We start from the raw sequence: 72,089 nt of genomic DNA, 5'->3' as shown, positions 1-72,089 counted from the left end.
AGGCTGTCTGGTATAAACCAGGCTTGGTCTTGGTGTCTGGCTACGGGCAGGCAGGTTTCAATCCCCATTTTACAGATGAAGCACAGAGAAGTGAAGTTACTTGCCCAAGGCTGCACAGAAGACAAGTGGCAGAGCTAGGATTAGAATTCATGACCTGACTCCCAGGCCTGTGCTCGATCCACTGCACCATGCTCCTTCCCCATTATACAGGATATAATACTTTTTTGTTAAGCAGAAACAGAATGGCGTAATGGATAGAGCACGGACCTGGGAATCAGAACATCATGGGTTCTAATCCCAGTTCTGCCACTTGCCTGCTGTGTGACCTTCAGTTCACTTCTCTGGGCCTCATTTGTCTCATCTGTAAAATGGGCATTGAGAATGTGAGCCCCACATGGGATCGGGACTGTGTCTAACTCAATTTGCTTGTATCCCCAGTGCTTAGTAGAGTGCCTGGCACATAGTACAAACACCACGGTTATTATTATCATTCACTTACTATGTGCCAGTCATAGTACTAAACTCTGGGATAGATACAAGCTAATCAGGTTGGACACAGTCCTACATGGGGCTCAGAGTCTTCATGCCCATTTTACAGATGGGATAACTGAGGCACAGAGCAGTGAAGTCACTCAACCAAAGTCACAAAGCAGTCAAATGGCAGAGCTGTGATTAGAACCCAGGTCCTTCTGACTTCCAGGTCCATGCTCTATTCCCTAGGCTTCGCTGCTTCTCAATACCTGGAGATGATGCAAGCCTGAAGCATGAAAGACACAGAGCAGTTTAAAATTCTCATTTTAAAATAGAGCATTAGCTTATGAACACAGCATGCACAAATTACAATTGAGGATCAATAAGTCAGGCAGTAATGATACAAGTGAGAAGGAAGGTCTCTATCAAAGTGAATTATACAGTGCAGCATTTTAAAAAATGTTACAATGGAAAGGAGGGGAGCTTTATGAGATGTGACTGCTTGGAATGACATTAAGAAATCAGAGCTGCTGAGTCTTCATGTTTATGGGAAACCTCTAGTTAAGTTTTTTAAGTCTGTTTAATACTTAGCTTGAAGTCAGGCAGCTAGCGTCAGCTCTGAATTGTGAATAAGATATTAGTTTGTTTTTGCTTGAAGTACTGTGATTTCCCTGAAGTTCTTTGACTGTGGAATATAGCACATGGGAGAGCATGTCAAGAAAGTCCATAGGATTCTTTGAATTTACCTTTAACAAATGTTGCATTTTTCTTTTTCCACCACTGGTGTGTTCAAATACATTACTCCCTATTCTATTTTGTATTCAGCCAGTTGCATGGGTAAGATTTAAGAACTACTGGGCTTTCTTGAGCAGTACGTAGGGAAAGCCACAAAAAGGAAAGAGGTTCTGAGTTAGGCTTTCTGTCCATCTATCGAGAAAGGTTATTTAGCAGAACCAAAATCTGTGAGAATTTAAAGACTTTGTCACACAATTGCTTTTTCATCCAAGTCCTATAGCACAGGCTATACTTTTAATGGCTTTTTTAATACTTTTTAATTGCTTCCTGAATGACATTAACTCTTTTATTAAATCAACTGTATGTGTTAATCATTTTGTTGGATACTTTTAAAATGAGATTATTAGTAATAATAGTAGTAACGATATTAATGAAGCACATTACTGTTTACAGAGCACAGGACTAAATGCTGGAAAATGATACACAGGGGAGAGTTAGACACAGTCCCAGGCCTTCCGCGAGCTCAAAATCTAAAAATCAGGTGCAGAAGCATCTGGCAACAGATAAAATAGGAAAGATGAAATAGCATAAATAGAACATCCCTGTCCTTAACTTTAAGTGTTTAAAATTGAGAATTTTCCCAATTAACCATCTTCATCATATACTTAGAAAGAAAATGTGATTTGGTGGTGAGCCACATGTGGGACAGAGACTGCGTCTGAATTGCTTGTATTGTACCTACCCCAATGCTTAGTACAGTGCTTGTCACGTCAGAAGTGCTTAAGAAATGCTATTATTGTTTTTATGATTGACATTATTATTAATAACTACTGTTATCAACGAAGAAATGATGAGAATCAGCATGGTGGAGTGGAATGAGCATGGTCCTGGGAGTCAGAGGACCTGCCTTCTAATTTCAGCTCCATCACTTGTCTGTGTAGGACTTTGGACAAATCATTTAACTTCTCTTTGCATCGGTTACCTCACCTGGCCCAACCTGATTATCTTGTATTTACCCTACCACTTAGTACAGTGCCTGGAACATGTGAAGCACTTAACAAATACCATAAAAATATCATTTTTAAAAAAGAAATAATAATTGTTATGATCAAAGATCAAATTTAGCAATCTCTAGAGGATGACTTTCCTGGAAGAGAAAGCAAGCAGAAGACAGACTTCTGTTTTTGAATGCAAGCATTCTCTTTAGCTTTACTTCTGTTATAATTAGTCCTTTGGCCCTCTTCTCAGGTTTGTAGGATAGGTGGAGAAAAACTTTTGGAGTAGGACACTGCTGTCAATAAAGGGTTTAGTATCTCAGTTGATCTCAGGGCTTAGCTAAGCCCAATAATGGCATGAGTTACAGTATCTTGATAAGGTACCATTTTCTGGGGACCCTACTAATACTTAACATTGCCTTAAAATCTGCTTCCTTGCCTTCAAATTTGCTTCCTTGCCTTCCTTCTCAGGATAAGCTGAGCATGAAAGGCATCAATTAAGTGAAGTTCAGTACAGGAATACAAATGTGCAATTTCTAGGGCATCTGCAATGTCATAGGAAATCACGAAGATAACATTTTAAAGGAAAATGTAGTTAATTACATTTTCTAGAAATTTGTATTTGTTTTAAAAGGGCAGTTCATTTAGGAATGATAAAAATAATTGAAGTAATTAGACTTCAATCCCCATGAGACAAAGCATGCCAAAGCTCACTGGGAAACCCCTGATTCTTTCAGAATAACTACGATGCTTCCCTTGTGGTGATAAAATGGTGCATTACACTCCTACCTCATGATTCTCCTTCGTTCCAGTAGTCCCCCTCAAAAAGAAGAACCTCAGCCTGCTCACAAAATCTATTCTCTTCCACCTGGGCTTTGACCAAAAATCCTCTTATTTCTTAAAAACTTACTACTGACCCTTCTTCCCTACCTTACCACCACCTTCTGTGATGATGATGATGATGATAATAATAATAATGATGGTATTTGTCAAGAATTTATTAGTGTCAAGTGTTTTTGTAAGCGCTGGGATAGATACAAGCGAATCAGGTTGGACACAGTCCCTGTCCCATATGGGAATCACTGTTTAAATCCTCATTTTAGAGATCAGGTAACAGAGGCCCAGAGAAGTGAAGTGACTTGTCCAAGGTCACACAGCAGACACGCAGCAGAACAGGGATAAGAACCCAGGTCCTTTTGACTCCCAGGTTGGTGCTCTATACACTAAGCCATTCTGCTTCCTGGTGAGTGCTTACTATGTGCCAGGCACTGTAGTAAGTACACTAAGTACACAAAATGATCAGCTTAGACACAGTCCCTGCCTCACACAGGGCTAACTTCGAACTCTCACTGCCAACTGGCTCTGCACACAGTAAGCGCTCAATAAATACTATTGACTGGCTCCTTCCCCTCTGTCTTCAAACAGGCTCAAATTTCTCCTCTACTAAACCAAGTTTTCTCTGGCTTCCAGTGTCATTGTACCATCTCCCTGTGCTTAGTTTTCTCCAAACGCCTCAAATACTACCTCCACTTCCTCCTTGTATGTCCTGGTCCTGACCTGGGTCCTTGTGGGCAGAACCCCCTCCAGAAAACAGGACACTGTTGCCATTTCCCCAATAACAGTATTCACACCGGTACAGCTATTCCAAGACTGTTACTGAAGCCAACTTCTAGCCCCTTCTGGTAGTTTTCAGCATTCTTCTTCTTCCACGTGTCATGACAACTGTGGCTGTCCCACAAGGCTCAGTTCTAGGATTCCTCTCCTCTGCTTTTTCTCAAGGGTTTCATCCATGACTTCAGCTACCAGTCTACCTCACAAGCCTCCACCCAGGTCTTTTGCATTTCAATCTTTTCTCTAGGATGTCTCTGTGGATTCCCTATTTGCCTGTTGAGTAAACTTGGGAAAGACATTTAATCTCTATGTGGTTTCTATATTTGCCTATTGAATAGGCACGTGTTTCTCCACATGAAACAAAAACTTCTCACTCTAGGCTACAAGGATCTTCATCACCTTGCCCCGTCCTACCTCTCCTCCCTTCTCTCCTTTTACTGCCCACCCCGTACTCTCTGCTCCTCTGCCACCCACCTCCTCACCATCCCCCGTTCTCCTTCCCAGACTGAACTTCCCCTTTTACCTCTGCTCCCTCTGCTGCCCCTCTAGCCCCCACTTCACCTCCCCTCAGCTAAGCCCCCTTCCCCCCTTTCCCTCTGCTCCTCCCCCTCTCCCTTCCCCACCCCTCAGCACTGTGCTCGTCCGCTCATTTGTATATATTTTTATTACCCTATTTATTTTGTTAATGAAATGTACATCACCTTGATTCTATTTATTGCTATTGTTTTAATGAGATGTACATCCCCTTGATTCTATTTATTGCTATTGTTTTTGTCTGTCTCCCCTGATTAGACTGTAAGCCCTTCAGTGGGCAGGGACTGTCTCTATCTGTTGCCAATTTGTACATTCCAAACACTTAGTACAGTGCTCTGCACATAGTAAGCGCTCAATAAATACTATTGAATGAATGAATGAATAACCTTGGGAAAGACATTTAACTTCTCTGTGCTTCAGTTTCCTCATTTGTAATATGGCGATTATATATCTGTTCTCCCTGTTACTAGGACTGTGAATTTCACGTGAGATGGCAAATGTGTCCAACCTGATAATCTTGTATTTACCCCAAAGCTTAATACACTTTTTTTGTTGTTTTTTTGTTTTATGGTATTTGTTAAGTGCTTACTATATGTCAGCATCATACCCTTGCTTTCCACCCACCACCATCAACCACCACCCACCTCAAACTCTCATACGTTGGGGCAGGAAAGGGTTGATAATGAGACATCCTTGTTGGATGGTACATGTTGTAGACAAACCTGCTCCCCAGATGAAAAATGGATGTACAGAGCAGAATCTTTTTGAGACAATATTGAGATAAACTCCCCCTCTAAACTATTAGCTCTTTATGGGCAAGAAAAATGTCTACTAACTGTTGTATTGTACTCTCCCAAGTGCTTAGTACAGTGCTCTGCAAATAGTAAGTACTCAATAACTTCCACTGATTGACTGCTTGACTTGGGCCCAGCTCAGTATGGGCAGGGAATGTGACTGCCAACTTGGTTACATTGTATTCCCCCAAGCAGACTCCACACAGTAAGCACTCAATAAATACCATTATTGATTGATTGAATGAATTAGCCAAATGCCCCATTGCTGTAGGGGAGGAGTTGTCCACCTCCTAGTTGACCTTGCATAGCAACCTGACATGCTCAGTGACAAAGATGATGATTTTTATGTACTAAAGTGATCTGCCCAAGGTCACAGAGCAGACCTGTGGTGAAGCAGGATTAGAACCCAGGTCCTCTGAATTCCAGGGCCATGCTTCTACCATTAGGATATACTGCTTCTCCCTTTGTAATGTACTAATGGAGTTTGAGATATTTATCAGATTTTACCCTGATTTGTTTAAACGATTATGAAGGCACATATTACTTTTAAAGCTCCAGAGACCAATTATTTACATCTACTATTCCCTAAAGTAAATGCTTCTGGGTAAAACCAAGTCCCATGATTATGAAGAGCCTGAGGCCATTAAACCAAATAACTAAAATAATTCCATTTGGTCTGTGCTCCTATTCTTGTATTTAGTTCTGGTTTAATGTCTTCCTTTGACAGGTATCAAATTTGTTCATGGTCTAGACAACCAACTGACCAGACCACTGGGTAAATGTTTTGGTAAGAAAATGCTTCATGGCTCAATCTTTGCAACCTCCTGAAAGTTATTCCTGAATCCCTTAGTGTGGCTGCATCCTACTAGGTAGAGCTTTGGATCCAAAATTCAAAGGCAGATTTGAAAAAAATAACGAATTTCAATCCTACAATACCTCAGTTGTGTAAGCATTGCAGAATATCTCTAGAATGTGCATTTTTTTCTGTCCCAGAGAATGCCAGCTCACTAGAATAACTCTTATACTGTACGTTTCTCCAGTGACTATTGTTTTTAACATATTTATCAGACAACCGATTCATCTTTAGCATCTATTTTCTCCCCCATCATCTGGACTCATCTCTTCACGTATTTTTCTCTACTTTCACTCCCTATTTAGTGTTTTCATTTTACCTTAGAAAACCAATAACCTTTCACTGATTGCTAAGGAGCTGATGTAAAATGCTACACATGTACGTATAGCTGGGAACACTTTGTCTTGAACTTCTCACAAAACAAATGTTGTAGGGATGGCATTATTCCCTGCTGGGTTCTTCATGAAGTTGGGCATATTCCTAAAAGTCAATCAACCAATCTATGGTCTTTATTGAGCACTCAATGGGTGCACAGCACTGTACTAAACACTCGGGAGAGTACAGTATAATAAAGTTGGTAGAAATGATCCCTCCCCACCAGGAACTTACAGTCCATAGACATTTTTCAGTTGAAAATGATTTTTTTGACATCAAAAAGTGGTATTTATCAGTTGCTTACTGGGTGCAGAGCACTATACTAAGTGCTGGGGAAACACGCACGTGGGAGACAGAGTTGGTAGACACATTCCTTGCCTGCAGTGAGCTTACATTCTAGAGGCAGAGACCAACATTGGTAATAATAATAACAATAATAATAATGGTATTTGTTAATCTACTATGTGCCAGACACTGTACTAAGCGCTGAGTGGATACAAGCAAATCAGGTTGGACACAGTCTCTGTCCCTTATTGACCTCACAGTCTTCATCCCTATTTTGCAGATGAGGTAACTGAGGCACAGAGAAGTGAAATGGCTTGCCCAAGGCCAAACAGCAGGCAAGTGGTGGAGCTAGAATTAGAACCCATGACCATCTGACTCCCAGGCCCCTGCTCTATTCATTACGCCATGCTGCTCCTCTATTGCTATATGTAAAGAAATTACGGATATGTACATAAGTGCTCTATCTGCTCAGACATGTATCTGCAGACATGTATAAGTATAGAATATCAAGCTGACATGATGCCACCAGTGTTTCTGGAACCACTCACTCGCTACCCCTTCCTGAGAGTTTGTCCAAGAAATCCATATGATTGACGTTTTGTGATTTTTTAGACATTTGGATTTTGCAGCCTCAAACTGTGACATCACCTTGGGGTCCTCACTTTAGTCCCTAGAACCCTACAAGTCTTCTAGTGGGTGTGGGCGGGGGGATCGGAAACATGTGGTGGACCCCAAAGTCAGTCACAAGCCAGGCAAGAAGATGCATTCATTTGGAAAAATGTTATAGCTTGCAAGTCGTCAACCTAATGCTCATCAGCTGTTCCATGATGATTGGCAGCCAAAATTACTTGTGGAATATCTTAATATGATTGGTGTATGCACAGATGTTAAGAAACACCTAGTGTGAACATTTTTCCCAAAAGGTCTTATGGTTGCTGAACGTTCACTAGTCTGCTTTATACACTTCACCACTCTTCTCTGGACTTTGCTAGTTTTCATTAAAAAAAGAAGCCGAAGCCGAAGTCAAATCACAAAATATTTTTAAACAGTTTTGTTCTTAACCTTTTAACTTTAGCCCACAGATGGATTTCCTGTGATGAAGAAGGAAGGTTAGGAAATAAAGCACTTATGTAACAGTCAGTAAATTATTTACTTATGTTAATGTTCCCCACCTCCCCTCTAGACTGTAAGATCACTGTGGGCAGGGAACATGTCTAACAATTATGTTGTATTAGTACTCGTCCAAGTACTTAGTATAATGCTCTGCACACAGTAAATGCTCAATAAATACCACTGCTTGATTGATTGATTTCTGTTTGTCTTTAACCAAACATTGTGATTTAGTTTTTGAAACTCAGAACTTACTTTGGCCAGTAATGAGCAATCACTCTATGTTATAAAATTGTGCCCAGTTGCTTGTGCTATGGGCCACTAGAGGTCACTTTTGTAGCATTATTTATTTATTATTATAGTATCTCTTAATTGCTTACTATATGCCAGACACTGGACTAATGCTGGGAAAGATACATGCTTATCATTTTGGATACAGTTCATGTCTCAGATGAGGCTCACAAAATTAATCCCCATTTTACAGATGAGGTAATTGAGGCACAGAGAAGTTAAGTGACTTGTCCAAGGCCACTCAGCAGGCAAGCGGCAGAACTGGGATGAGAGCCAAGCCCTTCTGACTCCCAGGCCTGTGCTCTATCCATTAGGCATTCAGGATAAATATATGATTTAAAGCTAAACATATTATTTGAAGAAAATCTACTCATACATTTTTCTCTCAATGGCTACAGTGACTACAGCATTCGTAGTACCTAGACTAGCTCATTGTAGGCAAAGATTGTGTCTGTTATATTATATTTTACTCTCCCAAACTCTTAGTATACAGTGCTCTGCCCACAGTAAGTGCTCAATAAGTACAACTCACTGACTGACTGGCTGGAAATACCTGTTGTCCTATCTAGGGCAGTGTAGACGGTTGACCTCCAGGCCAGGGGTTCCATTTGTGGATTGTTATTGATTTCATTGTGTTTGAAAGTCCTTGAGGCACCATCATTCCATCCAAAGTATGATTTCTTCCTCAAAGATTCCTAAACCATTTGGAGCAGATGTCTTAAAGATCTCCAGGGATTAGAGGTGCTACAGCATCTACAACAAGTCAGTCAGTCAATCGGTGGTATTTATTGAGGATTTACTGTGAGCAGGTCACTGTACTTAAATGTTTGGGAGAGTATAATACAATAGACTAGATAGACATGATCCCTGCCCACAAGAAGTTTGCAGATTGGAGGGGGGGAAATCAGGATTTTATCACCGTGGCTTCTGAGAAATTCTGCCTTTTGTCCATTAAGATTCGCTCCTGTATGAATAAAACCTATTTCACCTTTCTTTGTCCTTTGTGGTGTTGGAAAACATTTGGTCAGCACACAATCCCCAAGAATCCCCATAACATGGAGACATTTGGGACTGTTCAATCTTCAAAGCAAAAAAAAAAAAAAAACCAAAACACCCACAATTCCTTTCCCCCTTTCCCTTAGGACCTATTTTCTGTTTCTTTGTCTTTTATGCCCTTCTTAAGACTGGATAATTCCAGTCAAAAGATACATTCTTTATCTGGATATTTTAGGTCAATGGAAAATAGAGCTTTCGGCTTTTGGTTTGGATAATCCAAATACTATCTCATGTGGTGGTTTGTATTCATATTAATATCTGCCTCCCCCTCTAGACTGTAAGCTCATTGTGGGAAAGGACATGTTTCCCAATACTCTACATGGTACTCTCCCAAGCACTTAGTACAGGACTCTGCATGTAGTAAGTGCTCAATACTTACTGAGAAGAAGTGTGGCATGATAAACACCATGGGCTAGTGGATAGAGCATGGGCCTGGGAGACAAAGGACTGGGGTCTAATCCAGCTTTACCACTTGTCTGCTGTGTGACCTTGGGGAAGTAACTTCACTTCTCTGGGACTCAGTTACCTCATCTGTAAAATGGGGATTAGTACTGTGAGAGCCAGGTACGACAGGGACTATGTCCAGCCTGATTAGGTTTATCTACCTCAGTGCTTAGTAAAGTGCCTGGCACATAGTAAATGTTTAGCAAATTCCATTTCAAATAAATAAATAAATATGGTAGATTGAAGAACTTTTCAAAGGTAATTTTTAAGGTGCCCTCTAGTTAAGCAGCATGGCTTAGTGGAAAGAGCACAGGCTTGGGAGTCAAAGGTCATGGGTTCTAATCCCGGCTCCACCACTTGTCAGCTTTGTGACTTTGGGCAAGTCACTTAACTTCTCTGTGCCTCAGTTACCTCATCTGTAAAATGGGGATTAAGACTGTGAGCCCCACGTGGGAAAACCTGATTACCTTGTATTTTACCCAGAGGTTAGAACAATGCTTGGCACATAGTAAGCCCTTTACAAATACAGTCATCATTATTATTAAGACCATTGTATTTCAAAATTATATTAGTCCCTTATATTCTGACATGTTCTGGTGAAAAATTTTCATAGTAAGTATATAGGCAATATGGATATTTGCATATTTCAAGTCTAATAGTGTCTTTTGGTCTGATTTAGCGGGATAATTTGCTCATGGAAATCTAATTGTAAACCAGTCCTTGGAATTACCATTGGATTATAAAATATTCCTATTGCAATGTGTGATGAGTACAGGTATAGGCTTTCTCTATTATATATGTGATTATCCTCAATTTGGAGAAGAGGATAGATAGGGAATAGAAAATGGAAATTTTCAAAAACCAGATAATCTACTTTGATAGTAACAGTGGAAACTTGCAAATCACTGGTTCAGATTCCTTCTGAGGTTAGTCAGATCTGTTTAGGATCATCAATTAAGAAAATACATCGTGAGGTCAAAGTCAATTGATCAATTAATCGATCTATCAATGGTATTTATTGAGCATTTACTATGTACAAAAAAGTGTAGGTAGCCTTCAAAGAGCTTAAACTCTCCTGTAGTTAAGGGATGAGAGGCAGTGGGAGAGCCTGAGAAAGACACAGTTGCAGAAGCTGTCAGAAAGATGAGAACCAGAAGAGGATTCTGTCAGTGAAACCAAGGATAGAAGTTTTTCCAGGAAATGGGAGTGATTCTCAGAATCAAAAGCTGTTGAGTGGTCAATGAGATTTAGGTTAGAATTTTCAGTTAAAAATGGCAAGGAGGAGTCATTAGTGACTTCAGAGAGAGAAGTTTCAGTGTAGTGGATGGAGGAAGCTGGTTTAAAGTCAAGGAGGGATCTGGAAAAGAGGAGGAGGAGTCAGTGGGAATAAACAGCTTGTTGAAGGAGTTTGGGAAGGAATGTTTTGGGAAAGATGGGACAATAGCTAGAAGGTGCAGTTGGAGTTGAGGATTTTTTTAGGATAGGAGATATGTGAACATGTTTGAAAAAAAGAGAAGAATTCATTGGAGAGTGTGAAGTTGAAGATGATAGTCAAGGGAAGAGGGAGATAAGTGTTTCAATAAGGTACAAAGTTAGGAGGCTCAGAATTCAAAAAGTGGCAGAAGGTATTCTCTTGAAAGCTGGTTGAGAATGATGAGAGAATTCATGGGGAAATTAGAGCAGGGAGAGACTGGGGAATCGAGAGGGAGATTTTGTAGAGGTCACAATTGATGGTTTCAGTTTTGTCAATGAAGTAGTTCGCAAGATCATGGGTGGTGAAAGTTGTGGAAGAGGGGAACACTCTGGGTTAAAGGAGGGAGTTAAAAGTCAGGTAATGAACATGGGAGTCAATAAGGGAGATTTGTTGCTAGGCAGAGGAGAGGGCAGATCATAGAAGGTGGTGATGAGTTTAAGATGGATGAGGTTGGCCTGATTTTCATGGATTTTCATGAGCAGTGCTCCACAGCATGAGCCCAAGGGCCAAGAAAGTCAACTTCTAGTGTCAATCCAGGGCTGCAGTTGGTGGCATGAGGTTGGAGGAGGGTCAGAGGTGCAGCGGAGATGAATTCACTGCACAGGGCAGAGTTGAAGGCGTGGATTTATACTTCAAGAGAGGGGAGGTGAGTTGGGAAGCTCAAATGGGGCCTGATGGCCTGGGATAGGTCGGGGGGTCAAGAGGTCAGAGGTCTCCGGGGTGAAACTGGACAGTTTGTGGGAAAGAGGTGGGAGACAAGAGACAGTTATGGAGAGGGTTGTCAGAAAGTGGGATTTCAAACTTGGTGAGGTTAGAGAATGCACAGAGATTAGAGATAACACCTGCTGGCTTGACTATGTGCGCCAAGACAACTCCTGACAAAAAAAGATCTACATTTAACAGCAAATATTGAGATCAATGTTTGCCTTTGCATTTTGAGCACCTATTCTTGTGTCTTATGCTGTCGAGTCATCTCCTACTCATAGCAACTCCATGGACACATCTCCAGTTTGCCCCACTTCACTCTTCAGTCATTCTGGTAATGTATCCACAAAGTTTTCTTCATAAAAATATGGAAGTCGTTTACCATTGCTTTCTTCCACACCTATTCTTATCACCACATATGATCAATCGACAAGCACTTCTTTCCATGTGAACTCAGTAACTGAGGCTATATTTCAATACCTTTGAAATAATAATGGTGGTATTTGTTAAGTGCTTACTATGTGCAAAGCACTGTTCTAAGTGCTGGGGGGATACAAGGTGATCGGGTTGTCCCATGTGGGGCTCACAGGTTTAATCCCCATTTTACAGATGAGGTAAGTGAGGCATAGAGAAGTTAAGTGACTTGCCCAAAGTCACACAGCTGACAAGCGGTGGAGCCGGGATTAGAACCCATGACCTCTGACTCCCAAGCCCGGGCTCTTTCCACTGAGCCATGCTGCTTCTACCTGTTCTCCCTCCTACTTAAATTGAGTCCCATGTGGGACAGGAACTGTGTCCAACCTGATTAACTTGGAACTCCCCCAGCACTTAGAACAGTGCTTGTCACAGAGACAGGGCTTAACAAATACCATAATAGAAAAAGAAATAAATAAAAAACACAGTAACAACCAATGGAACCATTTAAAAAAATCCACTTTGCCTTTTCATGCATAATCAGAAATAGCAAATTAAGTGCTAAAATTAAGTACATCATCTCGGTAAACCTAATTTTTCTTTGCTGGAGATGGCACTGAAAAACACATAGAATTTCCCAAACCCTGAATGATAAAACAACCATGGCAGCTATGCTTATTTAAAAAGAAGAAACTTTTTATCGCTTGTATCACAGACCTGAATCTAAAATAGATGTATTTTATCTGTAAAATATGAAGGCAAGAAACCACCTCCTCTAGTTCAGAGAAATAATAACAAAAGAAAATAAAGCGTACGTGTAGTCGTATTGATCAGGGTTTCTCAAATGTGGTCACCATGGCTACCTGCAGTACCCCAAAGGATTTCTGAACGACTGAGAAGGGAAGATAGAGTCACAAACAGAGCAGGATAAGAGAATGATCAAACTCAAATTATATAGGACAGTTGTAGTGTTCGATTTCACGTATGGCTCTAAGACCAGAACTTCCCACAGATGTTACTTTCAACTTCTAGATCAGTTCCACCACATTTAAGGCCAAAGGGTTTTATTGGATTGTAAATAAAAAGTTTTAGAATACCTTCAGATCAGATTCCAAGTAATGCTGATCACATCATACCCTCACTAAGTGGGACATAAAAATAATTCTGGTATTTGTTAAGTGCTAACTGGGTGCTAAGTACTATACTAGGAACTTGGGCAGATACAATATAAACAGATCAGGCACAGTCCTTGTCTCATATGAGACTCAGAGTCTAAGGGGTGGGGAAATAGATGTCTTAATAATAAAGTTGGTATTTGTTAAGCGCTTACTATGTGCAGAGCACTGTTCTAAGCGCTGGGGTAGATACAGGGTGATCAGTTTGTCCCACCTGAGGCTCACAGTCTTAATCCCCATTTTACAGATGAGGTAACTGAGGCACAGAGAAGTTAAGTGATTTGCCCACAGTCACACAGCTGACAAGTGGCAGAGCTGGGATTCGAGCTCATGACCTCTGACTCCCAAGCCCGTGCTCTTTCCACTGAGCCACGCTGCTTAATCCCATTTTATAGTTGAGGGAACTGAAGCACAGAGAATTTAAGTATCTTATTCAGAGTCATATAGCATGCAAATGACCCTGGACATGGGTTCAAATACTGGCTTGGCTGCTTGTCTGCTGTGTGTCCTTGGGCAAGTCACTTCACTTGTCTGTGCCTCAGTTACCTTATCTGTAAAATGGGGATTAAGACTGAGAGCCTGATGTGGGACAGGAACTGTGACCAACCCAATTTGCTTGTATCCCCCCACTTCGCCTGTGCTTTGTACAGTGCCTGGCACATAGTAAGCACTTAAAAATACCACTGTTATTATTATTATTATTATAAACAGGCCAGGAATAGAATCCAGGTCTCCTGATCCCCAGGTCCATGCTCTTTCCACTGAAACACACTACTTCTCAGGAAGCAGTATTTTGTTATTCTCCGCACATATCAAACTTTCATTAGTGTTCATCAATGAGGTTGTTTTATAAGGAACTACACATTAAGGTGAACTCCTATTTAGTACTTGCCTCATCTCTGAGATAATGAACATTTGAAGAATCATTTCCTTCAACAGCGTTTCACATTGTATTCAGACAGGTACATACTTTCGTTCAAACATTCCTTCATTTTGTTGCCATGTACTATCCAAGATAAGAAGTGAAAATACACATTCTGGCACAACTGAGTATAGTAGGTGCAAGGTTGATCAGGTTGTAAAGAAGAGACTGGAGAAGGTCCAGAAAGGATTGACAAAAATAGGTCCTCTCTCTAGGAAGGTTAAAGAATGGGAGCTGTTCTGTTCAGAGAAGGTTAAAAGTGTGCTAACCAGTTGTTTTCAGGGTTCTCTAAAGGCTGACCACAGACAGTGGACTTGCATTAAAGCAGGGAGGATCAGTGGAAAGCCAGACTTCCTTAAAAAGAGGTATAGTGGACTACTGTAAGAAGACAATGAATCAATCCGTGGTATCTATTCAACACCTACTTTGTGCAGAACATTATATTAAGCACTGGGAATGGTACAGTAATGAAGATCAAAGACCCCATCCCTGTCCTCAAGGAGCTTACAGTTATGTGGGGAAGATAAACACATACTAAAAGGAGGAAAAGGGAATGGAAAGTGCTTAAATATTAGGGTTTGTGAAGCCATTTGTATGGAAGTGCTAAAGGTATCTACGAATGCGGAAGTGCTGAGGTGTAGTTGGGAGGGTGAGACCAAGGGAGAAGACAATTAATTGAGAAATCCTTCTGGGAGGAAATAGGATTTTGGGAGGATTTTGAAGATTGGGGCAGTTAAGGTTGAGTGGATTTGAGTTCCAGGCAGGGACAAGGGAGGGTCTGAGGAAGGGGAAGGAAGCCAGAGAGGCATGAGAGTGAAGAACAGGGATGAAATTTCACTTGGAATGAGTATAGAGGGTGAGCTGAAGAATAGTGCAGAGGGAATAGAGTAGCCTTTGGAGGTTTATGAGGAGAGATGTGAGTACACCAACATTTCAGGAAGATGACCTTGGCAGGGGAGAGTAGTATAAACTGCAGAGGGGAGAGTTTGGAGGCAGAGGTGCCAGTGAGAAGGTGGATTAGATGAATTAATTGAGTGAGCTTGAACTAGGAAAGTGATCATTCAGGTAGTAAGGAATGAGTGACTCCGAGAAATGGTATGGAGAAAGCTCCAGCAAGATTTAGCCATAGATGGATTGTTGGGGGTTAAACATTGCAAGACTTCATTGAAATTTAACAAGGTTGTGGACTTCTGGACCAGGGAAGATAGCGATATGCTTGATAGTGATGAGAAAGGAGTGATGGATTTAGGATGATATTCGAGGAGCTATAAAGGTAGTAAGCTTAAGGTGCCAGGGGGATCATCCAGGTTAAGATGTCTCCTGTAGGCAAGAGGAAAGGTGAGATCCTATAGCAAAAGAGAGAGGTCAGGGCCAGTGAAATGGGCATAGGGCATCCACACGAAGGTAGTAGCTGAAGCTGTGTGCTTGGTGTAGTGGAAACAGCATGGGCCTGGGAGCCAGAAGGTCATGGGTTCTAATCCCGGCTCTGCCACTTGTTTGCTGAATGACCTTGGCCAAGTCATTTCACTTGTCTGAGCCTCAGTTACCTCATCTGTAAAATGGGGATAGAGAATGCGAGCCCCATGTGTGTCCAACCTGATCTGCTTGTATTCACGCCAGTGCGGAATGCAGTGCTTGCCACAGAATAAAAACTTAACAAATACCAGAATTATTTTTATTATTAGTGGATGAGCTCTGATAGAGTGGGTGCAGAGCAAGGTAGTAAAGGGATTGGAGAGTTGCCATGCAACCATGGGTTCTGGACTTAGCATGAGGCCTTCCTTTCCCTGTCAGTCAAAGCAGAAGCCCAACTATCACCCTCCACTCCCCAAACCCCACCTCCTGGCACCTGCAGCCGAGAACTATGAGGACCTGAATCATAGAGGTAGCTGTTAGATCATTCAGGAAGCTGTGAGGTTTGAAGCCAAGGACTACCCCTGGAATGGCATCATCAGTACTTCCCATTTCTACGATAGGTTGTTCAACTACTTTTTTATTCCTCTAGCTGCTGATCCTTGTTTTAATACTGCCACTACTACTACTAATAATGATAATTGTGGTGCTTATTAAGTGCTTACTATGTGCCAGGCACCATATTCAGCGCTGGGGTAAATACAAGCAAAATCGGGTTGGACACAGTCCCTGTCCCATATGGGGTTCACAGTCTCAATCCCCATTTTGCAGATGAGGGAACTGAGGCACAGAGAAGTGGCTTGCCCAAGGTCACAGCAGACAAATGGTGGAGCTAGGATTAGAACCCAAGACCTTCTGACTCCCAGGCCCGTGCTCCATCCACTATACCATGCTCATATTATCTGAGCTTTGGCCATTATTTATCTTAGACTGCTTTATAACCTTGGGCAAATCACTCAACAGCTCACTGCCTCAGTTTCCTCATACCTGTTCTTTCTTTCTTTTAGACTGTGAGCTCCATGTTGGACTGGAACAAGGTCTGACCAGATTATCCTGTGTATCTATCTTAGCACCTAGTTCAGTCCTTAGTATATCGTATCTCTCCCTATAGACTAAAAGCTCATTTTGGGCAGGGAATGTGTCTGTTTACTGCTATAGCATACTCTCCCAAGTGCTTTGTATAGTGCTCTGCACACAGTAATCGCTCAATAAATACCATTGATTGACGGACTAGTAAGTGCTTAATCAAAACCACAATCATTGTTAATACCAAGTGGCTGTCCTCCCTCGATGGGACAAGGACAATATTCATATTCACCTTTGTTTAATTCTCCCCAGTTCTAAGTTCACTCCTCGACACACACTAAATACTACCACTCAATCAATTTTTTTAATAGAATTTTTCTTTTTCTTAATGCACTTTTTTAACGATATTTGTTAAACACTTATTATGTGCCACGCACTGTACAGTGGGTAGGGGGTAGATACGCTAATCAAGTTGGACACAGTCCATGTCCCACAATAGAGCTTACATTCTCAATCCCCATTTTTCAGATGAGATAACTGAGGCCCAGAGAGGTGAAATGATCTGTCCCACATCACCCAGCAGACAAGTGGCAGAGCTGGGATTAGAACTCGGGTCATTCTGACTACTAGGCCCATGTTCTAACCACCGAGTCACATGGAGGCTATAACATAACCAAGTCGGTAGACACTGCCTCTACCCAGAACAATGTCTTGTGGTTTACCTCTTAGCTCCTTTCCTCTAGTTCAGCCCTCGGTGAACTTGGAAACAGTTCAGGAATGAACTGAAAGGAGAAAGCAGAGACAGAACTACGTCAGAACTAAGAGAACCAGGAGGTCACGGTTGGTGAAACCAAGTTGCAATTGTGTTTCCAGGAGTAGAAAATGATAAGCTGCAATAGAGGCAGCTGAGAGGTCAAGGGGTATTAGAATAAAGTAGAATCTATTGAACATGTGGAGGTCAAGGGTGAACCTCGAGAGTGCGATCTCGGTGGAGCAAAAGGGGTGAAAACCTGACTGAAGTGGGTCAGTGTTGGAGAGGAAATGAAGGCAATGAGTGTATACAGCCCATTCAAGGAGAGGTCATGGAGTCATGGAGATCTTTAAAAAAAGGCTAGACAACCCACTGTCCTGGATCATTTAATTGTTCACCTGCCTGGAACAAGTGTCTGGAACAGATGGTCTGATGAGATCCCTTCTAGCTCTCTCCTTGTACGACTCATTTGATTATTATTACTCTGCAACTAAGAGGGCTTATTGTGAGGATTAAAAGATTTGAGGAGTCAAAGATGACACAAAGATTGTGGACTTCTGAACGGGTAGGATAGGGCTATTGTGGATGGAACTAGGAAAGTGTTGGGGTTGCTAGTTTGAGGATTAAGTACAAAGTCACAATTTGAAATCAGAACATAAGCAATTGCACAGAAATATTTTCTGGGATATGCAATCTGGAAGCTGAGGCATTTTGCTTCCCCTTCTTTCCTTTTCCTTAGCTCTAAACAGTGGGTTAGGGGATTGAATGCTTGAAAGGTACTTTCCCTTCTCACCTGAAAGAAACCACTATAAGAGACTAGGGGTTTAACACAGAGAGACTCACTGGGGAAAAAAGAAAACATTATGTCTGTTTATGCTTTTTAACCTTCTCTTGCACTTCTCTCTTCTCCATTTCCCTCTGCAACTCTCCCTTACTTTCTCTCTCTGCCCTTCTTTTTCCCTCTCCTCTATCTCCTGCATTTGCCTTTCCATTCCCTCTCCATCTCTCTCTTACTCCTTTGTTCCTTCTCCTTCTCCTCTCTCTTCTCTCCATCCTCTTTTCCCTCTCCTCTTCCCCTTCTCCCTCGCCTCTTCTCCTCCCTCCCTCCCTCTCTCATTCTCCCTCTCTTTTCTTCTCACCCATCCTCTTCCTCATCTCTGCACTTCTCTGCATTCTTCCACTGTCTTTCCATCTTTCTTTGTCTTTGTCAGTTGATTTTTCTACTTTTGTCATTCTCTGTCTCATTGGTCTGGTTCTCTAACTTTCTCTTCATGCCTCTATGTGCCTCTGTTTATGTATGTGTTACTTGTGTCTCCATTTCCCCATGTCTCTAAGGCCTTCTCTTGGTCCTGTGTTTCTTATCTGTCCATCTAGCTCTCCATGTCTCTTTGGGTCCTACTTTCTCCACAGGCCAGTATTTTCTTTCCTCATGTTTCCTCATTCAGTCAGTGGTATTTATTGGATGCTTACTGTGTTGAAGAGTAGAATAGTATAATAGAATTGGTAGGCACTTTCCCTGCCCACAAGGAGCTTATACTCTAGAGGGGAAGACAGACACTGAAATACATTATAAATATGTACATAACTGCTTTGGGATTGAGGAGGGAGTTAATAAGGGTACATGTGCATAGGTGAAGCAGAAGGGAGAGGGAATGGGGGAAAAGGGCTTAGGCATCAGGGAAGGCACTTGGAGGAGAATTTCCACATTCTACCCTAACTTTTGCAAAATGAAAGAAAGGAAGATAGTATGTTCTAATATAAAAAGAGAGACATTAAAAGATAAAAGGGGGGAGGCTACTGGGGTAGTTGACAAGAGCTTAGTACAGTGTTCTGCACACAGTAAGTGCTCAATAAATATGATTGAATGAATGAATATGCAGCAGCCTCTCTGGACAGAGTATGGCAAAGGTGAAAGTGAATGGGGGAGGCGTCTTTTTTCTTCAGTCTGACCAGATTTTATGGCATCATCTTAAATCTGATATTTAGATTTTGGAGCAATAATCAATTTATGAATGAATGGTATTTATTGAGCACTTACTTTGCACAGAACACTGTGCAGAGCACAGGAAGAGTATGATAGTAGACAAGATCCCAGCGCTTGAAGATCTTACTGTCTAGCAGGCAGGGATATGTTAGTTCCATGCTATATTACAGAATGCTAATGTGCTTTAAAATCCACCAATTCCACAAAGTTGTAATAGTCATAATCATCTGGAAATCCTGCATAGTTCAAGCCTTTCAGATGTAATACCTGATTCCCCTACACACACACACACACACACACGCGCGCACAAATATATATATATGTATATATAGCATATATATAGCAATATATTTGTACATATGCATACATATATATATAGCTATAGATATATATGGCAATACATATGTACATATGCATACATATATATATAAAATATATATACTTAAATCCAAGTACAAAACCTAAAGAAATGCCATTGAATAGTTCGTGTCAAGTTGCACACCCGGCTAAATAGCAGCAAATTAAATGTATTAGCTTTAGGATCTTTATTTTGCCTGCATCGGTGCATGTACTATTTGAAGTCCACTGATGAAAATGAATAATCCAAGAAAAAAGCAACTGTATTTTCCAAAGACTCGAGAATTTGGGATTCAGTTTGGGACTGAGATCACTTAAGGATGATAAATTACCTTCATATGTCAGAAATTGCTTCACAACACCATCGGGCTCAGCAGGTCATAATTAACCCCCCTCCCTCCATCCTCCCACCTCATCCTCCCACCCCATCCTTCCCCTCCTACCCCCCACACTCCACAAGCCAAGTTCCAGCCAAAAAAGAACACCTACTGTTTCTCCATCAAGGGCAACTTACTCAGAGGGCGCACAAAAGCAACCCAGGGAGCCTACCGCATGCGTGCAGTGATGCAGGTTGCTATGCAACCTTTCGTGCAAGTTGAGCAGCAACAGATGGACAATTTGAATAGAATTAATGCCCCCCTGACCCATACTTTAAATACTGCCCAGGCCTATTGCCTGATAAATTCTATTAACTGTAGGCACACTTACAAATCTAAAATATAGCATCCTAAGTGACACTGTTATTACCTTTCATACTAAAAAAAGCCATAAATCTGTTGGTAAAATTTGAAACCGATAATATTCAATGAGATTTTTCTATTTTTTTCCCCTTTTTCTTGATAAATGAATCACTGATGCCTCATAACCTTGGGCTACATATTTCCTTATGGCTTTGCCCTGATTTCATATGCAAACCTGCTACAACTAGGCTGCGGTTCAGTTGTAGTTATACAGGTGAGAGGCATATCTTCCTCTGCCTCTGTAACCGGTAGAGAAAGCATGCAGGCGGGGTCCTCTTTATATCATAATGTTCAAAAGGAATCTAAAAGGGAATGAATATTTTATACACTTTTGTGAGGAGCCTTGTTGTAAACATCTTTCTAAATTGAAGGATCTAACTGGAACCTATTCTGAAGCGACAACGTTTCCCTTCACGATTCTTCTGCAGCCACTTTGCTGGCCAGACTTTAAAGGATCAATTAGCTCTTAGAGATGATCTTTGAAGATATGCCTCTTATTTAAAAGTCTTTGGCCACTACTTTGTCCAATTCATTCCTTGACCCCCTCCAACCTGGATTCTACCCCCTTCAATCCACAGAAACTGTCCCCTCAAAGATCATTAGCAAAAAAGGCACAAATTCAACACCCCTATATCCTCTTTGACCTCTCAGTTGCCTTTGACACTATCTACTACTCCCTTCTCCTGGGAACATTATCCAACCTTGGCTTCATCGATACTGTCTTCTCCTGCTTCTCCTCCTGTTTCTCTAGCTGCCCATTCTCAGTCTCTTTCATGAACTCAGTACAGGGTTCAGTTCTGGGTCCCCTTCTGTTCTCCATCTACAGCTACTCCCTTGGATAACTCATTCACTCCCTTGGCTTCAACTACCATCTTTATGCAGATGATGCCCGAATCTCCATCTCCAGCTCTGATCTATCTCTTTTCCTCCTGCCTTCAGGGCATCTCTTCTTGGATGTCCTCCCATCACCTCTAACTTAACATGTCCAAAAGAGAGCTCCTTATCTTCCCATCCAAACCTTGTCCACCCCCTGACTTTCCTGTCACATAGGCAGCGTCACCATCCTCCCTTTCTCACAATCCATAACATTGGCATTATCCTTGACTCATCTCTCTCATGAAACCTACATATTCCATCTGTCACCAAATCCTTTGGTTTCAACCTTCACAGTAACATTAAATTCCACCAATTTATCTCCATGTTTCCCAACTCCTCAAGAACCTCCGGTGTTTGCAAATCTACCTCGGCATCAATCAGAAACTCCTTACCATAGGCTTTAAAGCCCTCAATCACCTTGTCTCCTACCTTATCTCCCCAATTTCCTACTGCAACCCAGTCCGCACACTTTGCTTTTCTAATTCCAACTTACTCACTGTACCTTGTTCTCATCTATTTCATGCCAATCTATAACCTACATCCTGCCTCGGGCCTGGAATGCCCTCGCTCTTCATAGCCAACAGACGATCACTCTCCCCACCTTCAAAACCCTGTTGAAGGCACATCTCCTCCGAGAGGCCTTCCCTTACTAGGACCTCACTTCCTGTTCTACCACTCCCTTCTGGTCACCCTCAAACTTGGATTTGCACCTTTTATTCACCCCACCCTCATTCCCACAGCACTTATATACTTGTGTAATTTATATTAATATCTAGCCCCCTCTAGACTGTAAGCTAGTTGTGGGGAGTGAATGCATCTCTCAACCAACTCTGTCATATTGTACTCTCCCAATCAACTAGTATAGTGTTAAGTGTCCCCCACCCCTCCCAGACTGTAAGCTCATTGTGGGCAGGGAATGTCCCTTTACTGTTGCACTGTACTTTCCCAAGTGCATAGTACAGTGCTCTGCACACAGTAAGCACTTAATAAATATGATTGAATGAATGAATGAATATTGTGCTCAGCACACAGTAAGCATTCAATAAATGTGATTAATTGATTGACTACTGGTCAGAAGTTTTGACTTCTTTTCACCTCCTCCTTAGACTCCATTAATCAATCAATCATATTTATTAAGTACTTTTTGTTTTGTGTAGTGGGTAGAGCACAAGCCTAGGAACCAGAAGATCATGGGTTCTAGTCCCGGCCCCACCACTTATCTGCTGCGTGACCTTGGACAAGTCACCACTTCTTTGTGCCTCAGTGACCTCATCTGTAAAATGGGGATTGAGACTGTGAGCCCCACATGGTATAGAGACTGTGTCCACCCCAATTTGCTTATATCCACCCAAGCGTTTAGAACATGCCTAGCACATAGTAAGTGCTTAACAAACACCATAATTATTATTATTATTATTGTGTGCAGAGCACAGTACAGCCCTTAAGAAGTACAATATAGTAGAGTTAGTAGGCATCATCCCTGTCCACAAGGAGCTTCAGTCTACCGGGGGAAACATCTGGGAGTCAGAGGACCTGGGTTCTAATCCCAGCTCTGTAAAATGCTTGCTATGTGATCTCAGGCAAGTCTCTCTGCCTCAGTTCTCCTGTTGTTCCTCCTATGTAGACTGTGAGCCACATGTGGGACAGGGCTACTGTGTCCAAGCTAATTCATTGTATCTACCCCAGCACTTAGAATAGTGGTTTGCATATAATTAGCACTTCAGAAAAACCACCTTTGGGACTGAGGTTCAGCACAGGTGTGTGACAGTTGCAGGAGTTGCATGTAGGTGCCTAGGCGGTGGCAGATTAAGGGAGCCTGGACAGGAGGGCTCAGTAAGCCATTGGGGATGGTTTATGAGCTGCTATGAGTCTGGAGAGGTGGGCTTAAGTATTATTATTATTAGGACATTTTTATCATGTTCTCTCCAGTTAACTATGCTATGAAAACCTACTATGCTATAAAACTATGAGGTACTATAGTATTTCAGAATTAAGCCTTTCACATACAAATTTTGCCAGAATTCAGAAATGCCCATGAAATTTTGAAATAATTTAGCATTTGGTTCTTCAGATAATGTGAGACTGTAAGCTTGTTGTGGACAGGGAGCGTGTCTACCAACTCTGATATATTATATTCTCCCAAGTGCTCAGTACAGTGCTGTTTATACAGTAAGCACTCAATAAATACAAATAATTGATGGAAATCATTTTATAAAATTATTTTCAAAATGACCAGGGAAACTCAGGACCCAAATCTGAGTTATCATACAAATTTTGTAGAAAAAGATTTCACATCTAAATGCAAAGACTACTTTAATGTATTTCTGCCCAGCATTGACGTCAGACATCCAGCTGCCATGTTGTGGAGTAGAAAATCATTGTGGCCTGATTTCATATAACATCATAATGCTATGCTATCCACACATGTTATGTTAAAACAACAATGTCATAGGCAAAATTCATGGAAGAGTCTTTCTCCAGTGACATCATTATCTTTAAGAAGAACCATGTGGCCACAATCTTTGAAATGATCATTCTGTCACGGTATTTGGGGATGTCCCAGGCATTGGTCATCTTTGGGAGGGCCTGGACAGATGCCAACTTTGTGAGGGACATCATTGCTGCCACCATCTTTGTGAGGGGCTGAAGTGCCACAAATGACCATCTGAAGCTGACCTTATGTCTACCCATAAAGTAAATGAAAATGCCCCATGAAAACAACTTTTAATTGTGTAGATTTTCCCCTTTGGAAATACTCCTTGATGAAATATTTTATGTAGGGTTTAACCACACTTTTTTAGAACTCATGAAACTCCAAAACTTTAGAGTTTGTAAATCAATGCACAGTTTTTCTCATCTGTTCCTCATCTTGGACCCATAAGAGACTGACATAGTTGAATTCTCTTTGCAGGGTGGAAGGATCAATTTTGGAAAATTTCTAAATTTTGATCCCTCAAATAATGCATTTTGTTTTACTGATATGTATTAAACAGCATTAATATCTTTTCATTTAAAAACTAAAACTAAAGTAATTGAAATTGAATGTATGCCTTGCCTAGAAGCCAGAACAGTTTCTATTTTAAGTGATCTGAATCTCTTTTCCTCCTCATTAGTGAGACTGAAGTACCTTGTCTTATCACAGCACATATCCCCACCAAGAGTGCACTTGCTTTAGACCGGGAATGAACCCCCCGTAATTTGTCAAATCTGCTATTTGAACCAGTTGAATTGTTAGCTTTTATCTCAATTTCTTGACTGCTGTTTAAGAGGATTAGAGGCATTTGCCCTGTTTCACCAGGGTAGCTAGAAGTAACAGGATCAATGAAACTTATATCTGAAAATCAATGATGTGTGGCTCTTGCTAAGTCTGACTGACTGATCCACTGATTACTGTTGAATATTGTTGCCTAGAAAAACCAAGTCAGAAATGGACAAAAAACAGCAGCTTCCTCCAAGGACTACATCTGATGGTTTCCTACATCTGGGATATATTTGAATATCAAATTTCTAAAAGTATTAAACTGGGTAGGAATCATGCTTCAATATGTCAATTAATCATATTTAAGGAGCATTTACTGTGTGCAGAACACTGAACTATGCACTTGGGAGACTAATAATAATAATGGTATTTGTAAGTGCTTATTATGTGTCAGGCACTGTACTACTATGCTTTAGGGTGGATATAAGCAAATCAGGTTCGACACAGTCCCTGTCCCATTTGGGGCTCACAGCCTCAATCCCCATTTTACAGATGGAGTCAAAGAGGCACAAAGAAGAGAAGTGATTTGTTGAAGGTCACACGGCAGACAAGCGGCAGAGCTGGGATTAGAAGCCACGATTTACTCACTCCCGGGCCTGTGCTGTAACCACTATTCCTTGCTGCTTCTCTAGTAAAATACAGTAGATTTTGTAGACACATTCCCTGCCCACAAGGAGCTTACAGTCTAGAGGGGAAGCCAGACCTTAATATACATAAACAAATTAAAGATTTATACATAAGTGCTGTGAGGCTGAGGGTAGGTTGAATAAAGCTTGCAAATACAAGATCAAAATGGACCGGAAAGGAGAGGGATTGGGGAAATGAGGGCTTAGTCGGGTAAGGCCACTTGGAGGAGATGTGATTTTTAATAAACCTTTTCGTAAGGATTTTATTAAGACATTCAAAGTAACTTAAAGCAGTGAGTGCCTTTTTTTCTGCTTTCCCTACCTGGATAGACCATGAAAAGAATGTAAGCAGGAGAATGATTGGGAAAACCTACATTTCCAGTAAAAAAAAGACTGGAGAGAAACAGCAATTCCTTTACATAAAAGGTTGAACTTTCTCATTCATTTCTCATGTGACCTGGGAGATTCAGCTTTACTTTCCCTGGTCTTGCAAGGAAGAGAGAAGGAATGGGGCCGATAGCCTTCTTTGAAGATGAGATTTTCACTGCCCTACTGGAGGTTGGTACATGTGACAAAGGAGTCCAGTGGGATTGGTGAAAGAAATCGTTATTGTTATTATTATTATTATTATGGTATTTGTTAAGCGCTTACTATGTGTCAGGCACTGCACAAAGCACTGGGGTAGATACAAGGTAATTAGGTTGGACACAGTCCCTGTCCGACATGGGGCTCATGGTCTTAATCTCAATTTTACAGATGAGGGAACTGAGGCCCAGAGAAATGAAGTGACTTCCCCAAGGTCATACAACAGATACGTGTCAGAGCCGGGATTAGAGCCCAGGTCCTTCTGACTCCCAGGCCCGTGTTCTATCTACAAGGCCATGCTGAATGAACTGGGCCTGTAAGGAGATTCAGGCAGTCAGAGAAAAGGATAGAAACTATGGGTTTTGTAAACTTCAATGAGTCTCCCTAGAAATACAGCTTTCTCTCAAAAAGTATTTGTTAAGTAATTATTATGTGTCAGGCACCATTCTAAGTGCTGGGGTAGATACAAGTCAATCAGGTCCCACATAGGACTCACAGTCTAAGTAGGAGAGAAGATGAATCCCATGTTACAAATGAGGAAACTGAGGCACAGAGAATTTAAGCAATTTGCCCAAGATCACACAGCAGGCAAATGGCCAACCTGGGATTAAAACCCACGTCCTCTGACTACCAGGTCCATGCGCTTTCCACTAGACCTTACTGTTTCCCATAAAGGGGTGGTTGACTGTAGAGAAGAAATCTCTCAAACTTTAGTCCTGATAAAAGGAGAGAGCTATAGAAAAGAAGAGCATTTAATTGTCATTTTAGTATTGAGAAGGATGTGGACAAGAGACTCAACCCAGAGGATCTTAGAGATGTCTAGAGGACGTCCTAGTCTTTGTCAATAACATATAACTTGGGATTTCATTAGGAAGGTTTCACTCCCAATAATATTCATAATCTAATTACATCAACCTGATGCTCTGACTTTAAAGAGAAATAATCATGAGAGATTGGCTGAGAAAACTAGCCTCAGTTGCCAGATGGGCAGGGAAGTCGATTGCATATTTAGAACACACAATTCCCTCTTCAGTAGGTAGCAGGGTCACAGTCTGGGAGTCCTCAGAATCAGAGAATTCTGGGAAGAGGCTGGTCCCTCCTTCAATAGTAAAAGAGCTCCAATTAGGGATTGGGGCCAAGTTCTGCTGAGGGGCATTGAAAGCTTCCTGTTGACAGTGAAATATGCTAACTGTGATCCCCTAAGATCCACCCAAAGAATATCTTCATGCACAACATTTCTTTCATTCATTCATTCAATTGTATTTATTGAGCACTTAACGTATGCAGAACACTGTACTAAGTACTTGGAAAGTGCAATTCAGCAACAAATAGAGACAATCCCTGCCCACAAGGGACTTCCCTCTAACTAAATTATGCCTGCCTTAAAGAGAAAGCTAGAGTGCTAACTTGGCTGTGAACTTAATTTGGGGGATTATTTTAGACCAAACCCTTTATTCCAGCCTTATCCCTAAGCAAGGCTTGCAGCTGTATTGCCTAATCAGTCAACCAATTATATTTATTGAGCATTTACTGTTGGGAGAACACTGTTGGGAGCATTTACTAAGTGCTTGAAAGAGTGTAATAATGACAGAGTTGGCAGACATGTTCCCTGCCCGCAAAGAGTTTACAATCTAGATGGGGATACAAGATACTTAAATTATGGATATGTACATAACTGCTTTGGGGATGAGGGTGGGGTGAATAAAGAGTGCAAATCCAAGTGCCAGAGCAATGCAGCAGGGATTGGAAGTAGGGGAAATGAGGGCCTAATCTGGGAAGGCCTCTTGGAGGAGGTCTGATCACATGGGGTTTTAATTAAATCATCAACTTGGCCCTGACAGTCTTGGATAGAGTAGTTGTGAATGTTACCTTGGCAACCTTGTTTGTAGTATTTTCTCTTGTGATTTCTTTCTGTTTAGACTTTTGCTTAAATCCCAATTTTGATCCTATTTTGTTTGGGAATCTAGTTCAATCTTGGTTTCTGGGGCCACTAAAGAGCTATCAATTCATCCTGGATGGCGTTTTTAATCACATAATTGCCTCGGATAATACTGATCATTGAGTGGATTTGCACCTTTTATTCACTGCACCTTCAGCCCTACAGCAGTTAAGTACATATCTGTAATTTATGTATATTAATGTCTGTCTCTCCCTCTGCACTGTAAGCTCCTTGAGGAAAGAGAATGTGTCTACCGACTCTGTTTACTCTCCCAAGCACTTAGTACAGTGCTTTGCATGTAGTAAGTGCTCAATAAATATACTGATTGATTGATTCTCCTAAGGACCTCTTAACCCCCACAGCACTTTTTTTATGGTATTCATTAAGTGCTTACTATGGGCCAGATAGTGTACTAACCTCTGGGGTTGATACAAGCTAAGGTTGGAGACAGTCCATTGTCCCACATGGGGCTCACTGTCTTTACTACAGAGAAGTAGAGTGACTTGCTCAAGGTCACACAGCAGAAAAGCAGCAGAGCTGCAATCTGTGTCACCCTGATTTGCTCTCTTTGTTGTTCCCCCATCCCAGCCTCACAACGCTTAGGTATATAAGTACTGTAGTGTATTTAATTTAATTAATATCTGTCTCCCCCAGGCTAGACTGTAAGCTCATTGTGGACAGGGAATGTGTCTATTAGTTGTTGTACGGTACTATCCCAAGCAGTTAGTACAGTGCTCTGCACATAGTAAGCGGTCAATAAATACGATTGAGTGAACCCATATCCTTCTGCTCTATCCACTAGGACAAATATATCCTTCTGTAATTTATTTTAATGCCTGTCTCCCCCTCTACTCTGTAAGGTCCTTGTGGAAAAAGATCATCTATACCTACTCTTTAATATTGTACTCTCCCAATTAGTACAGTGCCCTGCACATAGTAAGTGCTCAACTGATTGATTCAATCAATCAATTGATTGTTTCCCTAGTGGAATTTCCACATGTTCTATAAACTAATTCCTTCTTCATGCACCTCTAACCTAACCTCTCTCACCGCCTAAAAGCACTGGCTCCCGTTATCCTTTCCTTCCTCATAGCTATTTTCAATCCTTCTCTCCGATGACTCCTTCACTTCTGCCTGCCGATGTGCTGAAATCTTCCCCATACTAAGAAAGCCCTTTATGGATATTCCATCCCACTCTAATGCCCATCTCCCTTATTCCATTCCTATCTAAATTCCTGAAATAGATAGTATACGTCATCACCTTCATCACAAAAGAGTCAGCACATAGTAAGCCCTTAACCAATATTCTAAAAACAAAAAGATCTCTTTATAGTCAAATCTAGAGCATCTGCTCTCTCCTAACCCTCCTTGTTATCAGTTTGTCTGTAATTCTGTAGACTCCTTCCTCCTCCTTGAAACATTTTCAGAACTCACTTTTGCTGACCCAGCAATCTCCTGGTTCTAATCTATCTATTGCAGTGTCTAACACAGTTCTTGGCAAATAAATGCTTAACAAATGCCATAATTATTCCCCTACTCTATTAATAACAGCACCCCAAAGCCTTCAACTTTGAAGCCATCCCTATCCCCTCACTGTTTTTCAGTTCCTACATTCAATCTACTGCCACGCTTAGCTACAAACCATTATCTGTATTTCCCCTTTCCTTTCTAGCCGAATGACCTCTAACCTGATTCAAACTTTTTTCAAATCATGTATTTGATTTGATTTGATTTACTGATATCACTGCCTTAAGCATCCCAACACCAAACTATACTACATCCTGCTGCACCACGCAGATCATATCCCTATACCCTCAAAAAACCCCAATGGCTTTTAATTTCTCTCTGCATCGAGCAGAAATTCTTTACAATTGGCTTGAAAGATCTACAGCAATCTTTCCATCTTATGTATCATCTAACTTTACAAGCTAGTCCCAGCTTGTACTCTTTGTTTCTCCCAATACCCCCTTCTAAATATTATTATGATGATCATTATCATTATTATTAATAACATTGTATTGTACTTGATAAATGCTTACACTATATTAAGCACTGGGATAGTTACAAGTTAAACAGCTCAAAGACACAGTCCCTGTCTCACAGTGGGGCTCACAATCTAAGGTGTGATATTTGTTAAGCATTTTTATCTGTTTTCATGGGAAGCAGCCTGGCTTAGTGGAAAGAGCACGGGTTTGGGAATCAGAAGTTGTGAGTTTTAATCATGGCTGTCACTTGTCAGCTGTGTGACTTTGGGCAAGTCACTTAGCTTCTCTGTGCCTCAGTTACCTCATCTGTAAAATGGGGATTAAGACTGTGAGCCCCATGTGGAACAGCCAGATTACCTTCTATCTACCTCAGTGCTTAGAACAGTGCTTGGCACTTAGGAAGTGCTTAACAAATACCATTATTATTATTATTATTATGCAGTCCCTGTTCCAAATGGAGCTCACTCTGTGTCACTCTGAAATATCCCACTTCCACCCTCTTATTGGGCAGGGATTGTCTCTGTTGCCGAATTGTATATTCCAAGCACTCAGTACAGTGCTCTGCACATAGTAAGCACTCAAAGCCTCATTTTCCCCTTTTCCCTCTGCTCCTCCACCTCTCCCTTCCCATCCCCACAGCACTGTACTCGTCCGCTCAACTGTATATATTTTCGTTACCCTATTTATTTTGTTAATGAATTGTACATCGCCTTGATTCTATTTAGTTGCCATTGTTTTTACGAGATGTTCTTCCCCTTGACGCTGTTTAGTGCCATTGTTCTTGTCTGTCCGTCTCCCCCGATTAGACTGTAAGCCCGTCAAACGGCAGGGACTGTCTCTATCTGTTGCCGACTTGTTCATCCCAAGCGCTTAGTACAGTGCTCTGCACATAGTAAGCGCTCAATAAATACTATTGAATGAATGAATGAATGAATGAATGAATAAATACGATTGAATGAATGAATGAATGAATGAATGAATGAATTGATCATGCTGTTCTCTTATCCCGGCTCTTCAACCCAATTCACACATTCTACCAGACACCAACTCTCCCCATCTTTAAAACCCTCTTGGAATCCCAGCTCCTCTAACAAGTATTCTCCAATTAATTCTTGTCAGACAGTTGGGTCCCATCAGTCTTTAAGATAAGAATGGAGTGCTTTGAAACTTTCTCATCAGATAATAATAATTAATAACTTGTTAAGCACTTACTATGTGTCAAACACTGTTCTAAGTGCTGGGTCTGGCGAGGGAATTGCAGAGAAGGGAAACAAAGCACTACGTGATCCAGAAAGCAGAGGGGCTGGTTGTCTACATTTTCCTATGCTAGTCCTACGATATTTTACTTGTGAAATCATTTTGGAAAATGGGGAAAATCAGTAGTGATATGGCCCATGGAGTTGTTCATTCTAACCTTATATTGAATAGCTTGCTAGATTGTAAACTCCTTGTTGGCAGACTTCATGTCTATTAATTGCATTGTCTTCTTCTGGGTAATTGATTTGATGCTCTGCACCAGTAAATTCTCAAACAATACTATTGATTGATTGCTGTTAATACACAGTCTCCATGCTTGCTTATCATGTATCTACCCCAACACTTAGTACAGTGCTTACTATTACAGCCTTTCAGCAGCACCTTAGCTTTTCAAGTGGCTCTAATGTAAAATGCTCAACTCCTCAAATGGCAATTCTATTTGCTGTAGAGGTGGATGGACGACCACTGAGGCTCTTGAGGAATTGGGGAGTCGTGGAGTGAAATTTTTTTATTATTATTATAAAAGTGATCCAGACAGAACTAGATTGGGAAAATAGAAGAAGTAGGGAGATTAGCAAGGAGGCTGATTCAGTAGTCAAGGCGGGAAAGGATGGTGTTTGGATCAGTGCATTCACAGTTTGGATGGAGAGGAAAGGGTGGATTTTAGTGGTGTTGTGAAGGTAGAACTGACAGGATTTAGTGACAGAATGAATAATTGGGTTCATAAGAGAAATGAGTCTAGGATAATGCCAAGAGTACTGCCTTGCAAGATCGCTGTCTACAGTGATGGCACAAGTTTCTGGAACTTGAATTGTCTAGATTCTTAGCCCTTTATGTAATTCCAGTGTAGTTTCAATATTGTATGTCTAACACCTTCCAAATAATGCGCTGACCACAGGACTATTTCGTTCACTAGTCCTGTGGTAAGGTTTTCATTTGATCAAATTTATGTAAAATTGGAATGAGAAATTATGGTTTTCTTATCATTTAACCTTTTCTTCAATAGATTCCTTGATTGATTACTAAAATCAAATATATGCAGAATCTCTCATTTCCTGGCAATGTTTCCATCTAAAATTTTACTTAGCTTCAGCATTCTTAAAAATGTTCGCTATGTCATTTTGTTTTGCAATGATCACAATTTCACTAAGAAATGTATACAAATGTTTTTAAATTGTGAAAGAGGGCTATCACCAAACCACTTATTTTTCCTTTATGTTGCTTTATGGATTTTGATGAACATATGCTACCAAATGACAGTTGATGCAATTTTCCCTCTTACTTTGATTGGATGCCTCATGTGGGAGATGGACTGTGTCTAACCTGATTAATTGTACCTACACCAGCACTTAGAATAGTGTTTGATGCGTAGTAAACACTGAACAAATACCATAATGAGAAGCAGCGTGGCTCAGTGGAAAGAGCCTGGGCTTGGGAGTCGGAGGTCATGGGTTCGAATCCCGGCTCTGCCACTTCACAGCCCACAGTGACTGTGGGCAAGTCACTTCACTTCTCTGTGCCTCAGTTCCTCATCTGTAAAATGGGGATTAAGACTATGAGCCTCATGTGGGACAACCTGATTATCCTGTATCTACCCCAGTGCTTAGAACAGTGCTCTGCATGTAGTAAATGCTTAACAAATACCAACATTATTATTATTATAATACTGATTATTCTCATTGTTATTATTTTTTGACTATACATTGAGCATGAAGCTAAAAGCTGAAGACCTACTCATTGCTTATCATTATATACATACATATTACATATATATACATCTAGTTAGACATTTCTTCAGGATTTGATGTCTTATGCTGTCAACACAACAAATAGTGGAGCTGCATTACAGTCTACTAAAGACATTGAATAAATTCTGGATATGTACATAAAGGTTGTGGGACTGAGGGTCCATAAAGGGAACAAATCCAAGGGTAAGGGTGATGAGCTTGTTGTAATAATAATAAAAATGATGGTATTTGTAAAGCGCTTACTAGGTGCCAAGCACTGTTCTAATCTCTGGGGTAGATATAAGGTAATCAGGTTGTCTCATGGGGGACTCAACAGTCTTAATCTCCATTTTACAGATGAGGGAACTGAAGCACAGAGAAGTTAAGTGACTTGCCCAAGGTCACACAGCACACAAATGGTGGAGCCAGGATTAGAACCCACAACCTCTGACTCCCAAACCCGTGCTCTTTCCAGTAAGCCACACTGCTTATGTCTGTTTATTGTTATATTGTACTCTTCCAAGCACAGTGCTTGCACACAGTAAGTGCTTAATAAATATGATTGAATGAGAGAGGGAGTAGGGGAAATAAAGGGTAGGGGAAGGTTTCTTGCCAGAGATGTGATTTTAATATTGTTTTGAAGGTGGAGAGAGTGATCATCTGTCTGACATGCTTCATAACCCCCAGTGAAGACCAAACTGATTATTAGAACAGAGGGAAGCAACCTAAATGAATGATATCTGAGAGTCTAAGATCTCTAAAATATACACCTATGTGGAGAGTCTTGAGAAGAAATTTGGCAACATTGTCAGCTAAAAATAAGTTCTGAAACAAGTGTCTACATGAGTGCAATACACTTTATGTAATGGCTCATCTGATTAGGATAATTAATGATCATCTAATTTGGACAATTTCTGTCTTGAAAAGAAATATGTTGCGATCCTTTGAGAAGAGATGCTGTTTAATCCTTAGGGAGGGGCTAAAAAACTCACAAGATATGTGAAATATTAAAAATTAGGGTTGATCCATGAGACAGTCTTAGATCTACCCATTGCTTCTCAAAAGATCCACCACATAGACTGTTAAGCCCCGTAATTATCTCTCCTGTTTGTGACAAGACGGCGCTAATCAGTCTCTAAGGGAGTTGTCCTGCAGATCATGGAAAATACGTGTGCTTCACCTTTCTTATCAAGCTATTTTCTGTTCGGTATCACATAAGAGCTGACAAAAGTCCATCATCCTGATCTAGACCAGAATTAATTCAAATTAGGCAAAAGGTGCTCTTTTAAAGGGGCGTCATCAGCATTTGTATCAAACAGAAGTTTCCTCCTTGAACAAAGCAAGATAGGTTCTAGCTGCTTATAATCCCGTATTAAAAGATTAGAAAAAACATCTGAAGAAATCAGAGAGTCTCTAATTGAGGTTCTTGCCTTTAATCCTGTGACTAGACTCCCTCTTGGCTACCAAGATCTATCAGAGCAGAGTCCAGGGAATTCTGTGTGGAAAAAAAAAATCATGAAGAATACAATATAGTCTTTCCTATCTGAGAAATGAAACAGGGAAAAATCCAGCTAGTGATATCAAAATATAATTTGATACAAAATTATGAGTGGGGTTAGCCAGACTAAGGGTTTTACAAATAAAAATAACTGAAGGAAAGAACTGGAGGGAAAAAAAGTGAAAATCATTCCTCTGTAACATCCAGAATTGGCTTTCAAGATAAGGCATATGCATTGAGCATTTTTGAAATAATATTGTTCACCCCAGAAATCCAGAATAAGAGAAGAAATATACAATTAAACCCAGGCCAAAATGACGATTATGAACTGTTTATTAGAAATGCATGTAACACTTTGAAGCTGGTATTGTAACACTGGATGGTCTCAGTGGGATGAGAGTTCATTTAAATCTTGTCCTTTCCCAGAAATATATTTTAACCTGAATTTTCTACTACAATAAATAATGCATTGCTACTTTAAAGTCAAGTGTATTACATTACCTTGAAATAGTGTGAAGAGATCTATGAAAGTTTTTATTGGTAAATCATCACTTAATACTAATGTGGGGAAAGATTCCAAAAAAAGTAGGTCAAATCATATTAGCTCTAAAAAGAAACAAATAATAGTTTGAGAAATGCAGAGTTTTGGTATAGAATGGTAACAAGAAAACAGCAAACTTCAAAATGACATTTATATACAGATATCAAGGTAAAACTTAAAATGGAACTAGAAAGCTTTATGCAGCATCTTAAACAAAAAGTGTTTCTATTTTTCCTCACTGATAGGATAGAAATGGATAGATGCTTAATTGCATACAGATTTACTTAATGTAAAATAGATTTCCTTGCATATGAGCACCATGAATGTCTTTCCAATCAACATAATATGCATGAACATTTGAAAAGGGCTAGTTCGCTACTTATTCAGAAAGTTTTCTGTTATTTCCCTCATAAACAAATTCAGATACGGAAATGTCATTTTAAACTATTTTAATATCCTAATTAATATTTCATTAACAGTCTTTGGGAAAAAGAAGAATTCTCTTCAGTAAACTGGGTTAAGTGATACTACAAAAGAAAATTAAAACAAACTAATCCTATGCTTTTTCTTTTCAGTTGCAATAAGAAAATCTTTTTATAGAACAACTTCGATTTGAATACTATATTTCCCAACCAACAAGATTCCAAGGATCTTGAAAAGAATGCACAATAAAAGCAGTAAAGGGTTTCACAGTATTACTATTTTAATATTTAATACACTTTGAGACTCTGTCTTCATAAGCAAAGGGAAATAGAATTGAGATAAAAAACCTTATGGTTCAGGCCCAAAGTCTCCTTCTCAAGTAAAAGTGGGATTTAGGAATTGAATAGGCAGGTTGTTACCTACCTCAGTTGCAAATCTTGTCCCCAAATTGTGGAACTGTGAGTCTGAACCATGTAATAATAATAATAACAGTAATTGCATTTGTTAAGCGCTTACTATGTTCCAAGCACTGTTCTAATCGCTGGGGTAGATACAAGGTAATCAGGTTGTCCCACGTGGGGCTCACAGTCTTAATCCCCATTTTACAGATGAGGTAGCTGAGGCACAGAGAAGTTAAGTGACTTGCCCAAAATCAGGCAGTTGACAAGTGGAGGAGTCAGGATTAGAACACGTCTTGTGCTCTATCCACTAGGCAACACTGCTTCTCAGTTTGGGAGGTGGAAGCCCGAGGCAGGCTTCAGCAGTGGGGAGGGAATGGGAAGGAAGAAAGCAATTTTCTGGGTTGGGGAGTTAGATAGAGAAGCAGCGTGGCACTCTGTGCCAAGCACTATTGTAAACACTGGAGTAGACCCAGGTTAACCAGTTTGGACACAGTCTGTGTCCCACATGGGGCTCACAATAAGTAGAAATCAGACAGTCAGTCAGTCAATCGTATTTATTGAGCACTTACTGTTCATTCATTCAATAGTATTTATTGAGCGCTTACTATGTGCAGAGCACTGTACTAAGCGCTTGGGATGAACAAGTCGGCAACAGATAGAGACAGTCCCTGCCGTTTGACGGGCTTACAGTCTAATCGGGGGAGACGGACAGACAAGAACAGTGGCACTAAACAGCGTCAAGTGTGCAGAGCACTGTGTTAAGTGCTTGAGAGAGTTCAATATAACAATATTACAGACATACTCCCTGCCCACAACGAACTTATAGTCTAGAGGGGAAGCAGTATGGTGTAGTGGATAGAGCATGGGCCTGGGAGTCAGAAGGTCATGGGTTCTAGTCCTGGCTCCGCCACTTCATTCACTCACTCAATCGTATTTAAAGCACTTTCTGTGTGCAGAGTACTATACTAAGCACTTGGGAAAGTACAATTACAACAGTAAAGAGTGACAATCCCTGCCCTAGACAGGCTCACAGTCTAAAATGGGGAGACAGCAAAACAAAACAAGTTGACAGGCATCAATCCGATCAAAATAGATAAATAGAATCATAGATATATGCACATCATTAATAAGATAGAGTAATAAATAATATATACAAATATACACTAGTGCTGTGGAGAGGGGAAGGGGGTAGAGCAGAGGGAGGGAGTAGGGGCGATGGGGAGGGGAGGAGGGGCAGAGGGTAAGGGAGGGCTCAGTCTGGGAAGGCCTTCTGGAGGAGGTGAGCTCTCAGTAGGCCTTTGAAGAAGGGAAGAGAGCTTGGCGGATGGGAGGAGGGAGGGCATTCCAGGTCAGTGAAAGGACATGGGCAGGGGTTGTAGGCGGGTCAGGCAAGAATGAGGCACAGTGAGGAGGTTAGCAGCAAAGGAGCGGAGTGTACAGGGTGGGCTGTAGAAGGAGAGAGGGAGGTGAGGTGGGAGGGGGCTAGGGGATAGAGAGCTTTGAAGCCAAGAGTGAGGAGTTTTTGCTTCATGTGAAGGTTAATAGGCAACCACTGGAGGCTTTTGAGGAGGGGAGTGACAGGCCAAGAGTGTTTCTGTAGAAAGATAATCCGGGCAGCGGAGTGAAGTCTAGACTGAAGTGGGGAGAGACAGGAGGATGGGAGATCAGAGAGGAGGCTGATGCAATAATCCAGTCTGGATATTTTGAGAGATTTTACCAGCAAAGTAGCACTTTGGTTGGAGAGGAAAGTGAGGATTTGGCGATGCTATGAAGGTGAGACTGGCACCTTTTGGTGATGGATTGGATGTGTGGGATGAATGAGAGAGCAGAATCAAGAATGACTCCAAGGTTGCAGGTTTGTGAGATGGGAAGGATGGTAGTGCCGTCCACAGTGACGGGAGAATCAGGGAGAGGGCAGGATTTGGGAGGGAAGATAAGGAGCTCAGTCTTGGACATGTTTTGTTTTAAGTGGAGGGTGGACATCCAGGTGGAGAAGTCATGAAGGCAGGAGGAGATAGCCTGGAAGGAGGGAGAGAGAACAGGGGAGGAGATGTGTGACCTTGGGCAAGTCACTTCACTTCTCTGGGCCTCATTTACCTCATCTGTAAAGTGGGGATTGAGACTACATAGTAAGCGCTTAACAGATGCCATCACCATCATTATTATTATTAGGGGAACTTACGGTCTAGATGAGGGAGAAAAGGTATTGAGTGTCCATTTTGCAGATGAGGGAACTGAGGCACAGAGAAGTGGGTTGAGTTGCCCAAGGACACACAGCAGACAAGTAGTGGAGATAGGATTATGGTCCAGGTCCTCTGACTCCCAGGCCTGTGCACTAACCATTCGGCCACACTGCTACCCCCTGGTCTCATGACGCCCACCTACCTGGGTCGGGTCACAACCACATGCCCCAGGCTTGGGGGAAAGGGAGGGTCCAGGCCTCAATCCAGCTCCTACTTGCCTCTACCGGGTCCCCCGGGCACCCCCGAGCCAAGTCATCTCTCACTTTTCTCAACTGTCTCAACCAGCACCATAAGGAGGGGAAATGTGCTCACTTGAGGATGGAAGGTAGAAAACCTTTTCGCCAATCCCCACCTCAAAGAATCAAGCCCTTGAAACTGGAGACCTCCTAGAAACTTCAAAAATAATGTCCCTGTACCATCACCAAAATAGAGAACGGTGAAAGTGGACCCAACAGCATCCAGACAAGAAAATCCTGAGAGAGATGCATGCTGGTCACTCTACCCCGACCTAGGTCTATTTCGCCAGGTGACCTCAAGAGGTCTTGGAACCAACTTTCAGCCTGTGTGTTGTACTGTAGAGTGAGTGCTTTATCTAAGGCACATCTCCTCCAAGAGACCTTTCCTGATTAAGCCCTCATTTCCTCTTTCCCCACTTGCCAAAAGTGTAAATAATTTGGTCCAAAAATATATTTTCACTCCATTACCAGATGTTTCAGGCCAAAATCTTGCTCTTGAAATAGCGATAAAAGAAGCCAAACTTCAGTAGGGGAGCTTGAATTATCCATACAATTTTCTATCAAAAACTTATCCATACCAAGATCAATTCTTAAGCAGCATTACTCACTGAACCTTAAATATTCTAAATGGCATTTCAGCGATTGAATAACAGAGTGTGGGGACAACCGGAGGTTGAATTTCAGTCCAAGATGAAGACCTATAAGGCTGTCACGTGGCCAAAGAACGTGAGAAGCAGTGCTGTCTAGTGGGAGCCAGAGAACCTGGGAGTAAGAGGTCATGGGTGCTAATCCTGGCTCTGCTACTTGCCTGCTGTGTGACCTTGAGCAAGTCATTTCACTTCTCTGTGCCTCAGTTTCCTCAGCTGCAAAATGGGAATTCAATACCTATTCTCTCTCCTACTTTTTTTTTTAATGTTATTTGTTAAGTGCTTACTAGGTGTCCAGTACTGTACTAAGAATTGGGGTATATACAAGCAAATCAGGTTGGACACAGGCACAGCAGTGCCTTCGACACTGTGGACCATCCCCTTCTCCTGGAAACAATAGCCAATCTTGGCTTCACTGACTCAGTCCTCTCCTGGTTCTCCTCTTATCTCTCTGGTCATTCATCCTCAATCTCCTTCACAGGCTCCTCCTCTACCTCCCATCCCCTAACTGAGGGGGTCCCTCAAGGTTCAGTTCTAGGTCCCCTTCTAGTCTCCATCTACACTCATTCCCTTGGAGAACTCAATCTCTCCCATGGATTCAATTACCAGCTCGATGCAGATGATACCCAAGGGCATCTTGCCCTTTCTCTCATCCTACCCCGCCTGGAATACTGCATCAACTTCTTTGCTGACTTACCAACCTCTTGTCCCCACTCCAGTCCATACTTCACTCTGCTGCCCGGATCACTTTTCTACAAAAACATTCAGGGCACATTTCCTCACTCCTCAAAAAACTCCAGTGGTTGCCCATCTACCTCCTTATCAAACAAAAGCATCTGACCATTGACTTCAAAGCACTCAATCACCTTGTCCTTTCATACCTAACCTCATTTTTCTCCTTCTACAACTCAACCCACATACTTCGTTCTTCTAACGCTAACCTTCTCACTGTGCCTCAATCTCATCTACCTCACCGACAACCCCTCGCTCACATCCTCCCTCTGGACCGGAAGGCCCTGTCTCCTCCAATCCACCAATTACTTTTTCCCCCCTTCAAAGCCTTATTGAGGGCCCATCTCCTCCAAGAGGCCTTCCCAGACTAAATCCCACTTTTCCTCATTTTCCACTCCCTTCTGTGTTGCCCTAACTTTCTCCCTTTGCTTTTCTTCCTCACCCTCCCAGCCCCACAGCACTTATGTATATATCTTTAATTTATTCATTTATATAAATATCTGTCTCTCTAGTCCCCTCCCCCCCACCACTCTAGACCGTTGTGGGCAGGGAATGTGTCGGTTTATTGTCATATCGTACTCTCCCAAGTGCTTAGTACACTATTTTGTGCACAGGAAGTGATCAATAAATACGATTGAATGAATGAATGAAATGGATCAGAAAGAATGAAGGAAAACGTGAAACTGATCAGACACACTGGGGCACCAGAGCTGTCTTATTGCTGGCCCAAGTGACTTCGTTTTTTCTGTTCTGCCTCCTCCCCCACCCCTACTGCCTGTGTTCTCTAGCAGAGTCAATTAGTAAATCTCGATGGAAAAAAGCCCTCATTAAAGTGATAATCGCTTTTAAAAGTCGACTGGGAGTTGGTCAACAAATGAAAATCAGTCAGCCGCACTGATTGTTTAGTCAAAAGACGGTTCTGCTGTTGTGGAGCCAATAGATCACTGGAATAAACTTCCCCAGAGATCTCTAAAGTAAGATGCTACAATCAAAGGTCTCACATTCATTTGTCTGGAGGCAGGGGGTTGGACCAGATGACCCTTCGTATGACTTAGGAATCTATAATTTCTTTCAATGATTCCATCATCCTGCATTGGTCTCAAACACAGTCAAGTAGCTGGATGTTCATTTCTCTGGAGATCCACAGAGAGATGTGAATGGCAGCTCTGAGTAGAAGAGGTCCAGGCTTGTCGTTGTGGGCAGGTAAAGTGTCTATAACTATGTTGTACTGTACTCTCCCAAGAGCAAGGTGCAGTTCCCTGCACACAGGAAGTGCTCAAAAATAGCACTGATTGAATGAGGAGGGTAGCAGGAGGGATGTGTGGTGTAGTGGGGAAGGAGGGGAAAGGGTCAAGGGGAAGAAGGGAAAATGTCATGATCATTCCTACTTTTTTAAAAAAATTATTTATTAAGTGCTTACTCTGTGCAAGGCACGGTGCCAAGCGCTGGGCTAAATACAAGCAAATCAGGTTGGACACAGTCCGTGTACCATGTAGGGCTCACAGTCTTAATCCCCATTTTACATATGAGGTAACAAGCACAGAGAAGTTAAGTAACTTACCCAAGGTCACACAGCAGACAAAGTGGCACACCTGGGACTAGAGCCCAGTTCTTTTTGTCTCCCAGGCCTATATGCTATCCACTAGGCCATGCTGCTTCTCCCTTACTGGGTTCAAGCAGAACCCAGTAATCCAACACCCTGTCTAGGCACTTAAGTGAATCAATCAACAGTAGTGTTTTTTGAGCACTTGCTGTGAACAGAGCACTGACTAAGACTTAGAGAGGTAGATACATGCCTGCTCTCAAGGAGCTTAAAGTATAGCCAGGTAGCCAGACATAAAAATAAGATTAGAGAAGCAGCGTGGCTCAATGGAAAGAGCACGGGCTTGGGAGTCAGAAGTCATGAGTTCGAATCCCGGCTCTGCCACTTGTCAGCTGTGTGACTGTGGGCAAGTCACTTAACTTCTCTGTGCCTCAGTTACCTCATCTGTAAAATGAGGATTAACTGTGAGCCTCACGTGGGACAACCTGATTACTCTGAATCTACCCCAGCACTTAGAACAGTGCTCGGCACATAGTAAGCGCTTAACAAATACCAACATTATTATTATATGTATAAAAATATGGTAGGAGTTAGGGTTATCATTCCATCAGTGATATAATAATGCTGGCATTTGTTAAGCCCTTACTATGTGCCAAGCACTGTTCTAAGCGCTGGGGTAGATACAAGGTAATCAGGTTGTCCAACGTGGGGGCTCACAGGCTTCATCCCCATTTTACAGATGAGGTAACTGAGGCACAGAGAAGTTAAGTGACTTGCCCAAAGTCACACATCTGACAAGTGGCAGAGGCGGAATTAGAACGCACAGCCTTTTATTCCCAAGCCTGGGCTGTTTCATGATATGTATTAATAATAATAATAATTATGGTGCTTGCTATGTGTCAAGCCCTGTTCTAAGTGCTGGGATAGGTACAAGTTAATCAGGTTGGACAGTGTCCCTATCCCTCATGGGGCTCACATTCTTAATCTGCATTTACATATGAGGGAACTGAGGCTCAGAGAATTGAAGTGATTTGCCCAAGGTCACCCAGCAGCCTGGAGAAGCAGTGTAGTTTAGTGGAAAGAGCACGGGCTTGGGAGTCAGAGGATGTGGGTTCTAATCCTGACTCCACCACTTGTCTGCTATGTGACCTTGGGCAAGCCATTTAACTTCTCTGTGCCTCAGTTATCTCATCTGCAAAATGGGGATTAATATTGTGATCCTTATATGGGACAACCTGTTTACCTTGTATCTACCCCAGCGCTTAGAGGAGTGCTTGGAAAATAGTAAGCTCTTAACAAATACCGTAATTACTGTTATTGTTATTATTAGCAGACGTGTCAGGGCCAGGATTGGACCCCATGTCCTCTGACTCTTTCCACTAGGACACACTAAGGGCTTGAGAAAGTACAGTATAACAGAATCGGTAGATGCCTTCCTTGCCTACAAGAAGCTTACAATCTACAGATGTTCGACATGAAAATAGCTGAGGGAATCGGAAAATAGTAGAGTATAAGAACATTAACTGTGGAGGGTGAGGTGAGTTCCTAACTTTCTGGGAAAAGTTGGGGACGTCAATCAAGTGAAGGAAGTCTGGCATCAAGATGACAATCAGTGAGAAACATCTGACTTGGGCTAATCAGAAGACTAGCATAAGATACTTTCATATTACCTGTGACCTTTAAATACAGCTCTTTCAAATCACAGTTCCATATGAGGTTCCTCCTGATTACAGGTTCAATAAGTGGCAGCTGTCAAAAACAAAACTTAAAGTAGGAGGCAAAAGGCCTAAGTTTTTGGTCTACCTTGAACCATGATTTCCTCACTCCTGAGACTCCACCAGCAGTTCTGACTGTATCTTAGGGAAGAGATAATTGAATGGGAGAAGATGAAAAGCAGAACGAGGATGGAGAAGGTTCCTGTGACGATAGCTGAAAAAGTAGGAACGTTTCAGTCTAGAAAGACAAGGATTTGGGAGAGACATGTGAGTAGAAGTCGCTAGTACAGTGCTTTGCATGCAGAAAGGGCTCAATAAATACCAGTGATTGATGGACATGTTTAAACCAACACAGAACTTAACCAGAGATTGTTGTTTGCCAGAGTGCATTAAACCAGGGCAAGGAGGCCCTTGTTACAGCTTAAAGATGGCAGGTATGGAACAAACAGAAGGAAAACTTCCTGACAATGAGGAATGAGTTGGATAGTAGAGACAAGAGAGGTAGGGATAGATTTCAAGAAACGTTAGTGGCTTCCTGAAGGGGCTGTTAGAAGTGACCGATAGTTCACTGTAACTCATAGAGTGAATCAATCATGTTTAATGAACATTTGGGAGAGAACATATTTTTAGAGTCAGAAGACATGTTCCCTGCCCACAGAATTTATAGTCTAGAAGGAGAGACAGACATCAGTGTAAATAAATAAATTATGGATATGTACATAAGTGCCATGGGGCTAGGGGTGTGGTGAATAAGCATGCAAATTCAAGTGCAAGTGTGTTGCAGAAGGGAGTGGGAGAAAAGGAAATGAGGGTTTAGTCAGGGTGGGCTTCTTGGAGGAGATGTGATTGTTATGTAGGGAAAGTGATGTTCTATCAGATATGAAGGAGTGTGTTCCAGGTCAGAAGCAGGATATGAGTGAGTGGTTGGTGATGAGAGATTTCGGAAATGAAAATGCAGAGAAGAATTTGCCCTTCCGCAGAGACTTTGAAACTGGACAATTTATATTGTCATTTTAAAACCTGTTACCATGTTTTCTTATCAATAATAATAAATAATAATCATGACATTTGTTAATCACTTACTATGTGTAAATGAGGTAAGTATAATAATAATTGTGGTATTTGGATTAGAACCCAAAATTCTTCTCCTTTGAATTTGAATATGGCTATTTCCCACCTTAACTTTATGAGCTAAGCTTCCTGTCTAAGTTAACAACCTCATTTTCATCCATTGGTGAACCTTATTATGTTATGTTTCCTACTTTCCCAGCTTATAAAAGTTTGTTAGATTTCTAATTTTGCCTTCCCCAGAGCTAGGTATTCCTCCTACCTTGGTTGTCTTTGCACACTTAACGAGCTTGCTTTATATTCACTTCATTCAGTCAGCCAATGGCAAAACACTCAATACCCCAGGGCTGAGGGCTGACCCCTGAAGAACCCCTCTGGTTATCTCTCCCCTTTCCTTCATTCCACAGATGATGATTACGATCTGAATGTTTACATATATCCAGGTAATACTGGCCAGAAATCCTTCAGGATAGAATTTATTTCTAATAATTAAGAACTTTTCTAATTTGGAATCATATATGGCAGAATGCTTTAAAAAAAAAGGCTACACTTGAGTGCCTTGTTTCTGCACAGAAGGTCAGATATTGGTTTCATATGAACTGAAATATCTATATGACCCATGGGAAATTAGAAAGAAAAATAGTATTTTATAAATCATTAAAGTTTCTACTGTCATCTGCTATAGGTAAATCATATCTAAATGTAAAATGTTAGTTCCTCAGCTAATTGGAACATTGACCCACACCTGTTGAGGTCAGAATTTGACACTTTCTTCCTCCCTCATGGCAGTGTCTCCCACCCTCCACCTGCACATAAGAATGCCTTCAAGTGTGTACATACGTACATACATACACACACAAACATTCTCACTCTGCAACATGCCAGGATAAATTATTTGATCATGCTGCTTCTATGAAACCCAGAACTGTGATGAAATGAGTTGGTAAAAAGCTCACTGTAGGCAGGGATGAGTCTGTTTATTGTTTTATTGTACTCTCTCAAGTGTGAGAGAGCAGTGTGGCTCAGTGGAAAGAGCACGGGCTTTGGAGTCAGAGGTCATGGGTTCGTATCCCGGATCGGCCACTTGTCAGCTGTGTGACTTTGGGCAAGTCACTTCACTTCTCGGTGCCTCGGTTACCTCATCTGTAAAATGGGGATTAAGACTGTGAGCCCCAAGTGGGACAACCTGATTCCCCTGTGTCTACCCCAGCACTTAGAACAGTGCTCGGCACATAGTAAGTACTTAACAAATACCAACATAAGTGCTTAGTACAGTGCTTTATGGAAGTAAGCTCTCAGTAAATATGAATGCTTCAAAAAAATGAATTTAAAATGTTTCCAACAGTAGTACAGCACTCTGACAACAGTAAGCACTCAGTAAATACCATAAATTGATATCTGCTGTTTCTCTTCTTGCTGTGTGACCCAGAGTTCTGATTACACCTGGGGGACCAATCTATTCTGCACCTAAATCCACTCCCTTGGAGAAGTCATTCACTCCATGTCTTCAACTACCATTTCTATGGAGATGATTTCCCCAAATCAAATAATAATTATCTAAGTACTTACTATGTGCCAGGCACTGTACTAATTGCTAGGGTGGATACAAGCAAATCAGGTCGGACACAGTTCCTGTCCCACATGGGGCTCACAGTCTCAATCCCCATTTTTACAGAAGAGGTAACTGAGGTAACCTCAGAGAAATGAAGTGATTTGCCTATGGTCCCACAGCAAACAAGTGGCCGAGCTGGGATTAGAACCCATGACCTACTGACTCCCAGGCCATGCTCTATGCACTACTCCATGCTGCTTCCCTTCAACATCTCCAACCTTGACTTGTCTCCCTTTCTGCAGGGTCCTGCCTTCAGGACATTTTTTTTTCAGGTATTTGTTAAGAGCCAACTATGTGCCAGCCATGTTCTAAGCACTGGGGTTGATACAAGCACTGGTGTTGATACATGACACAGTTCATGTTCCATGTGGACTCACGCTCTTAATCCCCATTTTACAGGTGAGGTAACTGTGGTAACAGAGAAGTTGCCCAAGGTCAAACAGCAGAAAAGTAGTGGAGTCAGCAAAACCTGGATTCTAATCCTGACTCCCAGGCCCCTGGTCTATCCACTAGGCCATGCTGCTTCTCTTGGACATTTCTACTTAGATATCACTAAAATCCATCCTTTCCTCTCCATCCAAACTGCCATGCCATTAATCTAAGCACTCATCCTATCCCCCCTTGATTACTGCGTCAGCCCTTTCTCTAAAGTGCTTAGCTCAGTGCTCTCGGTGCACAGTAATTACTCATTCAATCAATCAGTAGTATTTATTGAGTGCTTACAGTGTGTGGAGCACTCACTAAGCATTGGGAGATAGAATACAATACAGTAGAACTAGCAAACATAATGAGCCTACAGTATAGAGAGAGAGAACAATAAACATGATTGATTGATTAATTCATTGATTGACTAGCTAGAAACAAAAATGCAGCACATATACAACTCTGGAGGAGAAGCAGCATGACCTAATGGAATGAGCATGGGTCTGGGTTCTAATCCCAGCTCTGCCACTAACTTTCTGTGTGACCTCGGGCAAGTCACTTCACTTCTCTGTGCCTCAGTTCCTTCATCTGCAAAATTAGACCTGCCTCACCTGCTTCAGGAACATGACTCCCCCAGGATAGTGCCAGCCCACTGTTAGGCAGGGATTGTCTCTATCTGTTGCCTACTTGTGAATTCCAAGTGCTTAGTACAGTGCTCTGCACATAATAAGCACTCAATAAATACAATTGAATGAATGAATCTCATCCATTTCATAAACACAATTCCTTACCCCACTTTGTTCCCGAGACACAAAAGCTGTTTTAGTGAGCTGGAAATATTAATAACTATTTAACTATTATATATAACTGTTAACTATTTATAAGAAAATGATTCTACCAACTTTATGTGGTATTCTCTGAAGTTCTTAGTACAGTGTTCTGCACACAGTAAGTGCTCCATAAATACGATTGATATGCTGATTGATTGAAGATTAAGAAAATTGTAACTTTCTGTAATCTTCGAGTTCCCTTCCAGAGTTTTTCCAAGTACCCTCTTGGTTTCCAGCCAACTGTCATTAATCATTCCACTAGAATTTTCGTTTTCCTTCATGGTTTTTCTTTATTCATCATACTTCCACCAAAAGAATACAGTTTGCAGCGGTATTTCTAAATAGATGGATAGATATAAGCTATCTTGATAGAAGAAAATATGTTGTGACGGACTTGGAATGTTGCAAGCCCTCCAAAGCAAGTGGGATTTATCTGGAAAATTGTCTCCATATTTGTGAGGTTATCATAGGATATAATAACGTAGAGAAGCAGCATGGACTGATGATTAGAGCACAGTCCCAACAGTCAAAAGGACCTGGGTTCTAGTGCTGGCTCCACCACTTGTCTGCTGTTTGAACTTGGGTAAGTCACTTAACTTTTCTGTGCCTCAATTACCTCAACTGTAAAATGGAGATTAAGAATGTGATCCCCTTACTACAGTGCCTGGTAAATAGTGCTTAACAAATACCATTAGTTTTCAGCCATTCTAGTGTGAATTATCTTTCTGTTTGTTTTATTTACTTCCTAATTAGAGAAACACTCTTCATCAATCAGTGGCAATGTAGTAAGAGATACCATGGCTCAGAGTATTTACAATTTGGGCAACATGGTCATCACAAGTTCAGCTGGGGATGGTCCAAAAGAAAGCACATTATACTGTGGTCCTTGAGCCGCCCGTGTTGAAACAAAAAGTGGAGGAGGCAAACTCACACCTCAGTGTCTCTATTAGCAAGCACAGGAAGTTCAGAGGAAGAATCCATCTCCACCATCACCTTAAAGCCTCTGTGATACTTGTGACTTAGTTGCGTATTCGGGATTGAGAAGTAAAATCAGTTATGTACAAAATAAGGATGTTCTGATGGAGAGAAGTCAACACTTGTCCATTCTAAGGAAATACTATAGGCAACTCAGACTAAAGCATTTCCTTACTTTTTGAATACATGTGGTTATTTTTCAGAACAGCACAAGGATCTGAATTTGTAACTGGGGATGACAGGGACCTTCTAATCTTCTAGGAATTTTCAGGAATTCTAACTAGTGTAAGTGTCCCTGCTCTCTCTGGGTAACTGATCATTGGTGTCTAGAATTCCCTGAGCATTCTCTTGCGAAGGTCTAGGGGTATTGAACTTTCTGTTCTGCATGAAATCTGAGAAGACTTTTTCCTTAGGGAAAGAGTGGTTGGATGAACTAACTTGGGAACAGGTTGCGAGAAGGTCAAAGTGTAAAGGGCTTTTCCCCAGGTTAAGAACCTGATATTATTGAATCAATCAAAATTTATAACTTCTAGAGACCATATGCTTTGGGCTCTATAGAGTAGCAGTTCGGATTGCTACTATAAATGACTCTCCTTGTTCCAATTTCTCTAACCATGGTGTTCTTTGAATACAGCAAAGATTTTACTTTTCTAGCATATAGATGAAGCCCATTTTATTTGTTTGGTCTGCCTAATGGTAATTTTGCAAGTTTTTTTTAGTTTTGTCATCCTTCTACTCTGTCTTCAACTTTTAAGTATTCATAGGAGTAAGTAAAACACAGAAAAATTAACATCCAAAAGCTGTATAAAGGAATTTACCACCTACGCAAAGCATAAATAAGTCAGGTTATCAACCAAATGCTTAGTTGAACTGAAGAGTTGAGTGCTGCCCAGCACAGGGGAGTTTTGACTTGTAACAGAATGCCTTCCACTCACTAGCACCTGTCCAAGCTAGGAATGGAATGGATATTCCTCTGCTTGACTCTCCCTCCCGTAGCCAAGACTGGTAGAGTACTGGAAACTCTCCAGATCTAAATGGGACCTATTAAAAGCAACTATCAAAGTAAAAAGATATTGACAACCATGCATCTCCACCATCTTACTCAATATCACCATGCAAAGACATTTTCAGTTCTCTTCAATAATGGTATGCCAACAGACTAGTAGGGTTACCTTTGTCTTTTTTATCCAACTAAAATGACAAAGGCGGTTATTAGCATTGAGAGAATGAAAAAAGATCTATGCTAAGTACAGGGGTCGAACAGTGGCATAGTTTTTATTTAATTGTCTCAAGTAATCAATTTATAGTATTCATTGAGTGCTTACTGGGTGCAGAACTCTGTACTAAGCACTTTGGAGAGGACAATACAACAGAGTTGGTAAACATGTTCCTTGCTCACAATGACCTTACAGTCTAGTGGGGTAAATGGACACTGATATAAATAAATACCATGATTAATACACTCGTTCTATCCCTCCTGGATTACTGCATCTGCCTTCTTGCTGACCTCCCAGCCTCCTGTTTCTCCCCACTCCAGTTCACACTTCACTCTGCTGCCAGGCTCATTTGTCTACAAAAAATATCAGGACATGATTCCCCAATCCTCAAAAAACTCCAGTGGTTCCCCATCCAACGCCACATAAAAAACCCTCACTGGCCCCCTCCTACCTCACCTTGCTACTCTCCTTCTAGAAACCAGCCTGCAAAGTTTACTTCTCTAATGCGAAGCTTCTCACTGTGCCTCAATCTCATCTATCTCTCCACCCAACCCCTGGCCCATATCCTGCCTCTGGCCTGGAACGCCATCCCTCCTCAAATCTGTCAGAAAATTACACTCCCCTCCTTAAAAGCGTTACTGAAGGCTCATCTCCTCCAAAAAGCCTTCCCTAAGCCCCACTTTACTCTTCTCCCACTCCCTTCTGTGTATCCCTGACTTTCTCCCTTTGTTTGTCTCCCCCTTCTAGCCCCAACACACTTAGTACATATCTGCTATTTATTTATTTATTTATTTATTTATTTATTTATTTATTTATTTATTTATTTGTATTATCTGTCTCGCCCTCTAGACTGTAAACTCGTTGTAGGCAGGAAATGTGTGTGTTTGTTGTTATATTGTACTCTCTCAAGTGCTTAGTACAGTGCTCTGTGCACAGTAAGCTCTAAGTAAATATCATTGAATCAACAAATTAATTCACGTAAAAAATTGTTTTTCAATTGTTTTATGAATATTCACTGACAGGAAATCCTCCTTTTCAAATCTAAATCCTCTCTTCTGGAGGAAATCTTTGTCAGTTCATTTTAACACAACACACACCCATCCAACCCAATGCCAAATGAAGTAAACATAAAATAAAAGATGATATAAACAAAAGCTACTTCTAAATAAAAAGGACCATACATCAATCAAAGGTATTTACTAAGTGCTTGCTTTGTGCAGAACATTGTCCTAAGCACTTTGGACAGTGCAATGCAATAGAGTTGGCAGATACATTCCCTGCCCACAACATTAAAGGTATGAATTTTTTCATCTCTTTTTTTTAATGTAAACTCCTGGAGGCCATGTCTGCTTTGGGCAGATTCTTATATATTATGGGAGTCAATACATGTTAAATAAAAATGGTTTGATTCAAGCTTCCCCATCCCTTTACAAAGAGACACATTTCTTATATTCAAACAGTCCTGGGAATCAGGTGCATTTACAAATCATGCACAAGGTTTATCATTGATTTATCTCTCTTTACTTCTATTTCTTCAAATGTCAACTTGGGATATCAAAATCACCTAAACTCAAGGCTTTTAATACTGAACTAGTGACTCTGAAAATTTTGCAATCTGGTATTTCCAGGAACTATTTCCAGGAGCTATTTCCAGGGGGTATTTCTGTTTTCTTAAATATGAAAGGAAAGGATTAAGATAATTTAGGATTCCTTTAAAAGGAAGATTAGGGACAGACTCTTGGAATTATCCCATACATAGTTGTTAATCCAGGATTTAGGACCATTGGATTCCCACAGACAGATGCAAAAACAGTGAGTAGGTCTTTGGGTAGCAGAAGTATCAGCATGGCGTAGGCCTTTCCTTACGTGCACACAGTATGGAGTGGATTGTAAATCACTCTGTGCTTAGAATATCATCACCACTGCTACCATATTTAATTATTTTAGACAACTTTGTCTCTATATGATGTGAAGTAGCATGGCATAGTGGATAGAGTTTGGTCCTGGGAGTCAGAAGGTCATGGGTCCTAATTCCCGCTCTGCAACTTGTCTTCTCTGTGGCCTTGGGCTAATCACTTAACTTCTCTTTGCCTCAGTTACCTCATCTGTAAAATGGGGATTAAGACTGTGAGCGCCATGTGGGTCAGGAGCTGTGTGCAACCTGATTTGCTTGTATCCACCACAGTGCTGAGTACAGTGTCTGACACATAGTAAGCACTTAACAAATGCCATAATAATAATTATTATTATTATACATGTGCACATTATAGAATAGAACATATATTCATATTGGACTTATTGAATTTCATTCATATGACTAGCATTTCTAGAACAGAGTATGTCCAAAATGTGATGGAAGTATTTATTCCTAATTGGAGATACTATGGTACTTTCAGATGTTTAATTTTAAATACTAACTGTGGTATCTGTTAAGGTAGATACAAGATAAGGTAGATACAAGTCACTGTCCCTGTCCCACATAGATCTCACATTCTAAGTAGGAGAGAAAACAAATATTGGACACCCATTTTACAGATAAAACTGAGGAAACTGAGAAAAGGTCACTCAACAGGTGAATGGCTGTGAACTGGAATCCAGATCTTCTGACTCCCAGGCCTGTGTTCTTTACACCAGTCTAGATGCTTTCAACTTAGATGAGCCCTACTTGAATATCGTCATGAGAAATCGAAACTTGATCAGTAATAAGGCTTCAGTAAACCACATTTTGATCCAGTTTTGGGGTCCAGAAGCAAATGGGCACTATTGTTTAGAAGACATTATCAATCCACTAGTGTCAGTCATTGATTAGTCTGCCCCAGAAAGAACAGTGCAGTCTCAGATGGGAGAAAGATTTTCTAGCAGCTAAAAGCATGTCATAAAAGGTTAAGATGAGGTGTGTCCCTGAAATTAGTTTTCATAAAACACTTGGAAGGACTCTGAATCTAGAGCAAAGATGGAATAAGATAAGACAATGATAATGAACCATCTCTAAAAGTGTATTATTATTATCATTAAGTGTATTGAGCATTTACTGTGGGCAAAGCACTGTACTAAGCACTTGGGAGAGTACAACATAACATCAAACACATTCCCTGCCCACAACGAGCTCAGAGTCTAGAGAGACAGACAAACATTTATATAAATAAGTAGAAACATAAATAAAGTACATATATGTGGTGTGTATATTTGTGTGTGTGTGTGTGTGTGTGTGTGTGTGTGTGTGTGTGTGTGTGTGTGCTGTGGGGAAGGGAAAGAGGGTGAATGAAGGGGCAAATATGAGAGGCACAGAAGGGAGTGGGAGAAGAAGAGAAGAGGGCTCAGTAAGGGAAAGCTTCCTGGAGGAGATGTGCTTTCAATAATGCTTTGAAGTCAGGGAGAGCAATTATCTGTCTGATAGGAGGAGAGAGAGCATTCCAGGCTATTGGTAGGTAGTGGGCAAGAGGTCTGTGGCGAGATAGACGAGATCGAGGTACAGTGAGAAAGTTGTGTGGTGTATTCTTGTGGTCTGTCAAGGATACTGTGAAGCTCTGACCAACACCTTCATTTACTACTTTTAAGTTCAGGTATCCTAATGTCTCTTTAATGAAATACGCTAATCAGCACATTTGTTGAAACAGTCTCAGTTAAAACTCTGAGGCTGTGCACAAAAGAGGCGTTGCATAGAAGTCAGGACTAAGCAGAAAATGTTGTAGCAATTTGCTGAACATGGGGACTTATTGAGGATGCAGTCCTGAATAATACACACTAGCTTTGCTCTTCCTCTTTAGCTTGTGTCGAGAAACCATGAATCATTCATGGTCTCCCAGCTGAGAAGGGCTTCAAAGAGGCTGATTCTGATTGGATGTCCTGGGTGAATTGCCATGCTGCAGAATTCCCGACACCCGTAGCACTGGAGGGTTGAGAAAACACTTTCATCTGGGCCTCCAAAGTGTTTAGGGTCACAGTTCACCAGAAGATAACGATGTCGATGTACATTCAGAATTAGCTGCAGAGATACCTGTGTAGTGCGGTGTGGAAAAGTGAGCCAGTTAGATCCCTAGTGGATGCTGTGAATCAATTACTGTATTCTGAATACAAGGTTGGCTGCAGGGGATAAACAGATGTCAGAGAATTTTTCCCTAATAAGACCCTAGTAATAGAAAAGCACTGTCAGCTTCACTTTGCATTAAAAAATCTCATTTCCTCTTCATATGACCAATTTTATTAGGCCTCTAAACAAAGATGTTTTACATCACTACCAGCAGTGGAGCATGAGCTGTGTCATTAAATTTCATAATTTCTGCTACAACACAACAACTAAGGCAACAGAAAAATGACCCGATCCAAGTCACAGGAACGGTGATCTGAATCCAGAAGCCTTTCAGCAGGTTAATGGTACATCGAGAGACAAGGATGAGCAATGGGCTCATTCTCATTGGAATCGCAAGTATCGGATGCCTTCAAGAATGTCATTCTCAATCTCCAAACAAAAGATTGGGAATAATTCCCCCAGTCCTCTCTGCTCTTCACTTCATTGGACCTAAACCATAATCGGCATTAAGCCATTGTGATCAGAACAACTTCCAGCACGATAAACTTGAATACATTTTTAATGGATCACGTGTTTGAATATGTCATGGATGCACTACCTCTCATTTCCTGCAAAAATGGAATAGGCTGTGATGGCAAATAAGCCATTTGCTAAAGAAAAATTACTTTGGGTACCTCATGTCGTAAGCCCCTTGAATTCAAGTGCCTAGGTGCACCATTCTATGAGTTATGCAAGCATCTAATTAGCCTTGCCTTTCAATTAGAGACATTTTATAACTTGAAATGCATACCTTTGCTAAATATGTTCTGAGATGGAATTAAAGAAGGCTGCTAAGATGGCTGTATTTCCTTATTTGTGTAATGTTTTCAATCCATTTAGCAAACATTGGTTTCAATAAGGAAGACACCATTAGCCTTCTTTTCTCCCAGTGTAAAATCAAAATGCCAAATACTCTGTGTGGGGAAAAAAGTGTATATAGCTGTTCATTTCATTGGTGAAGTTCACTTATGAGTGTGTGTGTGGTTGAGAAGGTCAATAGGGGATCCATAGTCCTGACCACCTTGTGCATCCAAGAAAGAAAAGTATGACTTCTAAAGATTACCATAATGGAGAAGGTAAGATTTCAAAATCTGGTAATGGAATCTGGTAACATTCCACTCTGGGTAATGATATTCTTTCTGACATATTTCTCTTTAACTGCCATTAGATGAGCTCTCCATTCTCATGGATATTTTAAACTATTACTGGGTCCTCTCAGTTTCAGAACAATCAATCAATCAATAGTATTTATTGAGCCCTTAAGGTGTGCAGAGCACTGTGCTAAATGCTTGAAAGAGTAGAATACTATAGAGTTGGTAGACAGGATGCCTTGTCCTCAGGGAGAGTACAAACTAATCAGGGAGACAGATTTTACAAAAAATTACAGATGGGGCAGAATATAATAATAATAACTGTTATTATTCTTATGGTATTTGTTAAGCACTTACTATGTGTCAAATCTATTTTAATCCTACACTGCCACCCTACTCTCCAGATCATTGAGAGGTCTGGATCACTGAGAAGGAGCCCAAGACTTGAATGAGACTTTATTTTTTCAACAAAAATAATTTGTTGAGCCTAGGACTCATGTACAAAAAGAATTCTCTCCTGCTTAGGTTGCGAGCCCCATGGGGAACAGGGACTGTGGTTGTATTAACTTTTCGTCTTTGTACTTGGATTTGCATTCATTTATTCACCCTTCCCACAGCCCCACAGCACTTGTGTGCATATCTGTAGTTCATTTATATAAATGTCTGTCTCCCCCTCTAGACAGCAAGCTTGTCGTGGGCAAGGAACATGACTACCACCTCTGTCATATTCGTATATGTACTCTCCCAAGTGCTTAGTACAGTGCCCTGCACACAATAAGCACTCAGTAAATATGACTAATTTAATGAGTGTGTTGTACTCTTACAAGCACTTAGTACAGTGTTCTGCATACAGTAAGTGTTCAATAAATATGATTTATTAATTGATTAATCCATTCACTGCCCCCATCATCTCTCCTCCAGCTTCCCACCTCTTGCTCACGCCCACGTCAGTGCCTTGAATTCCATCCTCCTTCAAATCAGACAGATTACAGTTTTTGTCCTTTTCAAAGTCCTCTGATAGGGACATCTCCTTCATAGGCCCTCTGTAATTAATTCATATTCCTTCTTAGGGTATAGCCCCACAAATATCATTTTCCGTACACCTCTGCAGTTTGTACATACCTTGCTAATTAAGCACTCTATATAGTCACCTCTCATTGTAAATTATTTCAGTGTCTGTCTACCTCAGATTGTAAGTACCTTAAGGGTAGGTATTATAACTGCTAACCTATTATCATTTCCTAAGCACTTTGTTCAGTGATTGATTGATTGATTGATTGAAGCCAGGGAGATCAGTAAGTAGGCTGACAAAACAGTCACCCTGATGTGACTGGAAGCTTCCCAACTTGACTATTTCAAAAAATATCCTATGTAAAGGCTTTGAGTTATTTGTTGAAAAAGCAACTTTCCTCCTCAATGTGTTTTTTCCAAATTGCCCTCCCTTAGAATTGATTTTATTTTTGACTTCCCAAACAAAACCTTTTCAAGTGAAGCATGAAGTTCAAGTCTGGAAATTCTGTGAAATCCATGTCTCCGTAATAAGTGTCTTCTGAGACTGTGCTGTGTGAATGTTCATCCTAGTTGGTGAGCAGATATAGTAATAGTCTTCTCTTGGCTTATGCCGTCAAGTCGTTTCTGACCCATAGCGACACCACAGATGTATCTCTCCCAGAGATATGGAGTTGATGCAGGAATGGAGTTGGTGTTGCAGGATCAACAGAAAAATATGGATGAGGGAATTGAGTCAGCAGAAAGGGCAGAGTTGAGGGGGTAGATCTGTGCATCAAGGGAGAGGAGGTTGGGTAGGAAGTTCAAATAGGATATGATGGCCTGGGTTAACTGGATGGGCCAATTCCCCAGTCTTTGGGCAGTTTGCTCAATATGAGGATCGATGTTCATAAAGTCGGATTAACTCTCATAGTGCCAATCTGAGTTATATGAATGTGGAACTGTAGAAGTGACAAAAGTGGGGAAATAGGTTGTGGAAATGAAAGGTTAATCAAAAAAGCCTCCTGGAGGAGAGGTGATTTCAGAAGGTACCAGAGATGGGAAAAGAAATGGTCTGCTGGATGTGAAGGAAGAAGGAGTTTCAGGCAGGGGGAAAGGTGTGAAATAAAGGTCAGTAGGGAAAGATGAGAGTCAGACTCTGACTCTTCCTATAATCATCCTTCGTATTTGAAGAAAATCAATCAGTATTTTCTGAGCGCATACTGTATGTGGAACACTGTACTAAGCACTTGGGAAATTACAATACAACAGTGTTGGTAGGCACACTCCCTGCCCACAAGAAGCTTGCAGTGTAGAGGGAAGATACCATTAATGGTGAAATTCATTAATACCATTAATGGTGAATGAGTGTGTGTGTAGCTGAAAAGGCCACATTCCTGGCCACATTGTGTCCATAAAATGTTTGTTCTTTGCTGTGTTGTCACACTTGATGTTTGCAGGGTCTTACGCTGTTTTTACTTTTGCTTCCTTTTACTCATTACTAAAGGCACAATGACTAGGCTGCTTTGAGAGAAATGAACCATGTGAGGTGAAGAAAAGTGACATGGGGACAAGGATAAGCAGAGGGGATAGAGATTATTTTCTTAAAGCCAATGATCAAGAGTTCCTGCTTGATGTGGAGTGCCCTTTAGGCATTTAATATTCACCCCCCTCTCAGCCCCACAGCACTTTATATACCTATCTCTAATTCATTTATTTGTATTAGTATTTGTCTCCCTCTCTAGACTGTGAACTCCTGTGGGCAGAGAGCGTTTCTACCAATTCTGTTGTATTTATTGAATTCTCCCAAGTGCTTAATAGCATGCTCTGAAAATAATAAATGCTCAATAAATACCACTGATTGATGGAGTGATTAAGAGAATCGGGAAACCACTTTAGATTTTTGAGGTAAAGGGAAGTGTGTACAGAAAGATAGTGGAGAAAAACAAATAGGGCAGCAGAATGAGGTAGGAACTGGGATGGGAACAGACAAGAGTAGTTCTTGGATTTGCTCCCTTTTCTTCAGTCCTCCCTCAGCCTCATAGCACTTATGTACATAACTATAATTTATCTATATTAATGTCTGCCTCCCCCTCTAGACTGTAAGATTCTTGTGGGCAGGGAACATGTCTACCACCTCTGTTACATCATACTCTCCCAAGTGTTGAGTTCATACTCTGCACACAAGAAGTGCTCAATAAATATGATTGATTGATTAATGCAATTGATTGAGAGTAATAGGAATGGGGAAGTCAGTGAGGAGGCTGAGGAGTTAGTTGAAAGGGATATGACAAATGACAGGAGGAGCACGTTTGCAATTTGAATGAGGAGGAATGGTGGTTTCTGGAGATTGTTATGGAGAAAGAACCAAAATGTTTTGGTGACTCATAATGTGGAAGTTGAAAAGGTGAGAGGAATCAGGGATGATGCTGAGGTTATGGGTTTGAGAGATGGGGAAGATGGTGGCATTGGCAACAGTGATGGGAAAGGTAAGAAGAGGAGAGGATTTGGGAGGGAAAATGAGGAGTTCAGTTTCAGAAATGGTGAGGTAAATGATTGGACCAGTGAGGATGAAGTCTGTGTGGGAGGAGTAGAATCAATTTCTGCTTGGTCAGTTTTAAATATAATTATAATTAGGTACCCTAATAATCATAATTACACTGTTTCACTTCTTCCCACATCCACCTTCCTGCAAAAAGGATGTGGGGACACCAAACTCTGAGGTTGATGATAATAGTATTTGCTTAGCACTTATTAGGAGCCAAGCACTATACTAAACTCTAGAGTAGATATAAAATAATCCAGTCAGAAACAGTAACTGCCCCACATTATAATAATAATAATTATTATGGTATTTATTAAGCACTCACTATATGCCAAGCACTGTTCTAAGCCCTGGGATAGATACAAAGTAATCAAGTTGTACCAGGTGGGGCTCACAGTCTTAATCCCCATTTTACAGATGGAGTGACTGAGGCACAGAGAAGTTAAGTGACTAGCCCAAGGTCACACAGCAGGTAAGTGGTGGAGCCTTGATTAGAACCTACATCCTTTGACTCCCAAGTCCGTGCTCTTGCCACGAGGCCATGCTGGGGCTCGGGCTCTAAGCAGGAAGGAGGAAGGGAAAATCCTTATTTTACAGCTGAGGGAATTGAGGCACAGAGAGGTTAAGTGACTTGCTCAAGGTCACATAGCAGACAATTGACAGAGACAGGATTAAAACCCAGGTCCACTGACTCCCAGGCCCATGATCTTTTCACTCAGCCCACCGGTCCTGAGGCAGGCATCACTGCTATGAGAAACCAATTGGGCTTCATGCAACCCCTCCAATGTCTGATATGGGGGAAAAGGGGAGCTGTTCCACACATCCAACATGAGGGGATTGGTTCCCCTCACCTCATGAAGTGTCCCAAGACCATGGTTCCATGTGGCCAGCGTTAGGGTGGATCGTGGTCAAATCCTATCATTGAGCCAAAAAGAAATCAAAATAGGTTTTGGAAGCTTCTACAAGTAATACAGTAACAATAATGAAGAAGGCTGCTTTTCTTGCCTTTTCAAGATAATGCAAACTCCTGGACACTGCAGAATACGAGAAGTTTTGCAAATGAGTGTCTGGGAACATGAAGAATCAAGCCTGGTGTTTTTGGAAACATTTCTCCAGAAACTTCCCTACCTATACAGAAATTTATACAGAAATGTGAGAAGCAGCATGGCTCAGTGGAAAGAGCAAGGGCTTTGGAGTCAGAGGTCATGGGTTCGAATCCCAGCTCTGTCACTTGTCAGCTGTGTGACTGTGGGCAAGTCACATAACTTCTCTGGGCCTCAGTTACCTCATCTGTAAAATGGGGATTAAGACTGTGAGCCCCACGTGGGACAACCTGATTCCCCTGTGTCTACCCCAGCGCTTAGAACAGTGCTCTGCACATAGTAAGCGCTTAACAAATACCAACATTATTATTATTATTATTAAATTTCTGATAACCGACCAGTATTTTTGAAGTATTGAGTTCCAACTCCAGGCCTGATCTCTCCCCTTTTCTGCTATATTGTACTCTCTCCCAAGCACTAATAGAATCCTCTGCACACAGTAAAAATTCAATAAATATGATTGATTGATTGATGGGGTGCTTACTATATGCAGAGGACTGTATTCACTACTTGGGAGAGTAAAATAGAGTAAGTAGGCATGATCTGTCCTCATAGGACCTTACAAACCCGCTTGCAATTCATTCTTCTGTACTCAAGCATTTAGTACAGTGCTTTCCACATAGAAGGAGCTCAGTAAATATTATTGATTGATAGATTAATATAAGGAATACATTTCCTAGAAAAAATGTTTTCATCATTTTCCATCTTTGCCTGCCTCCATTTTTCAAAGGTTTATTTTTGATTTTCCTTTTCCCCTATTGTCTCTATTTTTTCCATCTGCGGATCTGTCTCTGAAAATAAATGTACCGAAATGAAGGTTCATTTCTTCTTTCCTTCCAAGCAAGGGCACTGTGGCTTTACTTGAAGACAAGTTATGTCATTTGAAGGCTGGGTGGAAATTTTGTATATTTTGTGGTTAATCAGAAGTTCCAATGAAAGTGATTAATATGCTGTTCTTGTACTAGAATTTTTTCACTCACAGGTTTTTTCAGTTAAATATCTGATTTTGTGCTTCAGTGCTACAGGTTTCTTGAGGAATTGACTGGTAGTTTTGGCCCTCTTCTGTGTAAATTAAAGTAACTGTAAAGATCTCCATAATTATAATTAGCAAATTTCCTTCCGGGAAGGTGGAATCTTAGTTTCTGATTTCAGACTGTTCTTGCAAAGTGCACAGGTAGTGCAGCTAAGTTTTTGAACCACTGATTCAACAATAGTAGTAAGTATGGCTTTTTGTATAGCACTATTATTCTTAATCTTCTTCTTACCTTAATCTTCTTCTTCTCTCATCATTGTTATTATGATATATATCAAGTCCTAACTATGGGTAAAGCACTGTTTTAAGGAATAGGGTAGATACGAAATAATCAAGTAATAAATAGCCCCTGTCTCACATGGGGTTTACAGCCTGGAGAGAACAGGTTTTGAATCCCCATTTTATTGATGAGGAAACTGAGGCACAGAAGTTAAGTAACTTGCCTGTGGTCACACAGCAGGCATGTGGTGGAGCTGGGATTAGAACCCAGGTCCACTGATTCCCAGGCTTTTGCTCCTTTCACTAGGCTACCTTGTCTCCCCAACTACATTCAACCAGAAGAACATGAGAAAGTAAGTGACAGGGCCTCCAAGCCAGGACTATGAAGTTAATGAAAATTTTTGGAAAGCAATCCTCCTATTTGACAAATTCTTTAGAGATCAGCCATCTTAGAGATGTTGTATCTCAGCAACTAAGAGAAACTGCATGGCCTAGTCGATAAAGCATGGGCCTGGGAGTCAGAAGGTCATGGGTTCCAATCCCAACTCTGCCACTTGTCTCCTGTGTGACTTTGGGCAAGTCACTTCACTTCACCTCTCTGTGCCTCAGTTCCCTCATCTGTTAAATGGGGATTGAGACTGTCAGCCCCACGTGGGACAGGGACTGTGTCCAACTCAATTTGCCTGTATCCACCTCAGCGCTTAGTATAATGCCTGGCACATAGTCAAATGCTCAACAAATACCATTATTATTACCAATATAATAATAATGTTGGTATTTGTTAAGCACTTACTATGTGTAGAGCACTGTTCTAAGTGCTGGGGTAGATACAGGGTAATCAGGTTGTCCCACATGAGGATCACAGTCTTAATCCCCATTTTACAGATGAGGTAACTGAGGCCCAGAGAAGTGAAGTGACTTGCCCACAGTCACACAGCTGACAAGTGGCAGAGTCAGGATTCAAACCCATGATCTCCGACTCCCAAGCCTGTGCTCTTTCCACTGAGCCATCATCAATGCAATGAAGAGACAGACACAGCAACAAAGTTTAGAGACATGAAAACAGTGCTATCGTATTGTAGCGATCAGTGAATGGTATTTATTTAGCAGTTATTGTGTGCAGAGCACTGTATTAAGCATTCAGGAGAGTACAATGCAACAGAGTTGGTAACCATAGTCCCTGCTCACAAACAGCATATGACAAGAGTGGGAGACAGACATTAAAATAAGTTACAGCTACGATAACTGGATAACCGGTGATAATTGGAGAGAGTTTTGGTCGTCAAAGGAAGGTGTTTTTAGATTCCCGAGCATTTTGGAATACCGTAGGGAAAAAGCCATTGTAAGGAGAACAGTTGAAGATGGCGGTCATGGATGGAAGAAGGGAGGGGGCAAGTTTTGATTCTTTTTCTCCAGGCTTAAGAAAAGTGCACTTCACACAGTAAACACTCAGTAAATACCACTGATTGGATAGAAGGATAGCTCCAAAGTATTTAGGGACTGTAGAAGTCCTGAAGTGGAAGATGAGGGAGAAATCTGGTGGGGAGATAATAGCAATAATAATATTTCTCAAACACTTCCCAGGTACAAGACGCTGGGATAGATACAATAAAATCAGATCAAACACAGTCCCTGTCCCACATGGGGCTCATAGTCCAAAGAGGAGGGCGGGTAGGTATTTAATCCCCAATTTACAGAATAGGAACCGAGGCAAACGGCAGGCAAGTGTCAGAGCTGAACATTAGAACCTGGGTCTCCTGACACCCCGCCCTGTGCTTCTCCACTAGGCCACACTGGAGAAGAGAGATTAAACAGGGAAAACCTCCATTAGGAGATGTAAATACCCAGTTGGGAAGCCAGTTTATATTGCTAAATCCCTAAGCCTTCTGAGACCATAAACAACAGAAATCCAACTGAACAAATCTCATGTAAATGAGACAGCAATCTAGTCTCAGGACGATTTTTGCACATCTAGAGCAGGAGGTTAGTGATTACTAATACAAGATAAAATATCTACTCCTGACCTGTTTTATTTTGTTCTTCAAATCCTATTCCTAGAGGCTTCCTCTTTCCTCTGTGTTTCTGTGCTTTCCTCTTGAGTGCGTATCTAACCTATTTGTTTGGTTACTTAGACTGAGGCTGCAGACCAAGGAATTGGAAGTGCAGCCTCTTGACAGTCAATGCTTTTTTCTTCTATCATAAAAAGAATCCTAAGTAAAGAATGCCAGCAGTGACTTGCTTAGCTTCTGGGCATTTTTTTGTTCTTGTGATCTAAAGTCCACTTATTGTGTTTTCGGTTATTTGGAGGTCATCAAACTTTGATCACTAGGGGGAAGTGTGGGGCTTTGCCTTGATCTTGTGTTCTCACTATAAGCTGAAGCACCTTTTTAATACACATCAGAAAAGCTTATTTGACAATGAAAAGTCAGTATTTCATGTATATCAATGATCCATGTTTCTGTATTTTAAGCTCAAAACACTGCCATTACAACAATTCATAAATGAAGATGAGAATGTGATGTACATTTCACTAAAGACTAACTTTCTGTGAGCTCGTTGTGGGCAGGGAATGTGTCTGTTTCTAGTTGTAGTGTACTCTTCCAAGCACTTAGTACAGTGCTTTGCCCACAGTAAGCATCAACAAATGCGATTGAATGAATGAATGTGATTTGTATTTATCCCAGTGCTTAGGGACATAGTAAGCCCTTAACAATGTAATAATAATAATAACACCTTATGTGAATTGTGAATTTTGGAAATCCTCTTTTCTCCTCCCCCACATGATATCATAACTTGGATTTCAACATGTGAATGTAGTTTAGGGGTACCAAAAGAGTGTGACCCCACAGCCTATATTAATATTTAATCAAGTGCTCACTGAACACTGAAAGCTAGTGTTGTCAAGATTAACTAGCATCAGAGTTCTTTAAAGTCATTGTTAATCCCTTCAAAATTGCAAATGGGCTAATCCTTCAATGGATGGAAGCAACCGTTCAGACATCTAACAAAACTGGGGAAACCACTTTGGATCTAAGTGATTTCAGTTTCTCCCTCTGAAATTTGTCTTAAAGAAAAGAACTTGCTCTTCCATCCAAACCTCTTTCTCTAATTCACAGTGACCATAGAAGGGAATTGCAAGTGGCTTCCAGGTCTTTTTCCCTCCCCATCTTCACAGCTAACTTTGCAGTTCTATGGAAATTGAAAAGGAATTTCATGAAACCAAGGCTTGTCTAAGAACATTTTCATTCAGTAGAAACACGACAATGCATTAAAGGTAGATTTTCTACTCCCGTGTCTGTGATTCTAAGATTCTTTGCCTGCCAACTTTTTATTTTGCCTGTGAGGTTGAATGGAGGTGGCCCTTCGAGGGTATGCTGTTTCTAGACACAGAGAGAGATTAAAGAGTAGTATTTGGTGAGGAGAGAGAAGAGAAAAAGATAGAAATATGCCTGGAGAGTAGGACTGTTCTCAGAATGTCGTGTCTAGAGGTGAGATTCTTTAGTGCTGCTGCTTCTCACACTCTCCTCTTTGAGTCTCATGATGTAACATTTTCAAGATGGCAGCTGGGCATGCCCAAGGAAAGCAGCGTGGCCTAGTGGATTAGCGCATGGATTTGGAGTCTGGAGGATTTAGGTTCTAATCTCAGTTCTGCCTCATGTCTGCTGTGTGACCTTGGGCAAGTCATTCAACTTCTCTGGGCCTCAGTCACCTCATCTGTAAAATGGGGATTAAGACTGTGAGGCCTAAGTGAGACAGGGACTGGGACAACCTGAGTAGCTTGTACCAAACCCAGGGCTTAGGACAGTGCCTGACACATAATAAGCGCTTGCAAATGCCATCATTATTATTATTATTCATTCAATCATATTTATTGAGTGCATACTGGGTGCAGAGCACTGTACTAAGAACTTGGGAGAGTACAATATAACAATAAACGGACACAATCTCTGCCCACAAGGAGCTTAGAGGGAGATGCAGATATTAACGTAAACAAATTAATACAGATATGTACGTAAGAACTGTGGGGCTGGGAGGTGGGGATGAATAAAAGGAGCAAGTCAGGACAAAGCAGAAGGGAGTGGGAGAAGAGGAAAAGAGGGCTTAGTCTGGGAAGGCCTCTTGGAGGAGATGGGGCATCCAGCAGAGGGAGAATTGAGGGACCTGGGGATGGTGTGGAGGCAGAAAGTGTTTTTTAAATAAATTACTAAATTTATTACTAATTAATAAATTACTACTACTAATAATAATAACAATGGAAAACGCTTCAGAGATGTTTTTATTTCAGAGAACAGAGGGGTTGATGTTAGTGGAGAGATGAGCCTAAGCCCCAGCCATTGTTGCCCCCGTGGTTTTGACACGATGCCTCCAGGGGGCGGGCAAGTAACAATAATAATTGTGTTATTATTCATTCGATCGTATTTATTGAGCACTTAATGTGTGCAGAGCACTGTACTAGTACACTGTACCGTACTAGTGCTATACTGTACTAATTCTTAGGCTCTTATGTGCCAAGCAGTGCATAAGCACTTGGGTAAATAAAAAACAATCACGTTGGACACTGTCTCAGTCCCACAGTCTAAGTAGGAGGGAGAATAGGTGCGGAATCCCCAGTGAATCCACTTGCCTGCTGTGTGACCTTGGGCAAGTCACTTCCCTTCCTCTGAGCCTGAGTTTCCTCATGTAAAATGGGAAATTGAGACTGTGAGCCCGGCATGGGACAGGGACTGTATCCAAACTGATTTGCTTGTATCCACCCCAGAGTTTAGTACAGTGACTGGCACATAATAAGCACTTAACAAATACAAAAATAATAATAATTTCAAAATAGTGGAAGTGTAGGTCTGGAGAATCAATCAATCAATCAATCAATCAATCATATTTATTGAGCTCTTACTGTGTGCAGAGCACTGTACTAAGCTGTACTAGTACACTGTACACTGTACTGTAGTAGTACTGTACTGTACTAATTCTTAGGCTCTTAGTATGTGCCAAGCAGTGCATAAGCACTTGGGTAAATAAGAAACAATCACATTGGACACTGTCTCTGTCCCACAGTCTAAGTAGGAGGGAGAATAGGTATGGAATCCCCATTGAATCCACTTGCCTGCTTTGTGACCTTGGGCAAGTCACTTCACTTCTCTGTGCCTCAGTTTCCTCATGTAAAATGGGGAATTGAGACTGTGAGCCCGGCATGGGACAGGGACTGTATCCGATCCGATTTGCTTGTATCCACCCATTGTTTAGTACAGTGACTGGCACATAATAAGCACTTAACAAATACAATAATAATAATAATTTCAAAATAGTGGAAGTATAGGTCTGGAGAATCAATCATTCAATCAATCAATCGTATTTATTGAGCTCTTACTGTGTGCAGATCACTGTACTAATCACTTGGGAGAGTAAAATATAAGAGTTGGTAGAGACATTACCTGCCCACAACGAGCTTATAGTCTAGAGTGACTTGTCCAAAGTCATTCAAGAAGAAGTGAAAAGGCTGGGATTAGAACTTTGGTACTCTGACTCCCAGACCTCTGCTCTTTCCACTAATCATGACGATTTTCAATAGTATGGGCCTTCCAGGACATGACCCCATCCCATCCACTGCATCTGTCATCAGTCGACATACAGCAATGAAGAAATGAACAAATAAGGAAAGATGAAACAAGTAGAAACTCAAAAATAAAGATGCCCTTGGATCTAAGGATCGAAGGTGGGGCAGATATGATGCCGCTGTCTCCCTTCTAGTGGCATCTTCCCTTGGTGCCACTCCATCCTCCAGTTATTGCCCAATCTCTCTTCTACCATTCCTTAAAAAACTCTTCAGAGGAGTTGTTTACAACTGCTCTTTTCTACTCTTCTTCACTTCTCTCCTTGATCTCTGGCAATTTAGGTTCCGCCCCCTCCACTCCATGGAAACTGCTCTCTCTAAGGTCACCAATTTCCTTCATGCCAAATCCAATGGCCCTCTTCAATCCTAATTTTCTTTAGCCTCTCAATCAATCAGTGGTATTTATTGAGCACTTACTATGTGCACAGCACTATACTAAGAGCTTGGGAAAGTACAACAGAGTTAGCAGACATGAGCCCTGTTACAAGGAGCGTACAGTCTACAGGGTTATCCCAATGTACCACTTATTGATATTTTACCTCTAAACTAAACAAGAAACATTAGTAACTGATTACCATGTCATTGCCTGACTCAAAAAAAGTGTTAGTTATTTTAGCACCCAGGTAGATTCCATTAACTTTTTTTTAAAACCAGGTATTAACTTGGCCCTGTGTAGACAGTGGGCCGTACGTATCCAACTTGATTATCCAATACATTTCTTGGATACACAGTGAGTGCTTAACAAATACTATTGTCAGTTTTATCATTACTATTGTTATTATGTGCAATGTAGGTGTGGGGATACGAGTTTCAGTTGCAAAAATGCAGATATCCACCTGCTATTTAATTAGTTTAAAAGATTTTCCTCTTTCATCTAGAAATATTTTTATTGCTAAATACTTTTCTTTGGAACATGCAATACTACTTTATTATTTAGCAATTCTTTACATTTCAGAGCAGTAGGTACAATCATTTTATAGAAACTTCTCACAATGGGAAGAGAAATGGGAAGCATAAGGTGAAATGAAAGAAGCCAGAAGCCAGAGGCAGGAGGCGATTATGAAACAATTAACGTGAACATCCTTGCTGAGAAGGGCAGGCTGAACAAGTCCATTGCAAAGATTTTAAATTTTAGAGACAGGAATTAGGAAACAATGTGAAGCCAGGCAAAGCAGGAAGGGGTAGTTTTTTGTGTTTTTTTTTTAAAAAAAACGCTTTCAAAGAGAAGCTTGAATGTCATTTGTCTTATGCTGTCGAGCTGTTTCCGACCCATAGCGACTCCACGGACACATCTCTCCCAAAATGCCCTCCTCTGCAATCGTTCTGGTAGTGTATCCATAGAATTTTCCTGGTGAAAATATGGACGTGGTTTCCCATTACCTTCTTCCAAGTGGTAAGCTTGAGTCTCCACCCTCAACCCTCTCCCATACCGCTGCTGCCCAGCACAGGTGAGTTTTGACTTGTAGCAGGTTGCCTTCCACTCACTAGGCACTGGCCAAGGTAGGAATGGAATGGGTATGCCTCTGCTTGACTCACACTACCGTAGCCAAGACTGGTTGAGTACTGGAAACTCTCCAGGTGTGATCCTGCGAGGGGAAAGGCTGTTTACAAGCATGGCATTAGACACATACTAAATGTCACAAAATGTAAAAACAGACAATCAAATGGGAATTCTCAACATTCACTGGTAGAAAAAAAGTTGTCATCAGAAGCAAGTAAATTATTCTTCCCATACTGGAAAGCTCTTCCAGTGAGTGCAACTAAAAAGAGCAGCAGATTGGGGAGAAGGAGAAATCAAGCAGACCAAAAAGTGTGAGAAACTCCTGTGGGGTTTAATTTAAGCTAATAAAAATGTTTTTTTCAAATAGATCGAGAATAGGAAGTCATATAGGAAATGAATATAGTTACTTGGGGATGCAAAAAGTACACTAAAAGTTGTATGGCCTAGTGGATCGACCACGAGCCTTAAAGTCAGAAGGACCTGGGTTCTAATCAATAGCTCTGCCACCTGTCTGCTGTGTGTTCTTGGGCAAGTCACTTCACTTCTCAGTGCCTCAGTGACCTTAACTGTAAAATGGGAATTTAGACTGTGAGTTCTTTGTGGGACATGGACTTTATCTATCCCAGTGCTTAGTACAGTGCTTGGCACGAGAAGCAGCTTGGTGTAGCGGATAGAACACAGGCCTGAGAGTCAGAAGTCATGGGTTCTAATCCTCGCTTCCCCACTTCTGTGCTGTGTGGTCTTGGGTAAGTCACTTAACTTCTCTATGTTTAATAATGTTGGTATTTGTTAAGCGCTTACTATGTGCCGAGCACTGTTCTAAGCGCTGGGGTAGACACAGGGGAATCAGGTTGTCCCACGTGGGGCTCACAGTCTTAATCCCCATTTTACAGATGAGGTAACTGAGGCACCGAGAAGTTAAGTGACTTGCCCAAAGTCACACAGCTGACAAGTGGTAGAGCTGGGGTTCGAACCCATGACCTCTGACTCCAAAGCCCGTGCTCTTTCCAGTGAGCCACGCTGCTTCTCTACGCTGTTTCAGTTACCTCATCTGTAAAGTGGGGACTAAGACCGTGAGCTCCATATGGGACTACCTGATTATCTTGTATCTACCCTAGAGCTTAGAATAATGCTTGGTATTACAGGGTACCCATTTGTAAGTGCTTAACAAATATTACTATTATTAGTATTATTAAATAGCCACAGATGCAAGCAGATGGATCTGACCCAAGTGTAATCTACAGATTGCTCTCCTTGAACAGAAACTTTAATGTGTTTGATCTCCTTGAACAGAAACACTAATGTGTTTGATTTACTTCCTGGTCTCTTCATCTTTAGGAACACCCACACACCCCTCCACCCTACTCTTCCTCTCCCCCTACCCCCAACCACCGTCAACGAATGTCACCGTTTTTAGGAATATCTGCGAATAAGAAGGACAGATTCTTATTCAAAGGTAAAATGGGTGGTCAAGAGGAGGTGCCCTTGTTCACAGGTATTTTACACACTAGCATACGGGCATTTTTTCATACCTGTCCCAAACATGTACTTTCTGAATTCTTCCTCACTGTTATAACAGAAAATTGGAGAAGAACCAGGCTGTTGAACAAACTCACAGTCTAATGAAGATCTAAATTTGCTCATTATTCCTTGAACAGCAGTTAGGAGGGAAAGAGGGGATGGGATATACCTGTTCTTTCGCTCACTCTGCAAGGAGAAGGAAGCCATTTGAATAAAATATCTGACAAATAAGCTGTTGGGAATTAATCAGAAGTGTGTTTTCTGTCTCTGTTGGAAGTCGATAAACATGCCGAACACTTGTAATAACATAGAAATCGGGGCAAGTTCAACACCCTGCAGGATCTTGTCCATTCATTTCCCTTTTTGGGTCAATGTATGTCCCATTATGTTGGAAGTTTTACATGCCTTCTGCCCAGTACCTTCACATCAAAGCTATTTATCAAATGTGTGCTCTCAAAGAGGAGTAGCAACCTGTGTGCATATAACCGTTTTTTCTTATATACAATTCAGATTTGTTTTGAGCATATGTGATGAATGAATGAAGCAACCTATAAATTTATGTCTTGCCTAATTATGTACTTTCAGCTGTTTCCACAGCTGGTAAATTTCAGACAAGACTGGAAAGCAGGAGCTGTCTTTTAGTGGACTGTTTTTATAGAGAACAACAAAACTGGCCTTATATATCATCTTAATTCATTGGACTCTTCCATTTTCTAAATTAACTAAAGAAAGAAAAAATCCCCATACATGCAGGAATCGGAGGAATTTGTGTAAACTTATTGTGGGCAGGTAATATGTCTACCAACCCTATTGTACTGTACTCTCTCAAGCGCTTAGTACAGCTCTATGCATGTAGTAACTGCTCAATTACTACAGTTGATTGATGGATTGTGCCTTATCTACACTTGACTGCATCTATTTTACACATTGGGAGGATTTGAGCCAAATGATAATCAGTCAGTCAGTGCTACTTATTTGGCTCTATTTATTAATCACCTGGGAGAGTACAACTTGTTTTGATGTCTGTCTTCCCCTGCTGGACTGTAAGCCCATTGTGGGCAGGGATTGTCTCTATTGCTACACTGTATTCATTCAATAGTATTTATTGAGCGCTTACTACGTGCAGAGCACTGTACTAAGTGCTTGGGATGAACAAGTCGGCAACAGATAGAGACAGTCCCTGCCGTTTGACGGGCTTACAGTCTAATCAGGGGAGATGGACAGACAAGAACAATGGCAATAAATAGAGTCAAGGGGAAGAACATCTCGTAAAAACAATGGCAACTAAATAGAATCAAGGCGATGTACAATTCATTAACAAAATAAATAGGGTAATGAAAATATATACAGTTGAGCGGACGAGTACAGTGCTGTGGGGATGGGAAGGGAAAGGTAGAGGAGCAGAGGGAAAAGGGGAAAAAGAGGGTTTAGCTGCGGAGAGGTGAAGGGGGGGTGGCAGAGGGAGTAGAGGGAGAAGAGGAGCTCAGTCTGGGAAGGCCTCTTGGAGGAGGTGAGTTTTAAGTAGGGTTTTGAAGAGGGAAAGAGAATCAGTTTGGCGGAGGTGAGGAGGGAGGGCGTTCCAGGACCACGGGAGGACGTGACCCAGGGGTCGACGGCGGGATAGGCGAGACTGAGGGACGGTGAGGAGGTGGGCAGCAGAGGAGCGGAGCGTGCGGGGTGGGTGGTAGAAAGAGAGAAGGGAGGAGAGGTAGGAAGGGGCAAGGTGATGGAGAGCCTTACTTTCCAAGCGCTCAGTACAGTGTTCTGCACACAGTAAGCACTCAATAAATACGATTGAATGAATGAATACAACCCAACAGAGTTGGTAGACGTAATCCCTGTCCACAAGTAGTTTACAGACTAGAGGGGGAGACAGACATTAAAATAAATTTCACGCAGCGGAAATAAAAGTGTGAGGATAGGTATGGAAGTGCTGTGAGATTGAGGGTGGGGCAAATATCACATGCTTAGCGGGTATAAATCCTAGAGCATAGGTGATTCAGAAGAGAGGGCAAGAAGGGAAAAAAGACGGCTTAGGGAAGGCCTCTTGGGGGATGTGACTTTAGGAGGGCTTTGAAGGTAGGGAGAATAGTGATATGTTGGATATGAAGGGGGTGGGATTCCAGGGCAGAGGGAAGAACTGTGCAATGGTCGGAGGTGAAATAATTGAAATTGAAGCCCATTGAGTAGGCTGAAATTAGGAGGGTGAAGCATGTGGGGCTGGGTCATAGTAGGAGATCAATGAGGTAAGATAGGAGGAGAGCTGATTGAATGTCATAAAGCCAAAGGTAAGGAGTTCTGTTTGATGTGGAAGTGGATTTGTTTATTCAATCGTATTTACTGAGTGCTCACTGTGTGCAAAGCACTGTGCTAAGCACTTGGAAGAGTACAGTAAAACAACAGAGACACACTGCTCACAACGAGCTTACAGTATAGAGGGAACCACTGGACATTTTGAGGATTGAGGAACATGGAATGAATGGGTTTGGAGGGGCAGATTGAGGTGGGCAGAGACAGGAGGCTGGGAGGTCTGTGAGAAGGCCGATGCAGTAGTCAAGACAGGATATACCTGCAAGGTTAATTTAAATACATTTCCAAAATTTCAGTTCCCCTGGTGAAAACTACAAATGCAAATACTTTAGCAGCTAAACGGTTCATAACGAGTAAGCTGAACTCCATTCATCACCAGCTAGACTGAAAGGCCAGTATTTACACCATACCCTGAAGCAGAGCATTTGAAAGTGAAGGGGATTTCAAGTTGCAAGTGGATCCACGATAGAGCAGTTCTGTTTCCCAGTGATTTGGATGGGAGGACTTTCCTTAGCAGCAATTTAGCCTCTTAAAACCTAAACTGTGTTATAGATTGGTTTTAAGATTGAAATTGACACCCTCAATTGCCCTGGGATGAAAATAGTTATTCAGTGAGAACAAAGGGCCTCCTCTGTCAGTGGGCTTCTAATTTTTGCCGCAGTCTTGGGAAGTGAAAACAGAGCAGGTTTTCGTCATGTAGTAATAATGATTGTGGTTTTTGTTAAGTACTTACTATGTGTCAAGCACTGTGCTAAGCACTGGGAAATATTCAATATAGGCAGATTAGACATGAGTCTCACAGTCTAGGAGAGAGGTAGAATGTTTGTTTTATAGATGAGGAAACTGAGGCACTGAGAAGTTAAATGACTTTCATTCATTCAATCGTATTTATTGAGCGATGACTGGGTTTAGAGCCCTGTACTAAGCACTTGGAGAGGACAGTGTAACATTCCCTGCCCATGGCGAGCTTAAAGTCTAGAGGGGGAGACTTGCCCAAAGTCACACTCCTGGTAGGCAGCGGAGCCACTTAGAACGCCCAGTCCTGTAATCTATCCATTAGGTCAATTAATCAATCAGTGGTATTTATTGAGAGTTTACTATGTGCAGAGCTCTGAACTAAGCATACTAGTACAAGAGAATTGACAGACGTTCTCTGTCCATAATGAGTTTAGGTTATGCTGTTTTGTCATCTTAATGACAAATATCTCATCATCTAATTTGAGGGA

Source organism: Ornithorhynchus anatinus, chromosome 10 (genome assembly GCF_004115215.2).
Source record: "Ornithorhynchus anatinus isolate Pmale09 chromosome 10, mOrnAna1.pri.v4, whole genome shotgun sequence".
Classification (NCBI taxonomy): domain Eukaryota; kingdom Metazoa; phylum Chordata; class Mammalia; order Monotremata; family Ornithorhynchidae; genus Ornithorhynchus; species Ornithorhynchus anatinus.
Note: the sequence above shows the minus strand (reverse complement) of the source record.